The sequence below is a fragment of the Mangifera indica genome, chromosome 17, assembly GCF_011075055.1.
Source record: "Mangifera indica cultivar Alphonso chromosome 17, CATAS_Mindica_2.1, whole genome shotgun sequence".
Taxonomy (NCBI): domain Eukaryota; kingdom Viridiplantae; phylum Streptophyta; class Magnoliopsida; order Sapindales; family Anacardiaceae; genus Mangifera; species Mangifera indica.
The window spans coordinates 9,599,184-9,671,272 of record NC_058153.1 but is presented as its reverse complement, the minus strand read 5'-3'; the positions used below and the strand labels follow the sequence as shown (position 1 = coordinate 9,671,272).

General features: G+C 31.7%; 4 protein-coding genes across 6 annotated transcripts; 1 reads left to right on the top strand and 3 right to left on the bottom strand.

Annotated features, from left to right (window-relative positions):
* Window positions 1–9,522: 9,522 nt before the first annotated feature.
* Window positions 9,523–14,270, bottom strand: LOC123200572 (ADP-ribosylation factor 1-like). The gene is made up of 8 exons (XM_044615810.1): window positions 14,135–14,270; window positions 14,010–14,048; window positions 13,715–13,777; window positions 13,417–13,435; window positions 11,979–12,090; window positions 11,050–11,097; window positions 10,645–10,775; window positions 9,523–9,849 (listed from the first exon to the last, which is right to left on the bottom strand). Exons 1-8 carry the CDS (start codon window positions 14,235–14,237, stop codon window positions 9,816–9,818), a joined length of 549 nt encoding a protein of 182 aa, XP_044471745.1. The 5' UTR covers window positions 14,238–14,270; the 3' UTR covers window positions 9,523–9,815.
* An 870-nt stretch (window positions 14,271–15,140) lies between these two features.
* LOC123200570 (xylose isomerase-like) lies at window positions 15,141–21,069 on the bottom strand. 3 transcript variants are annotated; one of them, XM_044615808.1, is made up of 21 exons: window positions 20,972–21,069; window positions 20,636–20,708; window positions 20,402–20,509; window positions 20,245–20,319; window positions 20,041–20,170; window positions 19,852–19,943; window positions 19,668–19,718; window positions 18,884–18,960; window positions 18,721–18,775; window positions 18,503–18,604; window positions 18,275–18,326; window positions 17,941–17,986; window positions 17,802–17,857; window positions 17,065–17,116; window positions 16,849–16,928; window positions 16,622–16,692; window positions 16,484–16,524; window positions 16,161–16,260; window positions 15,967–16,038; window positions 15,804–15,881; window positions 15,141–15,414 (listed from the first exon to the last, which is right to left on the bottom strand). In XM_044615808.1, the coding sequence occupies exons 2-21, from the start codon at window positions 20,693–20,695 to the stop codon at window positions 15,379–15,381; spliced, it is 1,434 nt and encodes a 477-aa protein (XP_044471743.1). In that variant the 5' UTR covers window positions 20,696–20,708; window positions 20,972–21,069; the 3' UTR covers window positions 15,141–15,378. The 3 variants fall into 3 exon arrangements, with proteins under 3 accessions (XP_044471743.1, XP_044471744.1, XP_044471742.1); XM_044615809.1 differs by having other exon boundaries at window positions 20,636–20,714; window positions 20,972–21,068; XM_044615807.1 differs by lacking the exon at window positions 20,972–21,069 and adding an exon at window positions 20,950–20,969 and having other exon boundaries at window positions 20,636–20,714.
* A 24,612-nt stretch (window positions 21,070–45,681) lies between these two features.
* Window positions 45,682–49,109, top strand: LOC123200015 (CBL-interacting serine/threonine-protein kinase 21-like). The gene is made up of 15 exons (XM_044615089.1): window positions 45,682–46,166; window positions 46,283–46,345; window positions 46,431–46,502; window positions 46,593–46,700; window positions 46,785–46,856; window positions 46,956–47,009; window positions 47,115–47,240; window positions 47,318–47,407; window positions 47,487–47,612; window positions 47,725–47,832; window positions 47,922–48,041; window positions 48,123–48,194; window positions 48,270–48,344; window positions 48,422–48,531; window positions 48,613–49,109. The coding sequence occupies exons 1-15, from the start codon at window positions 46,005–46,007 to the stop codon at window positions 48,632–48,634; spliced, it is 1,380 nt and encodes a 459-aa protein (XP_044471024.1). The 5' UTR covers window positions 45,682–46,004; the 3' UTR covers window positions 48,635–49,109.
* Window positions 49,110–56,417: 7,308 nt separating this feature from the next.
* On the bottom strand, window positions 56,418–60,620 carry LOC123200916 (pathogenesis-related protein PR-1-like). Its single transcript, XM_044616300.1, has 3 exons — window positions 60,089–60,620; window positions 56,638–56,760; window positions 56,418–56,554 (listed from the first exon to the last, which is right to left on the bottom strand). The coding sequence occupies exons 1-3, from the start codon at window positions 60,618–60,620 to the stop codon at window positions 56,418–56,420; spliced, it is 792 nt and encodes a 263-aa protein (XP_044472235.1).
* Between the last annotated feature and the right edge of the window lie 11,469 nt (window positions 60,621–72,089).

Here is a 72,089-nt window from a genome sequence, read left to right as displayed (position 1 = left end):
GGGCATTCATTAGTCTAACAGGCATTACTACAAACTTAAAATATGGATACCTCATTTAGAAAGTTGTCTTAGGTATATCCTACTCAACTACCCTTACTTGGTGGTCACTCAATCTTAGATCAATCTTTAAGAAAGCCATAATTCTTTTAACTGATCAAATAAATCATCTATTATGGGTAAAGGATAATTATTCTTAATGGTTACCTTGTTTAGCTCTCTATAGTCAATACACATTCTTAAGAATATATTATTCTTTTTGAGAAACAAAATTGGAGCTCTCTAAAGAGAGTGACTCGGTCTGATAAACCTATTTTCAAGCAATTCATGGAGTTATTTTTTTAAATTCTTGTAACTTAGTTTGGACCATTCTATAAGGTGCCTTAGATATTGGTACGGTGCTCAATACTAGTTATATTTTGAACTTTATCTCTCGCTCAGGTACTAATCTTAATAACTCTTTTGGGACCACATCTAGAAACCTCTGAATGATTAGTATCTTATCAATACTTAAGTCTGACTCTACCTTATCTATTATATGAGCAAGAAAACATGTACACCGTTTGCCTAACATCTTTCTTGCCTTAATGGTGTTGAATATCATATTTCTTATGTACCCCTTACCGAAGTCCAATTCATTACTATGCTCGAGACTAAACCAAACCTTTTTTGATTGATAGTCAATCTCAGCTTTATACCTTTCCAAGAAGTCCATTCCTAAAATTATATCAAATTCTATCATCTCAAATGTTATTATATCCACTAACAACTATCTACCTTTGATCATAATAGTCTGTTTCAAGAGTATCCCAATACTTACTATTGATCCATTATCAAGCAACTCTATCTTAAACTTCTAGGCCACTAGTTGTAACTTTAATCTCTCTAATAGTCTGTTATAATCTATTAGTATATAAAAAAAAGGTAACAAGATAAGTTAATTGACTAGTCACTATAGATGGGTTGGCCTCATTTGGTCTTCTATGAAAGTGTAAAATCTAGTAATAGCCCTTTTACTATCTACTCAACTTTGACTGGGAATCTTGAGTAAAACTTGACTATGTGCCCTAGTTGTCGACATCTATAACATACTTTTTGACCTATTAGGTTATTTGTTCATTGAGTTTGTCCCCTAGACAAAGTAATAAACTTTTTTGCCTTAACATAAGTAACATTAGCACCCCTATACTCAACTTCAAACAATCGACTGAACTTAATTCAGGTCATCTTTAAGATCTTGATTATCTCTCTAGTTAAGTTCCACCATACTCAAGCATTAGCTTTGAAAAGATAGGTGACATATTTGATCCTTTCTTGATATGTCTTATCATAAAAAGGTAAGGCACTTTTAGTAGCCTTTAACTATTCCTTACCTAAGGTTGGATCTTTAGCACCTGCAAACTTCTAAGGTTAGTCCATGCTTGATAAATTATAAATAGGATGCAACTAAGTCTTTATGGTAGTCAATACCAATACAGGTCTATCCTCTATTGAGGTCTGTGTCAACCATGTCTGTACTGACTCACTAGCTTAGACTAAAGCACCTCATTGCTCTTTTAGCACTTCTTTGATCAGATTTATAACATCATTGACATTTATCCCTACTTAGGAAGTTGAGGGAGTTGTTTCCAAATTGGATGCCTCATATGGTTTAACATCTTGGCCATTGTCATACAATATCATGGATCGTCTCATTTTCTTTAAACACTTACAACAATGAGTCTCAGACATAACTTAGTAGACAAACATTAAGTTTAAACTTATAATGATTAGTCGAGAGTGCGACCAATGTAGCATAAAAGGCTTACTAAAAGGCTTACTTTCTTAAGTTAACTTGGTTACACATATTTTAGGACATCATTTGGGTAGCAAAAATCATGCTCTGATATCAACTTATAACACCCTACTTTAGAAGTACTACCTTTAATAGAAATATCACTGACCTAGTCTATTTGAGCATGCATTCACTTAACGTTTTAAACTAGACAATCATCACACATGGAAAAATACAAAACTACCCTTATATCATTATTATATGGAAATGCATCAAAGGATGTCATAACTAAATAGAAACCATCATCCAAGACATAAACATAATGTGTAGCTTATACTTAAGCATTATAATAAAATATATCATGTTCATTACATAAACTACAAACGTAAATACATAAATAACATAAATGCCCTTATACAACCCCCACTTTCGCTAACATTTGCTTGCACCACAACCACTATGATCACTTATACCTACAAAGCATAGAAAGTAATAAAGTGAGTGAAAAGTTACTTAGTAAAAAAGAGACTATACTAATTTTTACAAATCTCCAAAATACCCTTGGTTTGGCTCACCATAACTTGATCATCAAGAGTCTAATCCTAAAATCCTACTATGATAACGTGGATTTCATTACTCGTATCTATAAACTCTAGAAACTTTATGCTTTATAACATTTCTCTTGGGACTATTTGGATCCCATTCAATTACTAAAGAATCACTCTAGATCCCAAATTGGTGTGACCACATCATTTCTTATGTGAAAGCATTATCTTATTTGTAATTGTATACTATGCTGATTAGACTAGATTGATACAAGGATTTGACACTTTAACCAAGTGAGCATCATTGTGTAATCCACTCACCTATGCTACTATAAACTATCAAACTATAACTAAGCTATACTATGAGCAAGGTACCCTACTACAAGTATAAAGTTCTATTACAAATGTGTCCTACTATAGAAAATACCTTACTATGGGTGGTGTAAAGAGTATAAACTCATAATGCCCCCTTGTAATGACTCTAATATGTGTCTGACATGTATACATCTCAAGCCACATAATCATCTTAAGCTTATCTTAGCTTTCTTTGACTCATAACTCATGCCCTAACATTATATCTCTCTTAGGAACATTAGGCATTACTAAATACCTTGAAGTTTGTACTACCCTTCAGGAAAACCAAATAAAAACTTATCTTGGTTTCTTTAAGCTTACTTTTCCTTAGACATCTTGTACGAGCATACATCGGCGTATCTCAACATCTCTATGCATAACTAGTCGCTTGCAGGCATGCATTCATTTTAACATTCTACATGGGTGTGCATGGTCACATGCACAGGTATGCCTTTTCTTTTGAACACATATGACTTACTTCTTTGGTTATTCTTCACTGTGGCCTTCTTTATAGGCATACATGATCAAATGCACAGGCATGCATACTTAAACTCTTAACTTCTCTTTCCTATGTACTTTCTAGAGGTTTTATCATCATTCTACCCTATGTACAATCATTCATATCTAACGTATGAACTTGTCTCACGTCTTAGTCCATAAGTCATCGATCATAGATCTTTAACCTTCTCATGATTATTGAAAACACTTTGATGAAAAACTGGGTTTCCCAAACAAGTGTATCTTTCTAGAATGGGATTTTTGCAATCCAATTCAATTTTTTCCATGTTTTCTTTATTAGAAAACATACATTTTAAATATAATTTTTAAAAACAATTTTTAAATTTTTCTTTTTTGCACAAGCCATGTTTACTTATTTCAAGCTCAATTGTGTTAAGTTTACAATCGAGCTTAAGTTAGCTTGGCTTGACTCCCACCCTAGATGTTAAAGATGTCTCAGAGTTAGCTAACTCAGTACCTCATGAGCTAGTGTTGATTACTCTTCGATCAATTGCCAAAAGCATACAAAAAGCTTAAAGATCATTAAAGACTTAAGAACTTCTATGGTGTGAAGAAATCAAGATTCAATGTCCTTATTTTTAGCTAAATTAAGATTGAATGAGAAGCGATCCTGATCATTCAAGTTAGCTCTAAGATACATGTCAATCATCTTGAGATTCAAACAAAAAATGTCTAATCAAAGTTTCGAATAATGTAAAGTGAATTAATCAATGCATGACGTGAAACATACAAAGTATTAATTGTACTTGTTGAAGCATCGTTGTCACAAGATATCCTAATAGATCATGAACTCCATGTGTTATTCAGCTATGTAAAAAGGTGAAGAATTTTTGAAATCTTGCTTGCACTCCAAAAACTGGACAACTGTTGCTATATAGCAAAATTTTTCTTGGACAAACTCACGAAGAGACATCTAAAGAAATGACTAACTATAGAAACTATAACTAACAACTAAACATAGGTATAGATATCGCTCGCCTAAAGGAAGCAACCTGCTAATTTGCATTCCTTCCTTATCTCAATCAACATAGGAAAGTAATAATTTCCTTCTATAATGAGATACAATCAATATCCTATCTATGTGTAACAAAATAAGAAGTTAAGTTTTGAATTTAGATTTAAAATGTAATCAATAAGATTGTAACCTTCTCCTTCATTATACAAATATAAAGAATTGGCCAAGGAAAAGGGGAAAAGGAGAAAAGAAGACAAAGATATATGCTAGATCGTATAAAGATAGGTGAGGAGGCCCTTAAAATGATCCAACTATCTTTCTTATGTATCTTTCCAAAATAAAGTCTCTTGAGATTTGTTCTTTAAACACTATTTATAGTTTGCCAAAACATTTTTCCAGTTGTCAATAACATGATCATGAATGCAGGTTTTTGAACAACGAACCAAACCACGTTAAAACTTTTCCTATGTCCAAACTTAAATTGATACATACACAATCATTTTCATTATAGTGGAAAAAACCGTCTTTATTGTAAAATATGCATCTCTAACAAAAAGTAAGTATATTTCTTCCAAACAATACAAAACACATTACGAATCAATAGTCAACAAGTGAATCAAATGAAATCATTTCATTGGACAACCTTTTGAGAATGGATTCATGAACCCTTGTCTAATCAACTGAAACTACTAGACCTAGCAGTGCATGTTTGTGTTGTATCAATTTGAGTTTCATGTTAGAGACTTTCAATTCTAACTCGATCTAAATTAAAATCGTATCAAAATTTTTTAACCTTAACTCAACCCTTTAATATTCGAATTAACCTCAACCAAATCTAAATTGACCCAAATTTATCAATTATTTTTACTCTTCAAAATATTTTTATCGTTTTAATTTTTTTACCAAATTACCCCAACATATTATTAATAAAATATACAATATAATATTTTGTTTTATTGACAAAAGATATAAAAATTTATATACTAAGACTTTTAAAACAAGTCAATAATCTGACTAACTAAATCAAATTTTTAATAATAAAATAAAATATTTAAATAAAAATAAAAAATAATATAGTAATTATAATTATACAAAAATACAATTATATACAATTAGTAAAAATTTTAAATTCTTACAATAAATGTACAATATATAATTATAATATGAGTAAAAACTTTAAAAGACGTCTATAATCTGATTAATTAAATTAAATTCTCACTATTTAATAATAAAATAAAATATTTAAATAATAATAAAAATAATTATAATTATATAAAAATATAATTATATATAATTTATAAAGATTTCAAATCTACAATCAGTTACAAACCACTTTATTATTCAATGGCTACCCCCAAATTAATTTTGAATCTTTCAGTGTAATCTTGAAGCTTGATTTTGGCAGTTGGGTAGCCAACTAGAAGAAACACATAAATTATTTTCTGCATGTCGTTCAACTCTGTAAAACCAATTTATAATTTTTTTGGTGTTTTTTTGTTTCAGATGTTAAATTATTATATCCGAGATTTGCAGGGCTTTTGGTTCCGAAGATCTTTTACAAGGACATTGTGGCTAAAACTTTGTTGCCATGTTTTTTCTAATGAAAGGCAACATTAGCGTGCCACCCCGTAACATTACAGGGCCAGTTAACATCCAAAGCTCGCTATTTTTTTATTTAAAAAAAGTAAGAGATGTATGCCCGGGAACATTACTGGCCCAGTATTCAGTTATAGGCACTTTTTAAGGATAAGATGAGAAAGCACCAGCAATGGTAAAAATTTCCTTTGGACTCGAGACTTGCACACCAAGCCTCTCCATCAAATCCAATTATAAATTACAACACTTTTTTTAAACTTTACAAGGCCTTTATGGGAAAAAAAATTGCTCATAAGACCAGGCATTTACCCCAAAAAAAAAAAAAAAAGGTCAATTGAACTGAGAAGGTTGAGGTTCGAAAGTTCAGTTTGAAAAAAAGAAAGTTCTGGGCCAAACAAAATTCAGTCCCAAATACACTTGGACAAATGACTTTTTCAAAATGTTTTCTAGGCTTCGGCTTTTTGAACATAGATTATTCAAACCCAAAACCCGAATGGGCAGAGAAGATGTTTCCTTGCCATGCAAAAGAGCCCCGCAATGCCTTGTCATACTTTCTTTTTTATTTTAATTTTTTTCAATTTGCCTCCACACTCATTCGTTGAGTTACTCACTCTCATGCCTAGATTTAGATTTGGAAGTTAGATTCCTGATTTCTGAAAAAGAAAGCAATTTCTGGCTACCTTACCACTTAAGAATGTTATTCGTGTGAGTGAGATTATGTTTGTGTCCTTTCATTTAATAAGTAAGAAGAATTCTTGTGGATTCACAAACCTCCATATTTAGAGAATGTGTGTCTTTAGGCATGTCAATTCGGCCATGCCTCCATTTGGCCCAATCTAAAGCTCAAAATTTAGATTCGACCCAATAGTATAGTATGTCAGACCCAACTCATAAACCTTTCAGATCAAGGTGTGAAATTTAATATTAGGTTTATAAGTCGATCCGACACTATTTAAAAATTTAAAACAAATAAACAAAAGTAAGGCTTCTACACAAAAGCCTTTAGTTGCTTTTGCCACAAGCAAGAAGCTTTCGCGCTTTTTTTTTATTAATTTTTTATATATAAACCGATCCAAATCTTTTTTATTTTTAATTTTATTTACAAATCTCTCAATCTCAATTATTTTACAATAAAACTATATGTACCCATTTTAAATATACAAATATATACACACTTATATGTGTCATCATCTGATTAGGTGAATTTGAATTAAGGATAAAATAATACTTAATTATGTGATGACACATATAAGTGTGTACATATTTGTGTATCCAAAGTGGGTACACATAGTATTGCTCATTCTTTTATTATATTTTTAATCTTATTTTCTCTCATCAACTCTCTTTCAAAAACTATCTGAATTTATAAATAATAATTCTTTGTGTTTATAATTTCATTTTCATTTTAATTTTAATTTTATTATTACAAAATATTACAATTAGATTTAATATTAAATGAATTAAATATCAAATGAATTCAGAAATCTAGACGTTGAAGACGAATAGATAAATGGTATAACATATATATTTTATTTATGTTTGTAATTATACAAAATGTAAATTAATTTATTTACACTATATTATAAAGTTATAATATTTTTTATCATATAATCACATTATTCCTCTGCCACAAATGAATGATTATAAATAAAATGTTCAGAGTAATATCCTCAATTTTAATAATTAAACAATAATTTGTATTTAAAAATTTTAATTAAAATTTTAAAAAAAATGTTTAAATAAGTCAACCCAAGCCCAATTTGATATAAAAAGTTGGGTCTTAAAAAATTTATGGGCCAGCCCAATCTGACCCATTACCATGTCTATATACTGCACATCTCCATATCAATAAAAATGACATTTTTGTCTTTATTTTTAAGGGATGAGCGTTTATATCTAACACTATATTTGAAAAACAATCAAATAAAGGACAGTCCTCCAACGTCCATAAAGACAGCGAATTAGACCTGGTCACGGGCCGGTTTGGCCCTTGAACCGGCCCAAAACTGGCCCATATTAACCCGGAACCGGTATGAATTGGAACCAAAACCGAAATTTGAAGGTTTGGTTCCGGTTTCTCTATTTTTAAACCATAGAACCGCCGGTTCATAAATCGACTGTTAAACCGACGGTTCAAAACCTTGTGAACCGGCAATATTAAATTTTTTTTTATTTTTTTTTTATTTTTAAAAATTTAATAAAACCAAACGGTCCCCTGCATGGTTCCCTGCAAAGCAAAATGCAGGGGACAACCCCTGCATTTTTAGATTCTGTAGGGGACGTACCCTGCATAATTGTATCATTTCATTTCCCCACCCTTTTTTTTTTATTTTTTCAAAATTTCTCTTATAAATATTCTCTTAATCTCTCAATTCTCTCTGTCAATCTTTCAAACTCTCTCATTTATTCTCATTTCTCATTCTCTCAATTCTCAATACTCTCTCAATCTTTCAAAGTCTTTTTTTCAAATTTAATTAAATTCTTTCTTTATTTTTTATTAATTACAATTTTAATTTCTATTATACAATTCATAATTAATTATAGAATTTATCTCTATAATTAATTTTATTTATTATTTATTATTTTTTCATTATCTTTCGTAATTAATTATATTATCAAAAAATAATAAGTAGTATAAATTTAAAAAGTAATAGGAGATTCGGTCAATATTCATATATATCAAATGTGAATGAAAATTAATTTGTAGAAGATTTTTCAATACAAAAAAGTGGAAACCAATATGTAGAGGTGGAGCAATAGTTAAGATAGCGAAAGTGAATAATAAAGTAAAGGGGCACTGTCGGCTATCGGATACACAAAGATAAGAGAACTACGTACGCTTTGATTCTTCTAAACCCCAAGAAGATACGTATGAAGTTTAATTGAAAAATTAAGTCCAAGCTTTTTTTTTTTAATTTTTAATTATTATAATTAATAATTTAAAAAATAAATCAGGGTCGTGTATTAGAATTGACAGTTCAATATTGGTTTCGAACCGGAGTTATGAATCGAACCGTCGGTTCTGAACCAAGGTTATGAACTGGAACCGTCGGTTCCGAACTAGTTACAAACCGTCCTGTAACGGTTTCAATTCCGAATTCTTATTTTTTTGAACCGTGAACCGACGGTTTCGAACCGAAACCGCCAATTCATGAACCGTGACTAGGACTACAACGAATGATTGATTTCATAGTACATTACAACTGATATATCCATCTTGGTTAAATCCTCCACAAACATAAATCTATTTGTACTAACCTAATTGTTCATCCAAAATATATATACATTTTTAGAAATATAATATAATTACAAATAATTTTTTTAATATAAATTAGAGATAAAAAAATTAATAATTAAATGGGCTCAAGGGCCCAACCTGTCAAGCCCCTGCATAAGACCATGACCGGCTCACACGTGGAGACAAGGCCCAAGCCCGTCCCTATCTCCAATGGCCCAAGACCTCTAAAGGCCGGACCCTGAGTGCTCGAGCTGGCCTCAGTCAGAACCTTATTTGCCCAGGTCCAGACCCAATTGACAGGTTTATTGTTAAAAGATGTTTACCAATAGCGCATCTTAACTATCCTGATTACACTGCAAGTCATTTGTCTAAAATTGTCATCTGTTCATTCAAAATATCTATTCTATTCATTGCACCATCAAATTTATCTGTTAATTTCCTAAGATTAGAGAGGGAAAGTATTTCACGCCAAACCTCCAAGGTGGCCCTTTCTGAGGAAATGAGAAAACTAGTACATTGCAGTAAAATAAGTAACCCGGAGAGCTGATAAAAAAAATATTTAAGGATAACTAAATGCACTCACTGAAGATAACTAACGGTGACAAATCAGAAGGTAAGTGCCAAATAAGTCATGTCTTTTGACAAAAATGGTACATGTATATCAATGGTGTACTGGAAAGAAAGAAGAGTACATCAGCAGATGTGGAATGAGAGAGTTGCACTCAAATAAAATTTCTATCATACCTAAAAATGCCACCATGAATTCATTCCTTTGTTTCTAAGATGTAACTTGATCACATAAAAGCAGCAAAAGCATCTCTGCCCTTCTGCCGTGCATTAGCCACCTACAGATTTGAGTGTGTTACTCAACCTGCAATTGCAATGAAATTTTCCATTATGATAGTCCATGATAAAATTGAAAAGAAGTTATCCCAAAACACAGCCAAGGGTAAACAGTCATTGGTAAACCTTTATCATTGTAATGTATTTAGTCTTTCAGGGATGATTATTACCAAGCAACAGTGGTGGTGTATGCAAAAGTTCAAGCTGCAGGCTTAATGGTTGATGAACTAATGCCCTAGAAATTGATTCGGGGAGTTTCTCAATATTATGAATTTTTATTAAAACAGTAGAAAAAAATATCCAAGTCATTAGATAACTTTAATTACAACAATAGAAAAAAATATATATATCCATGTCATTAGTTAATTGATAGATGCATGATAGCAAGGTTCCCAAACTCTTCCAAAATGCTTCAATTCTACATCCACTGCTACATAGAGGTAGTAATTATAAACAAGCATCCTCATGGAGATTTCAACCTTTTTGAAACCAGATTACATTACTTTAACATTAAAAGTCCTTCAGGTAATTATAGAAAATAAATTCTTAAAGTGAACTCATCAATAGTATGGACAATATATATCCTACCGTATGATTGGATCAGTAAATCACAATTACGTATCCTACAAATTTACTTAAGAGCTAAATTGTTTATGGACAATTGTTCTTAGATAGATCAGGTGAAGTTTTGGATTGACCTCAACAAGTACAAAGAAAAGGAGTTGGACCTCTGTAATGCATGAAATGGTGATTTACATGCAACAGAGCCTGGCAACATCAACCTCAAAAAACTTATATAGCAGTTAGGTGTTACTAAGCTTACCAGTCCAAACCCTCAAAAAGCCCTTCTCCTTTCGTTGCAGAAGTTTTGAAAATTGCCCATTGACGGTTTTTAATCTTGTGCAACTCTAAAGCCTCAGTCACTGCAGCATCATCCAGTGCACCAGGCAGGTCCTATTTGGAACAGAAAGATGATGTAAAACAGTAAGAAAATATTGTAGAAAATTTTTATGTAAAAGCGGCATAGACATGAAACCATAAATGAACATTCTCAGCTCCATAGCTAGAATATTAAAATATGTTAACCTTTTTTTTTTTTTCCCCCAGAACACGGTAAAGGTGATAATTCAATGGTCAGAATTCACATTTATTTTCAAAGAAACAGAAATGTCAAGCATCTCCTGTCTACACATCTTTTAAAATAGAATAAACGGGTGTTTACACAAACCTGCTTATTTGCAAAAATGAGAACAACTGCACCTTTTAACTCCTCTTCCTGCCAAAAGAGTCAGAAACTTAAGACAGGGACTCCAAGATATTGGATGGAAACTGAAAAAGCATGCATTAATAAGGCATTTAAGCAGTCAACAAGGCAAACATGAAGGTAAAGGCACAAACAGCAAAGGCTTATTATTATATTAATTTTTAATGTAAGTACAAGAGAAAACAGAATGGGGAAACAAATTGGAAAGATATGCCAAAACCTCTGATATATCTATATAGCTATCAAACATTCATATACAAAGCGTACGTAAAATCTCCAGAAGGATCCATTTACCAACAATGATATCAGTATTCAAACGTAAAAAATTTGCTTCTATATCCTCTTTTGAGAATCTCAACAATTTATGATGCATAAAACAAATAAGGCTGGTTGATACCGCATAAAAGGCCAATTGAAGTACCATTAAAGGTCAGGCTATTGTAACTTTAATTTTGAACTGGAAATTTTGAGAGTAATTGACAACCATCTGTCTAATTCAACCCAGCGCCTAAAAATTTAGAAGAACTACAAAGTTCGCATTAAAAAGAGAGGAAAAAAACCACTATTGAACTCTCCTCTCTTGAACACCTAATTGGATTAGAAAATGGTTTATGAATTAATGTCAAATTTCAATTTCAAACTTTAATTAATAACACTCCACCTATTATTAGTACATAAGCATAACATAAATTTTGGTGGTCTCTTGTTTGATATGGGGTGGCATAGTTTTTATAAAGCTCTGCAATTCACAGAGTGTAAAATTCTTTTGGTCTTCACGATAACATTTGTGGTTTTTAAGAACTCCTTGTTCACAGTATGTATATCTCACTTCATTAATTCTTTTTGTTTCTTATTAAGAAGAATATGTAAATATAAACACAATATAAGTGTACCTCCAATATTGCATGAAATTCATCTTTGGCTATCGCCAGCCTATCGGTGTCACTTGAATCAACAACATAAATTATTGCTTGTGTATTTGGAAAATAACATCTCCAATATGGCCTGTGCCATGAAACAAAATTTACAGGCAATGAACTTGTGGAATTGATGGGAAAATGAATTATAAAAATCAATTTAAGAAATAGAATTAAAGTCACACTGAAAAATGAGGAAGTAAGTTCATTTCACTCCAAACCTTGCCTATATGAGCCTCTTCACTCAATTCCTAACCTTTTTCTTGATCTAAGAGGCTCCAATAAAGAAGAATGAAATCATCCCTTTTTTCGGTTAACTTCTTCAATCAAAAAATGAAATTGACCAGGAAAATATCATAGGTTAAAATATCCAAATCTAAAATCAGAAGTGGGCAAGTCTTCCAAAAAGACTAGGAGAAAGCTAGATATTTACAACATTCATTATATATACAATCATCCATAATTAGTTTGTATATATCAAAAGAATCTGCAGTCATAATGGTCACATTGGGTCAAAAAGAAGCTAAGGGTGGAGGAACCAATCCAGTGTTATATAAAATCTTTATTTACTCAAAGAAAACATCACTGTAAATATAAATAAAACAAACTAAAACATAAAGTATCCTTAAAGCACCCATGAGAGAATTTTCAAATAAAACTATTTAATTCTCCAGTTAAAAACATGTTTTATTGATGTTGGAAATGCACAAAAGTCTCTACAATCCACCAGTCCATAATGAGACAGCTGCTATCCTAGAGCTAAGTCAACCTTTATCCCAGATTTGGTGCTGAAAATGCTAAGGAAAAGAAGCAACGAATAGTAAGGGAACACACAAAATAGAACAGTGAAAGAGTGCTGAAATTCTCTCTTAATTGATTGTGTTATATGCAGTACAATTGGTCTGATTTTATATACAAGTCTTGGCAAATATCTCCTAAAAATATCTAGATATGTACACAAGGGCATGCACAAAATTGAGTGGGGGAAAGTGTCAAGGCTCAAAGGGAAATCATCATGATATAGGCAATAACATGAGAAAAACAAACAAGATTGTTGGTTTCATGTTTGAAATCAAGAGTGGGGATTGCAAGAGTGAAGCCCTGTGCAATATTGAAGAAGATATTAAGTCATCCCTGCACAAACTGGTTAGGAGCTGGAGTCGTTTACGTTTGAGTCTAAGGCAAGATGATACTAATAATCTTAAGCCAGTAATGGGGTACACAAGGCTAAACCGCAGGGGTTGGGGTACTTGGGTTGCCACAGAGGCAGTTCCACTGTGCCAAAATTCTAAGCCCATGACAATAAACATGTTACCAGAATTAACTTTGCACATCACAAGATCACATATTTTAGTAGAAATATAACCATATAAATTGCTTAAAAAGGTAAAACCTATCCAAACCAACATGTTACCTGATGCTTGTCTGCCCACCTACATCAAGGGTAAAAAGAAAACACAATTAGTAATTGAACCAACATTTAGCATTTCAATCAAAACTATAAAAGGATACAAACAACAACATTCTAGAAATTATTTATAGCTTAGAAAAAAAAGAAGTGACAGCATGCAAAAGAAAACAATTGACAAAAGGTTGTTGGTTTAAATAAAAAAGTCACATCTATTTTTCAATAACATGAAACAAAAAGTCTTGTTAAAGAATCAGTCATAGCACCGGTTGCATATACAAATCAAAGGAACAGAATGACATACCTAGATCCCAGACTTGGAATTTGATGTTATTATATTGCACTGTTTCCACATTAAACCCGATTGCTGCATAAATCAAAACATTATAATTATTTAAGACCATTACAAACAATTGAACTCCACTTTATTGATCATAAGCAAAAATAAATACCTCTAAAAATCACAACATCAAATTCATAACTTCCCGATACTCAGTCCATTATGAAACACCATAACCAAACTTCAACAATAGTAAATATTAAAACTAACAAGTAAAAAATCAACATTATTAAAAGTAGTGAAGAAATGAGCTACTGACTTGGAATTGTTGAAACAACTTCACCCATTTGAAGCCGATCTGCACAACCAAACCCAAACCCAAAACATTAGTCATTCAAAAACAACAACAACTGGGAAAGCCTCAAAATCCCTTAAACAACATACAAAGAATCGTAGTTTTGCCAGCATTGTCTAGGCCAAGAACTAAAATCCTAGCCTCTTTATTGCTGAGAAGCGAAGAAAACATCCGCGTAAACAAAATACCCATCTCTCGATCTCGTATTCTCAGTGCATGAACAACAAAAGATCAGAGATTAATACGATTGTCACAATTGAATACGGATCAGATCTGCACAGCAAAACCCTGACCCTGTAAAAGCACACAACACAAATGTGAATTACAACAGAGAATAAATAAGAATATAATTTCACTAGCATGCAGTTAATAAGAAACTCTCTACTCAAGAGCGTGTGTAACCTGCCAGGGTCAAAAAGACGAGGGTCCGCTTAAAGGAGTCGGAAAATTCGGGTCAAATTAAATTTCAACAAGTTGGCGGACTTAAGAAGAAATTTTGAAAATCCGTTCCGCTTCGTTTTGTTGAGGACTAACCGCAATGGAACAGAGACGAAAAGGTCAAGGAAGCATAGAAGGGAAGGGAACGTGAGCTGTGATTTGTCTCCGGTTCAGGAATTGTTTGTTCGTACTTGCATCGGTTTTGGTTCGTTGACTTCATCGAATTAGCAGGACCCAAACAAAACGAGTCCCATTGGTGATGTGGCAATCTCACCGTTGGATGTAGGTTGCTCCACTTTTGGGTTTATTTAAGAACGTAATAAGGGACTTGGGCGTTTTCGCAAGTGATTTCACACCTAAACTTTGATAAAACGAGTGTCAACCTTCAAAGTTTAAAAAATCCATTTTTCATCCGTTAGTGATAATGGTTAATTAAAAGAGCAAAAATGCGGTTTTGCCCACAATTCTCCAAATACGTAAAAGTTAATAATATATATATATATACTTAATTTTTTTTAAAAACCCTTTAATTTTTTCTTCATTTTCACTTTCCCTCCCTTCTTCTTCTTCCATTATGTTTTTCCACCTGCGTTGTTGAATTTTTGTTCCATAGCAAACAAAAGGCAAAGATGAGAGAGAGAGAGAGAGCATATTATATGGTTTAGAAAAGGCTACTAAAACCTCTAAATAAATAGCACTACAATAAGTTAACAGTTGCCCAGAAACCACATTTTATAAAATAATTTGACCTGGCCAAATAAAATAAAACAAAACAAGATCCATCTCACCAGAAACGGGGAAAATGGAGTCAATTGAACCAACTATTTAGATAACTTCTTCATGTCCTCTATCTATATTATTACTCAACTCTACCTTCTTCATTCCTGCTTTTATCTTACATTGCAGATTGAAAAATCATCTCCGCAAGTTCCTGCCACATTTGCACACAGATTTCCATCACATTTAATCTATCTCACTAGCATTTGATAAAAAGTCAATGATCATATACCCTTCTACACAAACGTAGACGAAAACATTGCATAGAATTATGATAGCATATCAGCAAATTGGACAAAATTTTTCTTAATTCTGGAACAATAATAATATCCATTTCAGAATTCTCTTGATAGACTACTACTATCATATATATATATATGAAAAGGAGTCTAGTATTTATTTATTATTACTGTTACACTAATACATGACATTAGCATTCCATCATTCTATTTAATTCTTTATGCTCCTAATTCATGTCTGTTAATGGATGTTCTGCCACTATTTAAACATGAAACATAGAAAGGTTAGCAGCTATTTAATTACCTGCTTAGCAGAAGGGACCTTGGGTTCACCCCATTCCATGGCTTTCTTCTCGAGATATTCAAAATAGGCCTTACCAGCCTGTTATAACATGGCACAACTTTGCATTAGCCAAAGAAGTAAACAAAACAAAGCAAAACAGGTAAGATACTGGGAAACATGTTACCTCTATTTTAGCCCCAACTTCCATGTCAAAGCTCTGATATCGCTTGCGGACAAGCTCAGCCAAAGAACCATCCTTTTCAATGACAACAAAATCAATTCAGTTTCATTGACAGGCCATTGATTACAAAATAAGCATATCATTTTGGAAAATCTGACAGGCTTTTTTATTTTGTGAATATAATAGAAATGTATTACCTCAATGAGCTTGGCAGCATTTCGAAGTCCACGGGCTAGAGCATCCATTCCAGTAATATGAGCAATGAACAAGTCCTCAACGTCTGTGCTTTCTCTTCGTCTAAAATATATAATAAAGTTAGTTATGTCAAACGGGGCATTAGAAAGGTAAAAAAATCGGAGCAGAAAAGAAAAACATACAAGAAAGAAATCCATCATAAAATGAAGTGGGAGAATAAAACAAAATTAAGATGCCATATGGATCTCCATCACAAAACATCTTATGCACAAGTATCCATGCAAGAACATAAGAGAAGGATCAATAAGGGAAAAAAGAGACTCACAATTTAGCATCAAAGTTGAATCCTCCAGGGGCTAACCCTCCCTGTGATAAACAAAAGTGAAATTAATCAAATAAGTCCAGCTAAAATTAGTATCTCAGGAATTTCACAGTAAATTGAAAAGTTGCATGAATTACATACATTTCTGATTACACTGAGCATAACCATAGTTGACTCTGCAACATCAATCAAGAATTGATCTGTATCCCAACCTGTGGTAACATCAACAGCTCTATATTATAAACTAAAGCACAAGTTATCTCAAGATGAGTATTTAAACTTTTGATCCAGAATTAAGAGAAAAACTTTTGATCAGAAATTAAGAAAAGAACTTTAAAAAGCCAAAGAAGTGTTGAATATTCCAGTACCAACTTGAGGATCCCCAGTGTTTGCATCAATATTTCCAAGTAGACCATTGAGTCTTGCAGTTTCAAGCTCATGATGACAGCTGCAAAGTACACAAGTATATAAAGTGACCCACAGAACTTCATGCAAGTTCAATCTTTTGATTAACAGCACTTAGGAAAAACAAACAAGCCAACATAACATATAGGAGCTTGAGAAATGAAAGTTATATGAAATACCTGTGACCAGACAGGGTGGCATGGTTACACTCAATGTTTAGTTTAAACTCATCTACAAGAAGAAAAGCATAACAATATATTAGATGTTCACTGCTATGCAATATAAACACCATAAATAGTTGGAGAAGTCTTCTAAATGTTAATAGTGCTAGAGTAAAAGATTGAAATAAAACATCATAATATTTGCCACGAGATTAAACAAATCATTTAGTCCTACAAATTATAGCCTCAAAAGTACTGACAATAGTGAAGAAAAATCAAGTTGGTGACAATATCAGTGCTTGAGTCATATGAGGCCATTTGTCAGTGAGAACAGTACATTTTTATGTCCCAAAAACAATGTCAAGTAGATTTGAAATGTCCAAACAGGAATGATACCCATCATGCAACACATGTAGTACAGAAATTTTAATTTGCATAGCAAAGAACATACACATGCAACAATACTATCATATACATCAATATCCATGTACACCATCTAAAAAATGAAAGCATGCTCCTTGCAATGACCTCAACAATACAACAAAATTTCACATTTTTTATGTTAGCCCCCCAAAAAATAATAAAACAAAAATACTTGACAAAGCTAGAGTAAAAACTATAAACAGCTCAACCAATAAGTAGCATGATTTGAACTTTGCAAACTTGGTTTATGAAAATATACAGTTTTACTTCATAAATTAAACTTAAGGGTCATGCATCATAATAAATATTAGAAGCGTGAACAGCAATATTACCTATGAGACCATACTTCCTCAAGAAGTTAGCTGTTGTTGCAGCATCCCAGTCATACCTGTCAAATTACCAACATATGTCAAAAAAATATCTGGATAATTTGACACAGTGCCTGTATAATATATAAAGAAAAAAGCATACTGGTGTTTTGTAGGTTCTTGAGGCTTGGGCTCAATCAACAAAGTCCCTGAAAGTAAAAAGAAAAAATAGGTCCCTGTTATAATTTTGGCATGGTGAAAACAAAATACAAAGAAACAAAAAACAGTATTAAAAAAAGGAAGGAAAATTTGACTGTTATTTTCAGACAAAATGCAAAATTAAGGAGAAACGAACAAGATCTCAACAATTACTTCATATTCTATGCAGCAATAAATCAAAAGAAACATAAAATTCTGCCCCAATAACTGTTGGAATTCTCCTTTGCATCCGACAGTCATACAGCAGATCCATTAAGAAGGAAAGAAGAAAAACATACCATTGAATCCAATCTTCTTCTTGTAGGCAGCAGCAGCTTCTAGAAATCTTGCCTGGAAACAGACAACAGATAGTCTCAATTAAACCATAAAATCTAAAACCAAAACAGAACACTACAAAAGTAAAACCTTGTCACCAATATATAACTTACTGAGAAAACCTAAATACTCAAGCAAAATAATTTAAAAGCAACAGTATAATGTTGTAAGGACACGTTAGATAAATATACCAAATGATCCAGCTCTCTTCCCATATCTGTGTTCAAGAGAGTTTGATAACCCTCACGGCCACCCCAAAACACATAGTTTTCTCCCCCTAAGTAATGTGTGACCTGTGGAATTTTTAAATTTGATTACAAAGTAACTACTATAAATGAAATTATTCAACATACATATATACATATAAGAGAAAGATATTCATTTTTTCCTAATATCCAAAACCATCCACCTCCATGGCCTTCTTGACTTGAGCCGCAGAATAAGCATAGACACCTAATTCAGAGCTGTAAAACAAGTTCCCGAACATTTTTTAAGTTAAGAAAGAGGCTGACACATTCAATGAAGGTAAAACAAACAGTACAAAAGTTACGGATCCTCTATAAACATTACACCTAGTAGCAGCACCATGCATAAAGCGAGGATGCACAAATAACTGAGCTGTACCCCACAATGGATGAATCTTGGTTCCCTGCAGAATAAAATAATTGAAAGTTAAAGGAGATAAAGGACTTCATTAAGCTAGTAGTTATGTCACACAAGCATATACTGGTTTCTGATTTTGGTCCCCAAGAACAAACAATTGCAGAAGAGGTGTCACACAAATTTTGATCCAACATGATAACAAAGTCAAATCATAGGATCCAACATGATAACAAAGTCAAGATTTCTTGAGGTTTTTGTTATTTCCTTGCCATTGAGTGGGATTTTTTCACAACATCGAGATATTCTAATAATCAAGTTGATAGATATTATGTGTAGCACACTAAAACCAGGCAACCATCAAATCACCAAGAAAGCTGGTCACAGACCTAGGAATATTCCTTCTATGACCAATGTGTTCTAGATTGGTTGGTTCAAGGAACAAAGATGTGAAAGTGAATGGCTTCTAAGTCAAAACTACATATAAAAACTAAATGAATAAGTTTATAATATGAGGCCCCCAAAACTACCATATGAAATAGCTAAAGAGAAGAATTGGACATCTGTATTTGACTTGAGCCTTTTAAACTCTTATTTTACTTATTCTTTCATTCCTTTCCATAACACTGAGGCCCACAACCTAAGAAAGTAAGACAGCAGATGAAGAGCAAAGGATGCATCTCTACTCAACTTGATCATATAATAATATAATAACTAGATTTAAGTAAACTTACTAACACAACTTCATGAACTTACCTGAAGCTCTTTAGCAAGGGCCACCACTTCATCCAAGTTTTTATTACTTTCCTGTTACATATTCAACGGCCCATAAACATGATATACAATAGAGAAGAATTTAACTAGAATCAGGAAAATACAAAACAACAAAATATAATAGAAACTGAGACAATTAGCATAATACCCTTAAAAAATTACCAACCTCAAGGGTTTTGCCTTCGGGAGCTATATCCCTGTCATGGAAACACCACAAGTCAACTCCAAGTTTCTCTATGAACTCAAAGTTTGCTCTCACTGTACCAAAAGATATAAGATAAACACCAATTTTAAATTATAAACAATAATGCAATATAAGCATGAAGTAAATTGCAAGCATATCCGCCAATCTTACTTCTTCTTTTGGCCATAGCCAATGAATTGGTACCATCTTCCCATGGCCAATATTTTGTAGGTGCCCCAAATGGATCAGCGCCTGATCCACGGAATGTATGCCAAAATGCAACACTGAATCTCAGCCAATCCTATTCCATCATTAACTTTGTCAGCACAACCCCAATTCAGTAGCCAAAGTTGAAAAATATTAAGAAAAACTAACCTTCATTTTCTTCCCAAGAATCTTTTCTTCGGGATTATACCACTTGAATGCCAATGGATTCTTGGTAGCCGGACCCTATAAAAACAGAAACAAATGAATAATTGCAAATACAGACACTTGAGAACAATGACACAACCGAACTCATAATTTTCTTTACCTCATACTTAATCTTCGAAATGCCAGGGAAGAATTCCCCATTCCAATCATTGGATTCATTGCATTTGCTCCCAAGATTATCAGCAGGGCATGTTGATGGGGCAGCATTCTACAAAACACAACACAATCCAAGTCAAAACTCAAACCAAAATCCATAAAAACCACAAAAAAAAAATAATAATTAAACAAAGAGTAAAACAGTTGAAAACTACGTAAAAGTTTGATTCTTTACTACCAGAAACAGCACCACATTCAAAAAAAGCAGTACCAACAGAACCCTCTTAGCCTCCATCATTACTTCACTAACACTGCAACTATCAACATAAATAATCAGACAGCAATTTAACTTATCATATAAAAATATTTAAAAAAAAAAAAAGGTATCATCAAACGTTGCAAATACAATCAAGCGTCGTAAACAGAAATAAGAAAATAAAAATACACTAATAAACAAAAAAGCACAAAACAACTACCAAAATAATCCAAAACACAAATAAAAAATCAATCTTTAACATAAAAAAATTGCTTATCGAGGCTAAAGAACACTACTTCATCGAAAAGAGAGACTCACAGATTAAACAAACTTTTTAAGATTGATGATAGAAGACAAACGGCTGTGGAAACTGAAGGATTTATACTAAGCAAGCCAGCTTAACATGAAATTGTTTGGGTTGTACTATACTATGTTGAGTTTATCCAAAATGTGGATTTTCGATTTTACCCTCCTTGTCTTTATTTAAGTTGCTTTTTTTATAATTAAGTTAAACTTATAATATGAGTTTCCAATATAATATTCTTATCAAAAATAAATATTTTTGAATAAAAAATATTTTTACTATCATTTCTAATAATAAATAAATATTATTACGTTTGTTGATGATAGGGACACAAAATATTGAAATTAACATATTATATATATATATATATATATATATATATATATATATATATATATATATATATATATATATATATATATATATATATATATATATATATATATATATATATGTATATGTATCTATATAGAGTGGCAAACTAATAGCTTACAAAGTTCACCATTTACATAATTATCAATAAGAAATAAACAAATATGTTGAAAATAAATTTTTCTAAAATTTAGAAAAATGTAGGGACTATTTTGTCAATTCAATAATCTACGAATGAGCTAAGGCCTGGCTTGTATTGGAATTGTGTAATTTGATTGGACGGTGATAGCTTTAATTGAGTTGGGTATTAAAATGTGACATCATTAATGTATTTACCATTAATTATGAATAATTGTTATTAATCTAATAAAATAAAATAAAATAATTATTCATCAATAGGAGACACATGTAAATTTTCAAATATTAAATGTCAATTATAATAATAATTTTAAACAAGTGAAATAATTATTTAATAATTCTTTAATCGTGAGAAAATTATATCAAAATTCTTATAATATTTAAAATATAATTTGATTTTAAACAATTATTTATGGTTGGAATTTCTTTGAGAATCATAAATGTGTTCACTTCTCAATATGATTTAGCACAATTATTCATGAAATTTTTCAAAAGCCCAAGCCCACTTTGAGAATAATAAGCAAAACCAGTTGGGCTACAAAATATGTCCATCGGATTCAGTATTAAGGGCTATTGAGCTTCGGGATCTGAGACCGCCAAGTTTTAATTATTTATTCTTAATTAAAAATTAAAGTCAAACTTGATTTGCTATTTAGTGCCTCTTGTTCTTTCTCAAGTGTGTGGTCGGTAGGTAACTAAAGTTTCACTTTATTTAGTTGATGAGTCTCGTGAAAATTGAAAACAAGTATTGGGTCGTTTTCGTATTTGTTGCAATTAATGTAAATCTTTCAAGTGGATTTCTGGGAAAATAAATTGGAAGAAAATTAGTCGAGAAATTATATTATATGCTCAATTTATAAGGCCAATAAATAGTAAACAATTAAGGCAGATATCAATTTATAAGGCCAATAAATAGTAAAAATGTTACATCAATATTTTGAAGCCAGAAAAATTATCTTATAATTTAAAAGAAGAAATACAATGAAAGTGAGAAAGTATGTAATTTATTTATTCAAATTTTGCTTTGTTGTTCATGATAGGCACAGATCTATCGAGGGTTAGCCTACCCTGTTGAGTGGAACAAGTAAATGACTATTAATCAAACTGAATAAGATTAAATATTAAAAAAGACTAATAATGATGGATTTTTTTAAATATAAATTAATATTATTGCATGTAAATTACGAGCTTCTTTGGTGGAATTCTATAACCAAGTTCACTAGGTCACGACTTGATCTATTATTATTATTATACATTAAAATCCTTTTTTAAATAATTAATAATAAAACTTTTGTACCTCTTCATTAAAAATCATTCATCCTCTCAATAATTAGATTATTTTTTATTTTGTTTAATTAAATTTAGCAATGTAATTTCGACTTCTCTTTATGAGATGATGAGTGGAAGTATAATTGTGAGTGTATGATTGATTCTGTGTTGGTAAGTAAAGAAAACAAGAGAATTTTAATGGGGTTAGTTAGTGTATTGCTTGGAATCTTATATTATTTATGTCTTTTAAAATAAATTCTAATAGAGTTTCAGTAGTTATGATATAAGAAAATTCTTGAGAACCCTCTTACCTCTACATCATCCCTTATATTTATAAGACAGACAAAAAGGTAGATAGGGTTGCGTGCAATCCACTACATTGTTTTAAGAGTTTATTCCTATAGCTCTATGAAAATAATATTATCATATTAATTATATAATTCTATTTGATAAGAAGGGTTAGGGTTGCAGATCAAGACATCATTAAAAAAAGAGCAATATTATGTGTACCCACTTTGGATACACAAATGTATACACACTCATATATGTCATCATATGATTGGTTATTGTTTTATTCTTAATTCAAAATCATCCAATCACATAATAATACATATAAATGTGTACACATTTATGTACCCAAAGTGGGTACACATAGTTTTATTGTTAAAAAAAATTATCAAATACATTGGATTTACTGAAAAAACCCTAATAAATTTATATGAATTAAAACTTTGTGTCAAGGTGAGGTTGAAAGGCATTTTATGGTACACGTGGCGTTAACAATATAGTTGGAATTTAGACTTGTATTTTGTCCATATACTTGTATTTATATACTCCATGTCCAAAATTAAAACTCTTTCTTCTCTACAGGAAGTAATTGCTCATACTTCTCCTCAGTTCTGAGCCTAACAGAAATAACTCATATTATCTTTCAATATAACCTTAAAGTTAGAATTGAATTAAGGAAATTGATGAAGTTGGATAATGATGAATATTAAATAAACTAGGAAACCGGCCACTAAGGAGAAGTGAATTTTGTATTTGCCAACTTCTATCTAGTGTGATTGTTGTCGTCAAGCAGAAAAAGAATCGATGTTGCAGGCCAGTTAAGTTCTGTCCAGGCTTAACTGCCATATACAATATTAATAAGAAACAATATTTACTTGCCAAATATTATACTTGGGTCAAAAGGATTGTATTATACTTGGGTCAAATATTATACTTGTAGATAAGACTTAATAAGAAAATAATATTTAATTTTGTTAAGAAACAATATTAAAACTTTGACCATATATTGTATGGTAATGTCGGTTACTTGCCTGCCATATACACTTTCACAAGATGTTACCAAAATGAATTAATTAATTATTTCTATCTTAATTTGAAAGCTAATTGAATTTTTTGATAGACGTAGATATAAAAGTATATTTTTCCATGCAATACGTATCAAATTTCAATTGCCTAGATAGAATATAATTTAATATCAAAAATATTATGAATTTATCAAAAATTGCTTAATAATTAAAATCTCGTTTAAAAGTGCATGCATCTGCCTAATAATTAAAAATTTTTTTTACAAAAAAAAAAAAATTAAAGCTTTGTTATTAAGTTATATTCATGGATTATCCTTTACTTTGTTATTGAAATTACCCTTTTATCGTTGATTTGGTTGTAAAAACTTTTGATGGGCATTTTATAATATCAAGGTATCTACAAATTTAATTACACAAGTGGTGGTACTTGATTAGATGAATTCTGAAAACTCAAAAAATAGTCATGGATGACGATAGCAATAACTATTTGAAATTAAAGATTTCTTTTCATTTGAATTATAATGTCATAATTTTTAATTTGAAAAATAAAAAATAGTCATGGATCAAGAAAAAAATTTATTCCAACTATTCTATTTTACATATATATATATATATATATATATATATATATATATATATATATATATATATATATATATATATAGAGAGAGAGAGAGAGAGAGAGAGAGAGAGAGAGAGAGAAATAAATTCTCATGCATATCATAATAAAAAAGGAATTATATTGTAACAGCCACATATATGTTCGGAGATAATTTAATCATTTTAGGAGGATTCAGGTCTTTCAAGAGCATTGACTATGTTGAATTTTTTAAGTCAAGAAAAAGTCAAACCTATGGGATGCCCGTCCCTATAAACTAGCAAATTCAAAGCATGCTTACGTGATTTTCATGGTATGTATCTTGGGAACGCCCGTTCCACTAAAAGGGACGGTTATCCCAGGCGTGATATCTAACAGCTATAAAACTCCTCCTTGTGTTTTGATTAGGGTTACATGTTATTAACCCTATTTTTTCTTACACAAAGAACACATAGAGGATTCGAAAGCATTAGAAGCTGCTAAAGGAAAGGAACGCTATTGGATTCTTGCCACGTGAAGACTTGAGTGACGTCAAAGGAGAGGTAGTTGCACTTCCTTATTCTTTAATTAATGTATGACACGTTTAGATGAGAATTCATAAGTATATGTGTAATTTAGGCTTACAATTATCACTATGATTGATTGTGGTTAAATGTAATGGTATGAAACTGTTCAAAATATGATGATTGTGTCATATGCATTTGGCGTTCCATGATTTCGTATGAGTCCTGTTTGATATTGGTAATTCAGGGCTGGTTTGATGAATTGGGAATGTTAGGATAATTCTCAGTTGTTTGATTGTTGAATCGTTGCCAAAAATAGTAAGGTTTTGGAAGTTACAGAAGCGAAAGATGCATGTCCCCTCATGAGAGGGACGACTGTTCTATTGCAAGATAAAAGATGAAGTTCGCAAGCATGTACAGGTGTAGATTGGCAATTTAACTAAATTGAATATTAGGGCATATATGGATTAATTTAGAGGAGAATGATCGTCCCTCCTATCTTGGAACGATTGTCTCTCATAAATAGGGGGAACGATTGTCCCCTAGTGTGAAACGATCATCCCCTATAGCGAGAAGGTATGTCATACCGAGGGCCTAGAAATGATGAGTTTGCCTTCTATACGTCGTTAAGGGATGTAAAAGATGTCCGAGATGTCCATTCTGATTAGGTTAAGGATAAGAGGTGTCCGGGACATCTATCCCTGATTCTCAATAAGGTGTAAAAGGTGTCTAGGATGTCCTATCTAAGAGCATTAAGAAATGGGTTATTGGTTGTAAGAGGCATTTGAGACGTCCTACCCAAGAACATTATGAGCAATTGACTATTGGTTATAAGAGGCATCTGGGACGTCATATCTAAAAGCATTATGAGTACTGGGTTATTAGTTGTAAGAGGCGTATAGGACATCTACTTGGTAGGCATCTAGGATAGGGAGACAGTTGGGTTGTTAAGGGATATTCCAAGAACGCTTGATTATTAGTGTGCTTACTGAGTGTTTTGTCACTCACACATTTCTTGTTTGTTTGTAGGTAAACGTGATAGCGAGACAGGTGGGGAGGCTAACGGATCAATTCACTGATCCTTTATTTTATTCTATTATAAATTTTATTTTGAGAGTTACTTTGGGTTATTGCATGCACACTATTATATTTTTGGTAATTAAGAATTTGAGTAAGATGTTTGATGTTATATGACACCTTTAGCAATATTTTTTATTTAAATAAATTTATTAAGGTATTTCAAAAAAAAATTACTTTTGCAAATGCAATTATGAGAGTTCTTATTACATCCATGACATGTCATCATAGCAAATTACCCTTAGGGGTATGATATGGAGATGGGGTGTTACATACATGTACTGATAATTATTTATACTCTCTTTGTCACTGTATACTTTTGAAAGAAAAAATACCTTTGTTTTTTTTTCAAGTAACAAAAACAAAATTACACTTAATTGTATACAAAACTCTATTCACTCTTCAATTGAAAGTTTATTCCACCAATTTATCTTTGTCTCTTTATTTTCACTTCACCTTTAAACCAAAAAGAAAAGGTTTCAATTTGTTAGAATGGAGCTCATTTGACTTTACCAAGCAAAATCAACATTTCTTTCAATCCACGTTATCATGTTTTTAGAGTTAAGAATTGTGATATTATTATCCTAATTTTATGAGTGAACATGTTAATCAATATTTTTTGCCTAAGATTTAATGCATTGTTTGAATTTTGTGTTATTGGGTGAAATTGTGTAGAGAGAAACATGAAATATGTTTGTTGAACCCTAACTAAAGTTTGCGTTTTCTTGCCAAATCTCATGGAAAATGTAGACTTCATTTAGGAACAACAAGAATATCTTTTAAACTCAATTCTCCAACATATGCATTTCTAGTATGTATTATATCAAGTTTGATTCCATCACCAACGTAAATAGCATCATTATAACCTCTCCTAACTATTGGGTGTGTTACAGAAAAACGGCAAGAGTTCCCCTATTTTAGAGGGCCCGGGGAATATTTTTCTCTTTTTAATTATGGCCTGTAACACTCCCAATTAACAATTCATATAAAACAGTCCTACCAATCGACTGGATTTTTATCACATAATCATAATAAATAAAATAAGTACATAATAATAACTATCATAAAAATTATCACCCACAGAAACTTTATAATCAATTTTCATAACTAGCCATATATATTTATACATATCCACCAATATCTACTTCAAGTATATATATATATATATATATATATATATATATATATATATATATATATATATATATATATATATATATATATATATATATATATATATATATATATATATATGCATATATTCACATATACATCAAAACATATAAATCAACAACAATATGGTGCCTTCATCCCTCAGCCTCATGTCTCATTAGTGCTTCCCGGGAACCTTTGCTGCATTTCTTTACCTGTAAAATATTAAATTAAACGGAGTGAGCGACTATGGCTCAGTAAGAAAATCATACTAAACACTTAAAGTATTTCATACCGGTATTACTCTCTTTCATACTCAACGTGTCTGCGTTATTCATATATAAAATTATTGACACGGACACGCATTAAACACATATCAGAATTCTCTTCTTTCACCAATTTATTCATTTTCTTACTATACAGATATGATTCACTCATTATGATTTATGCATGTATGAGTGCCATGACATTTCTATTTTCTGATCGTACATCTTTCTCATCTCTTTATCAGCCACACAGGCTTGTATGCATAATTCTAATGCAAATGACTTTCATAAAATATTTACTAATTTGTTTCTCTCTCTTTCTCATTGTCTGGTCTAGACTACATATGACAGTACTTGCAGTCACCATACAAAATATAATTCTCTCTTACACGCATATTTTTTTTTTCTTTGCTGTCCACATAGTACAGCTAATATTTTTCTTTGCTGTCCACACAGTACAACTGATATTTTTCTTTTGCTGTCCACACAGTACAGCTGATATTTTTCTTTGCTGTCCACACAATACAGCTGATATTTTTTCTTTGCTGTCCACACAGTACAACCGATTATTTTATTTGCTGTCCACACAGTACAGCTAGCGTGTAAGGATTTTTAGTATGTTTTCTGTTTTCCTGTATCATATGAGTCATTATAAAATCAAAAATACTTGTTTTCCATTTTCTAAAAGCATGCATGACTTAGAAAATATTTTTCCTCTTTCTTTATTTTTTTCTAAATCATGCATATGTTATGATTCCTCATGTATGCATATATAACCATAATATGAAATATGCGCATTTGTTATTTTCCCTTATTCTTTTCATTCCTTCACAAACATCATGTTATTTTCTCATGCATTTATATATAAATATATATCATGTCTCAAATTAATTTCAATTATACAATATAGGCTTAATATAAGGGTTATTTCACATAACATGCACATAATTAAGCAACATTAACCTATATCGCATAAAATGACATTTTTGCCCTTATGGCCAAAATTACCTTTTTACCCTTATGGCCAAAAATTACATCATAAATCCTAATGAATTTATTTATCCTTTTAAGCATAAATCACTCTAATTCTAATACCTTACACACTTATATAAGTAAAAGTTATTTAAATAACCTAACTCAAATTTACTTTAAGTATGTAAAGTATAAAATTCTTACCTTTTCTTTGTCAAATAGGTGATTTAAGCTTATTCACCTTCTTTTCTTCTTTCTGACAACCTTAATCAACCAAAAATATAATCATCCATCAAAACCCTAAACTTGACATATCTTAAAAATTAAATTTCTTACCTTAGAACTGATCAGAATCGACAGATCTACACTTTTTATAACTGGAGGCACTAGAAATTAGGTGGTTTAGCTAGGTTTTTTGGCGAATTTTGGTTAAGGGAAGCTTTAGCTAAAAAAAATAATGGAGTTCTCGGCAATGAGGAAGAAGGTGAATAGATTATATGTTTTATAAACCTCTTGGACCATTTTGCCCTTAATCTTTTCCATAAATTACTATTTTATCCTTAGCCAATTACCAAAAACCCTTAGCACCACCATATAATTTCAAGTGTGCCCTTCAATTTTAATTCCCACTTTGTCCCTTGAATCTTTATAAAATGACCATTTTACCCCCTTTGAAAAATATTGCTCATTTAGTAGTTTTCTATGATTCTTTTGCAATTTCTTTACATAACAAGTTATAAAATCAACTCTAGGGGTAATTTTGGAAGTGGAGTTTACTGACACACCTGAATTCGGATGTTACAATCATTCCCTTTCTATGATTTTAAATAGGCTAAAGGACTTATTCCCACCCAAAGATTGTTGATTTCCCAAGTTCCTATCTTTTAACTTTAAAAATCTCATTTACCTACCCGTAAACTATTAAGTATGTTAGTTTTAAGGGTAAAATTGTGATTTTATATGTAACATTAAAAATAAACTAAAATTTTATCTTATTTTTCTCCCAAAATTTTAAAAATTAACAATTTCTTCTCCTAAGCCAAGTTTTAAAAAATCACATTTCTCCCTAGGATTTATCTTCAATATCCAGCCATTTTTTCCAATGTCATCGTCAATCGTCTCTCCCTCCTAACAGTTCTCTTTCCTCCAACGGTTTGTCTCAATGAAACATTAACCCCTTTAATGTTGTGTGACATTGTTTGGAAAGACGAATCATCTTCTTAGAAGATGAAGACTCGTCTTTATCTAGAAAGACAATCATATTCTCAAATGAAAAAGAGATCGACTATCTTGTCTTTGTCATCTAGGAAGACAATTTGTCTTCCTAGATAACATTGCACGATGTCGAAAAGGTTAATCTTTCATCGAGGCAAATTGTTGGAGGAAGGAAAACTATTAGGAGGGAGATACGACCGATGATGGTGCTAAAGAGAATGACTGAATATTGAAGATAAACCTAAGGGAGAAATGTGATTTTTTTAAAACTTGGTTTAAGGGGAAAATTGTTAGTTTTCAGGGTTTATGGAAGAAAATGAGATAAAATTTTAAGGGATTAAGATTTTATTAACTTTAACTGCTCATAGATGGGTAAACAAGATTTTTAATGTTAAAGGGTGGGAACTTAAGAAATCAACAATCTTTGGGTGGGAATAAGTCCTTTGGCCTTTTAAATAAGATATCATACCTACGTCACTGGTCATGTGTGTCGTTGCTCCTAAGTCCATATAAAGAGAGAGGTCATTGTTGTACAAGGTAAGAGTGGCCAAAACCTATGGTAGGTCTTCTGATTGATAAGAGTAGTCAAACTTATACCAACAATTGAGGGTAAGATGATTTTTTTTCCATAGATTTGGTAAGTTGGTTTATCTCCTTTATCTTGATGTTGTCTAGCTTCTTTTGTCTCTTCTTTCATAGAGTTATCTATAGTTAAACTTATGTTGTTGTAATAACCAATTGGAGTAAAACCTTTACCTTTTGAATTAAAGCCTCTTCAATTTCCTCTTTTGCTACTACCACGCCCACATTGGCTAAAAGGCATTTGGTTGTATTCAGTATAGCCTTTCTCTTCTTCCTTTTGAGATGTGAGAGTCTACTCATACCTCATACCCCTTGAGAGCAAGCACAAATTGTTTAAATGTAAGGAAAAGAGGTTTGTTACTGTAGCTAGATAGAAGCCTTCGTATTTTACTCTTAGTCCATATGCGAATTAGAAAACTTTATCAAGATAAGCAATTGGTTTCTTGATAGTTGCAAGATTATCACATATTGATTTGAATTCTTTTATATAATCATCTAAGGATCCTAATGGTCATCAACATGTTTTTCATAAGACCTTCATTTTCAATAGTGGTTGACAACAACTGTTCTTTCAATGAACTCCACATATCATAAGCAGTGGTATCTTCTACTAGATCTAACAATTCTTGTCATTAGATCATGTTCATATTATGCCAATTTGGGTTTCAGATTAGAGACTTTCAACTCTAACTTGACCCAAATTAAAATCATGTCAAAAATTTTTAACCTTAACCTAGCTCTTAAATATTCGGGTTAACTCGATATAATTTAAATTGACCTAAAATTTTTTATTATTTTCCCTTTCCTAATTGCTTTTAGCCTTTTAATTTCTTCACCAAATTACATAGCAAGACTTTTAAAACAAATCAATAATCTTACTAATTGAATCATATTCTCACTACCAAATAATAAAATAAAATATTTAAATAAAAATCAAGAATAATATGAGTAATTGCAACCGTATAAAGATATAACTTTGTATGGATTCAACTATTGTTGATATTATCATTCAACATTTCTATAATTTATCCATAACAAATTTCATTAAAGTAATATTTCTTTAAACATTCGTATTAGTTCAGATTAGTTCGGGTTACTTTTGTGCCAACTCTAACACTACCCAATTTAGTTTCAAATCGTATTGGGTTGATCTGAAATAGATTTTGTATAATAAAACTCAACCTTAACCTAATTTTTTCATGTCATATCATGTCAAGTTAACGAGTCTTGTTGAAAATTGCGAGCTTTATGTTCTTCTGTAATGGATGGTTGGGCTTCTTCTTTTATTGTGCTAAGTAACCATGAAATGAGAAGTCCATCATTTGTTAACCACAAGTTTTAAGTTGGATTCACTATCCCATCTTTTAATAAGACTTTAGGTTTTTTACCATCATTTTTCAAGATGATAAAACACATTGAGATTGTGAGACAAAGAAGGATTTGTGATTCCACATGAGATAATTGTTGGAACCTAGTTTGATTGATACCAAACTGGCACATTGATGAAATGATTGTATTGTAAGCTTAGGTTCTTCCGTAACTAATCAACAAGAAAATAGAGGAAACAAAAGATTTATGCTTGCAAGTTTTACAACTCTGATACCAAGAAGAACTATATCTTTTGGTATTTTTATTTTTAATGATTAAAACTAAAATACAAGGCAAAAAATATATACAAGAAAACAAAGATAAGAAATAGCAAGTGTACAAGTTGTATACTAAATTAACTCCTTGATTGTGGCCATGATTACTCCTTAATTGTAGACCTGATTTGGTAAATTAACTCCACACTTGTAAGCATGATTTTGGTGAGAATGAACCTATTTGACTTTGGCAATTCTCTTGATTTTCAACTAAGATTGTTTCCTTGATTAATTTTGCTTCCTTATCACTAAGAATGGTTAATTTCTTTAGTTCTCAACATTGCAACTACTCTCCTTGACACCTAAAGGCTTTGATTTTTTGTCAAGGACCAATAGAGTCTTAACGATATGATTTCCAATTTTAAAATGATATGCCATAAAGCTCATTGACTTAATTTGATAATATCATTGATAGATTCACAATATCTTGCATCATAAATAATATCATTCCATCTAGTTGAATTTGATACTATGAAGTGTCCATCCACTCTCGAGATCTCATGATAAACAAATAGGCATTCATGGTACTCTAGCGAGATGGAACATGACTACCTTATTGCTTATGGAGCCTCTACTTAGTTGCATGAAAGACATTTTATACTATGTCATTGCTTTAAAGTGACTTCTTCCATTAAATTATATACATGATATCACAATATGAAATTAGTAGATTTTGGTTGATAAGAGAAACGTTGGTTGAAAGGCTGGTGTCAGCCAAATAGTGCCAATATTCAACCAAACTTCTTCTTACTTTTAGGAGTTTGTTGACCAAATCCTAATGCTTCAACCAAATTCTAGAGGAAGAGGAAGCACCGGAGAGGGAGAAAGATTGTTGGGAGAAAGAGAGCGATGAAGAAGCTCGCTGAAAAATCAAGGGAAAAAAATTGAAACTATAGGGGGAAAATAGTCACTTTTCAAACCTTCGACGGGGGGAATTGTCAGATTTTTAAATTAAAGGAGAAAATATGATAAATTTTTAGTTCTTTTTTAATATTTTTAGCTAAATAACATTATTATCTTTAACCCTAAAAATAAATTTTAATAGATGAGTAAACATTTAGGTTTTTGAAAGTTAATGAGTAAAAAACTTAGAAAAAAAGTAAAGTTTGGGTGAGAATAAGCCCTTTGGCCTCATTATTATTATATTTGTAAAGATTTATTTCAATCATTCTTAAGAGAGGCTAGGTTTTTCAAAATTATGAACACTATCTTTTTTATTATACATATATGTGTGTGTGTGTGTATATATGTTAAAGAGGTTCTTATTGGTAATTTGATGATGCATTATATATTATTAGATTGAAAAATTAGTGAACACAAGAGGTGGATTTGATCTGGGATAGTTGTTTGACTTGGTTTTGAATCTTCTAGTTGCATTAATGTTGTAGTACTAAAGCTTGTCTCATTAGTGATTTATTTTTCTTTTGGAGATTCTTCTCTGATAATTCTGATGAATCGAGTTCAATTTTGAATAAACTATTTTGAATTCAAACCAAAATCAAATTGGTCCTTGTTACCCCTAGTGAATGTTGAAGATTGAATTAACACTCATTTTTAAACAGATAATATTAGCCCTATCAATGAAGTGGAATGTTATGGTAAATGATAATTATATTTAATCAAATATAATAAGACTATAAAATGATCAAGATTGGTTCAAATCAAATTTGCTTTCATACTTATCAAAATAAAATGATCGGAGAAAAATTTAGTTTTATATTGGGAAGGTTGTTTCGGTAGAAAAAGAAAAGAATATTCAACCATATTATATATATGAATATGAGTGAATATTAACTCTGCCAAGTTGAAGTGTAAAATAATAAATATTTATAAATTGTGTATTACCAAAAGATATTAGGTTTCCTCAAAATCAAAATATTGAGAATATTTATAAAATGTCAACTAAATTATTTTATGGTTAATAAAATTTTAATTGTTGTTTGATGATTAAAAAAATAATAATTCTTGGACTTATTACATTTAATTCCTTTATTAAGTTAAATATGTATCAAGAATAATACTGCATATTGTATCATATTGTAAGTATGGTCGAAAAATAATTTTATCTTATAACAATGTATAATAATTTAGGCATTTTTATACTAAACCTTTATGGGGTGTTCGCTTTAAGATATCAAATATTATTTTAATAATATAAATTTTATTATTAATATTATTTTATTTGATTTAGTAAAAAAAAATTTTGATAATATGTTATTTTCGATAGTAATGGAATAAGTAATATAAAGAATAATTTAATTATTACATTCATTTTAAGTATTAAAAGATTATTAAGATAATTTTGATTTTATTACAATTTTATTTATACTTATTAATTAAAAAAATTCTTAGTTTTAATTAATATAATAAATAATATGAAAATTTTTTTCAAAATACTTAAGTAAAATAATATTTTAAATTTTTTTATTATATCCAATTAAATATAATAATTATTAATTTTAATCAAATATAATAATAATAATTTATACTTAATTTTTTTAAATAATATTTTATTTTTAAATAATAAAAAAATTCCTAAACCACACGCATCTCACATGTTTGGAGTTTTTACAGTGAGCATCCACTAGTTTCAAAAATGTCATCCTAACCTTTGTCAGTTTGACTTTTTTTTTAATTTGATCCCAAATGCCAATCTTTTATTGATTGTTTGTTCGATTATTTTATTTAAATTTTGAAGGAAATGACACTTTTACCAAAATCAGTCAATAAATTTGAATGTTGAATTGATAACATTTTCAAAATTAGCTAGTGCTCACTAGTTATTAAAAAAAAAAATTTTTTTTTATATATATCTAATTTTGAATATATAATTAGATATTCAAATAATATATTATTATATAATTAAAAATTAATTTATTTTATATTTAAAATTATTTAATCATATAATAATATATTAGTTATATAATTAATTAAATATTTAAGATTAGTTTAAAAAAAGAAAATAAATACTCAGGGTTAGGGTTGCAATTTCGAAACCATTGATAAATCATTAATAAAAATTATTAAATACATTAGATTTACAGAAGAAAAACCCTAATAATTTTATATAAATTAAAACTTTGTGTCAAGGTGACGTTTCTGGGCATTTTATTATACACGTGGCGTCAACAATACTTATCAGGGAGAAGGACTATTTCCCATCCATATTTTGATGCGTTTTCAAAATGTCACCCACGCCAGATAAAAATCCAGTTTTTCTACCCATGACCAAACTGCCGTCCATTTTTTCAGTTAGGGACAGGGGCAAAATCGTCATTTACTATTTAAAACATTAAAACTTTAAAATTTTACCGTTTCCCCCTCCAGGTTTTAAAAAGTAATAACTAACCCATCCTCAAAGTTTGAAAAGTTTAATTTCACCCCCTAAGGTTTGCTTCCTTCTCCGGCCACCACCGACGGCCGCTGCAATCGATCAATAGGAGATTCCGACTACAAAGGACGATGAAGGACGACCCTTCGTCGCCCAGATCTGGACGACGCTTCATCGTCCAGATCTGGAAGAACAGACGAAGGACGACGCTTCGTCGTCCTTCGTCGTAGAGTCTGGACGACGCGACGAGCGACGAAGGACGACGAAGAGTCATCCTTCGTCGTCTGGGTGGAGCGACGAAGAGAGACCTCTTCATCGCACGGTGGTGCGACGAAGAGATCTCTGTCTCTTCGTCGCACCGTGCACCAGGAGAAGGAGATCTTCATCTCTTCCTTCTTCGGCCACCACCGCCGTCGCACCAGGAGAAGGAGGAGGCAGGTGACTACGCCGGAGACGACGTCGGGAGATGAAGTTGAAGAATGGGGGTGAAACTGCTAGTTTTGAAAGTTATGGGGGGAGGCTGTTTTTTGAAAAATTTGAAAACCCTAGGTTTGGGGGTGAAAATGTTAGTTTTCAAAGTTTAAAAACTTTAGGTAATGTAAAATGTTAGTTTCTAAAACCTAAGGGGGGTGAAGGAAAACCCTCACATCAATTTTGGGATGAATTTTATAGAGGGGTATTTTTGTCATTTCATCTAACAAGGGTAAAATGGACATTTTACCCTTATGCAAACAGAAACCATCCACATTAACGGCTCATGGGTGGGAAAACTGGATTTTCATCTGGCGTGGGTGGCATTTTGAAAACGCATCAAAATATGGGTGGGAAATAGTCTTTCTCCCTACTTATCAATTCCTGGCGTTTGGGCATGGCTTTGGGACAAATAGAAAGCAACTCATACTCTCTTTCAATTGGCAAAGTTTTTATCAAAATTCTTAGTGCATAACCTTAAAATCATAATGGAATTATTGTTAAAAAGAATTAAATAAATTGACATGTCATTATTTTATTAAGTATTTTAATTATTTTATTTTTAATTTAAAATAATTTAATTATATATATATATATGTATATATATTATAGTTTATTTATACATATTAATATCTATTATTTATACATAAAAAATTAATAAGAATTATTTAATATTTAGATACATAAATCAACCTCAATTTGAACAACAGAGTTACGTTCGAGTTTAGAATTGGGTCTTAGCTAGCCACGACCTCTCAATTTTGAAACTTAACATTTTGAACCCACATTATATAACGTTTAGTAATTTTTTAGGCCTCTCAATCATTGAATATTAAAATTTTTTATTAAGATAAATATGGTCAAGGAAATTGATGAAGTGGGATAATGATGAATATTAACTAAACTAGGAAACCGGCCACTAAAGAGAAATGAATTTTGTATTTGCCACGTCTAGTGTGATTGTTGTCGGCAAGCAGAAGGAGATTTGATGTTGTATTGAGAGAAACTTGAAGAGATTAAAATTGACAGGGCGGCCGGCGCCCAGTTAAGTTCTGTCCAGGCTCAACCTCTTCTACAAATAAACAAATTTTCTTCGATTTTATAATAAATATGAAACCAATTGCACGGTTTGAAATACTGGGAAAGTTTAAATAAGAAGGAATAATTTTCACGCAGCCAACCCAGATTATGTCGGTTTCTCTTTCGAATTTATTACACTTAGGATTGTTGTCACGATCTTCTTATGCCATGGAATATTCTTTAACAATAATTATGGCATATATAAAGATTTATATAAGGGAAGGTTTGAATGTGTAAAAAGAGGTCAAATAATTTGAAAAATATGGAAACCTTAGGTTTGAGGGTGAAAATGTTAGCTTTCAAAGTTTAAAAACTTTAGTTAAAGATGAAATATTAGTTTCTAAAACCTAAGGGGGGTGAAAAGTAATAAATTTTATAACTTTTTAATATAAACAGTAAAATATCGATTTTACACTGTCTCTAACTGAGAAATTAGACAACAGTTTAATCATAGGAGAGAGAAAGAATTTTTTATCTCTCATAGATATCAGTTTGAGATAAGCCTAAAAAATGGGTGGGAAATAGCCTTTTTCCCTATTCCAAAGAACCAAACTTAATTTTAAATTAATTATTTTAAATTTGAATCAAATTCGATTAGTTTTTATTACTGATAGTAAACACTAAAGACTAAATAGTCTCTTAGATATAAATATAAAGTGGAATACTATAATAAATGTAATTATAACAAATATAATTGGACCATAAAATGATAACAATTGGTTCAAACTTCAAATCAAATTTGCTTTCATGCTTATGAAAATAGAAGTTTTATGTTGGGAAGGTTGTTTCTAACCAATTTGAAAAAATCTCAAGCTTGAGCAGAAAAAAATTGAATGTTTTTTCTGCCAACTTGATTGGTAAAATAACAAATGTTTATGAATTATGCATTACCAAAGAATATTATTTTTCCTCAAAATATTGACAGTATTCATAAAATGTCAACTAAATTATCTTATGATTATTAAAATTTTAATTGTTGTTTGATAATTAAAGAGTAATATACGATAACACATCGTATTTGTTACATTTAATTCGTTTACTATGTTAAATATCCCTAAAAAAGTATTATTATAACCTTGATAATAAGTATTGATAATGATTAATTATTCTTAATTTTTAATTTAAAATGACTTAATTATATAATAACACATCAATTTTTGTACGAATAATTGTACTCATTGTTAGTCCACGTAGTATTATTGATCCATAAAAATAAATTCAATTAACAAATGTTAAAATGAGTTGAGAGTTATTGTCAAAAGGGCACACACAATTATGACTCAAAATTTACGCCAAGACTTTAATAAAAATTTATATTGCTATATTACATGATAATGATTTTGAATCAAAGATAAACTAATACTCAATCACATAATTACACTTCATCTTTTAGTATACAAATTTGTATTTATTATTAGTGTTATAATGCATATAAATAAACTGAGTTATCACTTGATTGACTGATTTTGTTGATTCAAAATTATTCAATCACATAATAATATATCAATTTGTTTATACTCCCTACAATTTGTTGTCTGTGTGTGTATATATATATATATATATATATATATATATATATAAAATTAAATTATTTAGTAGTGATGTGAGTTTATACCAAAATTTTTTCACGTGATAAATAAAATATAAATGACTATAAATGAAATTAAAAACACCTATTTAATGGGATATTAAATTTTTGCTCTAAAATGGGTCTACCTATACAAATATAACACACCTTGCGCTAGTTTCACAAATAGACCACAAAAATTTTAAAAACCTAGAATTACTCTTACCTGTTGATGCGCGCTATAGCAAAGGAATCACTGCATGGAAGCTTTGCTGCTACTGTAAATGAAGAAGAAGAAAGCAACACCTACTTTTGCGACAAGAATATTATTATTATTAAAGCATAAGACATATTACACCTGCTTTTGTAGAAGAATATTATTATTATTAAAACATAAATGACATGTGGCGAGCTTGCTTTCCTGTGATTGAAGAAGAAGAATGCAGCAAAGGAATATTATTATTATCACTACCTAATTCATGAGTGTGTAGCAAAGCTGAGCTAGTGGCGGACTTGCTTTCCCATGATTGAAGAAAAAGAATGTAGCACATTTCTTTGAGTGAATGAACAAGAAGAATCCAATAGGTTTTAAGATATTAGAGCGATCAAAATTTAGACATCATTAGAGCGATCTCTTGAGTGACAATTGACTGACAACTTCACCAATCACGACTAATGACAAAACTTCTTGGATTGACAGTGATGATATAATGGCAAAATGACGAGTTATTTTCTTTTAATAATTTCCCTTTTTTTTTGGCATGTTTAAAGTTGTTGGTTGCTAGAGGTGTGGGAAGAATGGGTTGACATTAAACGATTGGCGTTGATATATTTTTTTTGGATACGCCAACCAAATTTTTTTTTTTTGGATTTTTGTATTATATATTAATCTTTGATCTTATATATTTTTCAGGTTTTTGGGTTTAGAGTTTGATCTTATGTAATAACCGAATTAGTATATTTTTTAGGCTTTTTCAATCAACTACTGGGGAAGGGAGTACAAATTCCATTAGGTGTATGAATATCGAATACATATGTCACTTTGGACGAAGATGGACATCGTGACTGTCCTTAGAAACAAACTAACGATTACTCAAAGAGCTATATTTCAGACAACTTGTTTCAAACACTTATTGGATTTGGTGGAGCTAAGGTTTAGTGTCGTTTGACGCACGTGATATTACTTCATATGGTTAACCGCAATGACCTAGTGAGAGAAATGTGGTTCAAAATTAAACGGTCTTAAGTTTTGATTTAACATTGTTGAGTTTGTGCTAATCACTAGTCTAATTTTTGGGGATGACATAAAGGTGTCTAACTATGTTGATTTTATGGGGTCGCCTTGATTGAAAAATAAATACTTCTTAGGTATTAACAAGTTGTTATCCCATGAGGACATTAATCAAGCAGTTGGTGATCGAATTTGGGGAGACAATAATGAGAACGTTGTGAAGTTAATGACATTGCTTTCAACGTTTACGAGACTACTAAAGGCAGACAATAAAACAAAAATAATCAATGATTTTTTGCATTTAGTTGATGATCTAGATGTATTTAATCGGTACCCATAGGAGACGATAACATGAAACATAATAGTTGATTCAATGCAAAAGGACATACATAGCAAATATCACTATTGTTTAGAACATAACTTGTCCTACATGAGTCCAATCACATTACTTAGCTATAATGTTTTGGGATACCAAATTGTTTTCCAAGTAAGAAACGCATAATCCATAAAGCTAAAATTCATATTAACAATTGTAAATACTAACCATAAATGTTGTATATTGTGTAATATTTGATTTACGAGATGATTAAAAATATATCACTTTATGTCAGTCTGGAAGTAGATGATCAAGTCCTCCGTATGCTGAAGTGAAGGATTGTTGTACTGCCAACTTAGGATGACATATGGATACTTTGGGATACTCTTTCGATAAGTTGATCATTGATAAATTTATATTTTATCTTTTCATCTTCTATTTCATTAATTTATATAAATTTTCTTTATGTTCTAAGAGGTGATTACAATTATATTATGTCTTACTAAGATTAAGCGTGAGTCCGAGTGGTATATACGGACTTTGGAGTTTATAGGAGAATAGACACCAGAGGCATTATCGGATAACGAGTCAACACAATTGAATGATAAGGATGATGTCATGTCAAGTCATCCTGCTACCTTTCAGGCAGCCTCCATTAGATCTTCTCGGTCTTCCATCGTTAGGTCTCAACTCCCTTATATCCCTATGACAACCCTTTGGTGTAGGTTTCCACCACCTATATGGCCATCCCTTAGGTTTCCATTGCTTTTGAGCCATTGTCATCTCGTACATGTAAGAGCTGGAAAATAATCCATCACAAAATTAATACATTAAAATTTGGATAAAAACCAAAAGATAAATTAAACATACAATGTATATGAACTTAAAATTACATTACAAGTCCATAAAGAAAATTAAATTTGATAATCTATTCGGTCAGATGGGTTGCAACGTGACTACAACAACTTCATCCTTGTTTGTTACCTGATGCATCGGACGAGGTAACTACTAGCACTGGAGCTAGACTTTGATAATTTAAACTATTATGGTCAGGCTGATGACATCGATTGTAGGTTTGTGGCCGTACTTCCTCTCTTTATGAAGGTCTATTTGCATGGTTGGAAGGACAATTAGATCGTCGTTATTCCATCGCTAGAGGATATATCGCAAGCATATTAGATAGTGCTCAAATTGATTGATCCTCTAATGGAATAACATATTTTTCATACACCCTTCGTAAAATTTTGTTGAGTAATATGCACTGACCCATCCTACACAGTCTGAGAGGTTATTATATCTTGTAATGGCTGCAGTATGTGTATATGAAATTGGAAAAGTTGAAAATTTTCACAATCGCATATTTGGTAGAGAATATTCACAATGAATACCTGTTGTCGTGAATCATCAACTTTGTATTACTGCATGTTGATCGAATTAACCACTACATTGGTAGATTTGAGCATATATCCAACAAGTTTGTTTTTAACCTATGGTGTTAACGGGTGAGATCTCTTACCTGTTAAAACAACTAATGACTCGATGAAAAAAAAAAATTAAACATTAAACCAATTTTGTCTATTGAAAAACTAAAGTTGTATTGTGCTCCTCAGAAACTCAACTAATATGGTGAGAGGCAAAGTGTGAGCAGTCTATGTCAAAGCGTTAAATGACTCAATAATATTAGTCATCATAATGTTGTATTGTTATCCTCCAAAGTAGGCATACACACATCTTTCATACTTAATGTCTGTTAAATAGATTGTCGCAGTAGGATATACTTAGGTAATTCTACTCATGGTAGTTTGGAAGTCCCTAAGACGATATGTCTTAGCAATTTTTCAAAATAATTTTTTAATATATTTAGTTTTTTTGAACTGGATACACATGTTACCCTTTGTATGATAATTACAAAACCAATGATAGACTTTAAATAGTACATTCACCACTGACATAATTATTGAATGAATGTGATAAAAAATAATGGTCAAATCTGATAAATCACCAATGCACATATGTAGGTATGTCAAAAATGGGGTCCATATATCGATTCCCTTCTTATGCCCAATACTGAAAGTGAGTGGATAAATTTGATTATTGGTGTCCTTTGTAACAATAATGAAAAGAGACCTAAGATGTTTTCCCTTTAAATGTGAAACATCAATGCAAATTACTGGGTGATAGAATTATTTGAACCCTCTGATTGAACAACCCATACACATAAAGAAAAATTTGAACATATTTTTTCTGTTAATATCAATATGCGTCATGGTTCTTGGGTTTTTTAGCTCTAAATTGTGACAATACTTATACAAAAGAATGAAAGACTCTTCTGGAGATTCTTGTAATGTATTTAGTGCATATGTTTTGGCATATCAAACTTGTGTGCAGGAAATATCGATTTTCTATCTGTTTGTTATGTCTGAAATAATTTTCTTCAATTGATAAATGTGATCAACTACAAATATTGATTTAAGAGTGTTCCCTAATAACTCTGCATTAACCAATATATGATGTGGCAAAATTTGATCCCATGGATACGTATGTGTCTCGTCCATACGTCGTAACACCCAATAATCTTCATCTTCCTCTTTCATTGCTCATGCTTGCCATTTATATTATGGATGTATGCACTTAATCTCATATTATATACTATTAAAGTGACTGATTTTCTATTGAATTCCAGTCTTTAACATATATGTTTGAAATAGTGCTTTCAATTCTATCTTCGAATTATAAAAACCCACTATTTGCAAATGATTTTCTCTTTGTGTTGCCTTATTACTAATACCTATGTTCTTAACATCAATTGCAAGCTTAAGAACCCATTAAAACAGATTTGGATTATAGATGTGAATTGGATATACTCCAATATTTATGAGCTATGACATCTTGTGCTACATTCAGCCTTGTCATTATAAGCATTGCTTTGACTTATGCCAATGTCTTGGTTTGGTACACCATACATGTCATCATCAAACCCTAAAAATTCATCATCATTGTCATCATTCTTATTACCCTCAACTTCATAATCTTAATCCACGTTGTCGTCATTATAATCCTCACCATAATTCCCACCAAACTTTTGGAAACTTTGTGGTTGTGCTTGTCTATCGGATGATCTTCCATTTCTTCCCTATGAACATTTTTAGCTTACTGATTGTCCCTTCCTTCAATTGAACTTTTGGTAACACAAAGTTTGATCAATTCTTGTAAACTTCTTACTTCGATCATCACATACTACAAATCATCATTGTCTACAATCTCTATTAGACCCACATCACTTAGGGTAAATATGTGCACATTTAACTGACTTTGATTGAGTCTTAAATGATAACTTATTCTCACTATAAATCCTTTGAAATCAACACTTGTGTCAATGTATATCCCTCTCTTATTCATACCAATATATTTCATCACATTATTATCACTTGAAATCCATTGCTCTCTATAGCGAATTTTAAATGCAATTTTTTTCCATTTTCGGCTTCAACTAAACCTGAAACATAAAATACCTGTGTTAATTTTATGTGGGATTTAGTCCAAAAGAACAAGTTGGCGTTACTTCCTATGTTTATTGATCCAGACATACATCTTTGTTAACTCATTCCTAATTTTAATCATCAATATGCTAATTACATTATAACAACATTAAACAATACAATAACATGAAATTACAACATTAAAAAATATCATAATATGAAATCACAATAAAATTGTATTTAACATAAAGTCATAAACATAAATCAATCATACATTATTTGATTTTTAATTGTTGAATAAGAAAACATATAATATAAGGGTTTGAATCAAGACTGACTTGAATTTAGATGATTTTGCTGTAAAATCATTGCAAGATATGTGAATTCTACAATGAAATTTTCAACTCTCCCTCCCTTGTGTTTATAAGGTTAAAGACATAAATAATTTAGATATTCCAGCGTATAAAATGGTAAAAATGTTTAGACTATAAAAAAAGGGTATAAATGTATAGATAGACCCATTTTGGGGCAAAAAATTCAATATCCCCAATTTTTAATTGTATATTTTTACAAGCCTCACATCTAAATCTTCAACATTGGTCATCTTAAATGAACTTGTTCATAACAACTCATTGGTTTTGTCATTCTATTAAGTCATTTTGAACTCATGCATTTACACATACATACATAGATACCAACTTAATATTTACTCAAGATCTTTCCTTTGCTGACTTGTGATAATAATAGTAAACAAATTTTGTGGCAAATGGGTGCACGCAGAAAGAACAATACAAATGAAGTTCAAACTTTGGGAAACAACTGGAAGATATTGAAGTTGATATACATTAAGGGTGAAAATCAAGAGAGAGAAACCAAATTGATTCTAACTTAAAGACTCCAAGATGAAGATATAGTATTTTTCAAATCTAAAAATCTTGTGGAATTTATAGTTTGTAGTATGTTATGTATGTACATGTTTTCAATGCCCATGTATAATTAATGCATGTATAAAATAAAAGAGCAATGCTATGTGTACCCATTTTTAGTACACAATTCATATACACAGTGATGTGTCATAATGTAATTAGGTGATTTTAAAATATGTGTCATCATATGATAAAGAAACATTCAATCACATGATAACACTTTATCTGTGTACATAAATTATATATCAAAAATAGGTACACATAATTTTATTGAAAATAAAATACACTTGCAATTATGCGAACTCAATGCCTGTATGTGTGATCATAATCAATCCTCACACACTCACGTATACAGTATTCTCATTGATTTTTATCTAGTGTTAGAATGATATTTGTATCACTTTCTCTCTCTTCTCTTTTCTTATTCCTAGATTATATACAAATTTATAGAAAGAATCCTCCCTTGTCTTCATAGTTACATATGACCTTGGAATTACATAGACCAAGTGTTATAAAACCTCAAGTCAAAAAATACAGTAAAAAGTTTATTTAGTTGTATGTAAAAGCGGATCTAACTCTCAGTGGTAGCTGCTGTGAGAGCAATGCTCATCAACCACATTCTTGCACCTGCCAACATATATAAAAACGTGCTTTCTAAGAAACAATAAATTAATTAATCAACACTGAAGAAATAAATGAGCAGATGAATGCCAGATCAAGTCTCCTCTTTGACCCATACAAATCACATGATCAATATCTAATTCTGTCATGTGACAAAACTTGCACACATACGCCACTTAAAATAAAAATTGAAACTTTAAAAGAAAGTTACCAATACTTTACAATAATATATGCTCTTATTTTAAATAATATTTATTTTTCATGAACAAAAAATATTCCTTAAATTTTTTTTGAATCATATCTTAATATTTGAAAGTACATTTAATATAATATTCAAAAATATTTTAATGGTTTTCTTCTGGTCTCATTTTATCCATATTTTTTATTAATTTATCCATATAAAACGTGTCCCACTTAATTTTACCATAACGTGGCCCAATAATATGGGAAGACATTGCGGGGACAATGTAGGTTTGGCCAGGTGAGCAGACGTGGCTGTACCTACTGTTCTATGTGGAACCCACAAGAAACCGCGCCTGGGAGCCGTTGAACTGAGATGGCCTTGTCTTAATTTGAAATCAATCGTCCAACCTCCATTCAAAGCTGAAACTCCCTCGCTCAGCAACCAACTGGTCATTGTTTCTTTCTTTGGAAGGAGCAGACGACACAAAAATGAAAAGCCTTTATTTTCTTTTCAAGAGCCATAAGTATGGCAGTTGCGCGGTAAAACCACGAGATGTTGACCCCATATTAGTCTGATCGTAGCCAATTTGACATAGGTATGTTGCAAGAAGGATATAAGTAGCAATTACAAGATCTTCATACGAAAGACAAAGAACACAACAACAACAGAAATAAGAAGAAGAAGAAGAAGAAGAAGAAGAAGAAGAAGAGGAAGAAGAACCTGATTTGTTAGTCTTGCAAGATGGGACATGCTAACTACATAGGGAAGTACCGTCTCAGTCGAACAATCGGAGAAGGTACTTTTTCCAAGGTGAAGCTCGGAGTAGACACCACCAATGGACAATATGTTGCAATCAAGATCATCGACAAGCATATGGTCTTGGAAAATGATCTCAAGTGTCAGGCGAATTTCTAAACCTTCTCTATCTTCAATCTTCTTCATGGTTATTCTTGTTCCCTTGCAGAGAAGTATATGAAGCTAAATTGGTTACTTCTAACAGTTCAAAATTCAAACGACAGGTACAAAACGAGATAAGAACAATGAAGCTTTTGCATCATCCCAATATTGTCCGTATACATGAGGTATGTTTCCCAGTTTCAGATTAATAAAAATTCTTGATTGTCCCTGAAATTTTTCCTTCTCACGGATAAATTGAGTTTGATACAGGTAATTGGCACGAAGACAAAGATTTATATAGTAATGGAATACGTATCGGAGGGGCAACTCTCAGACAAGTTGGTAAGGTTCATCAAATTGAATCTTGGATTCAAACAGTCCATTCAGGAGATAGTTTCTAATAACATTTTTAATCTTTCATGTTCTTCTTAGTCATATGTCAAGAAGTTTAGTGAACCAGAGGCAAGAAAAATTTTCCAGCAGTTAATTGATGCGGTTGACTACTGCCATAACAGAGGAGTTTATCATAGAGATCTAAAGGTCCATATATCTAACTTTCTCCACCAGTCATTCTCTTCATAAGAGTTGGTATTGACAAACTATAATCTTGCTAAATTTCTACAGCCAGAAAATTTGCTTCTGGATAGGAAAGGAAATCTCAAAGTATCTGATTTTGGACTTAGCGCGTTGCGGAAGGTAAAAATATAATTTTCTAATTTCCTGATATTCATTTATTAATTAACTTAATGGGTGATGGTTTCACTAATTTGTAGCTCATAATCTAATCAATTACAGCCTGGAGACATACTGACAACAGCCTGTGGCTCGCCATGCTATGTAGCACCAGAGGTAAGAAAAGTGCAATGCCAGCAGAAACAAGAATTAATTTTTGTTTAAAATAAAACCATACATGAATTCCATCAAGCTTCTGATGGTTCATCTTCTGGTGAACAGCTGATTGCAAATAAGGGCTACGATGGAGCAGCAGCCGATGTTTGGTCATGTGGAGTAATCCTTTTTGAACTACTAGCTGGTTATCTACCATTTGATGATCGTAACCTCATGGTTCTGTACAGAAAGGTATGCTTATATTTGTAGAATCTGACTTGTTTTTCATCCCAAAATTCATATCCACTGATATCTATTTCTGTATAAAGATTGCTGGAGCAGAATACAAATTTCCTCATTGGTTTACAGACAGTCAGAAGAATCTGATCTCAAGGATACTAAATCCAAGTCCAAAAAAGGTATATTCTGAAAACATGTCATTTCTATATGAAAATATAAACTTAATCATCATAATAACTTCTTCCTTAACGGCAACAGCGAATAACAATACTTGAGATCACTGAGGATTCATGGTTTCAAACTGATTATAAACCTTCCTGCGGATATCTGTCTGATGAAAAAATCTATTTGGATGACGTTAATGCTGCTTTTGATTCGGTTGAGGTAAGCCACTTCTACATGGTAGAAAGACACTGTTTCATAATTATATCTAGATGTCTGCAATTATCAAGACAGTTTTGTAATTTTGTCTAAATGTCTGAAATTCTTTGAGCAGGAGAATGGTTTGGAGTCAAAGATGCCCAAATCGCCCAGTTTCATAAATGCTTTTCAATTGATAGCAATGTCACATGACCTAGATTTATCAGGTCTTTTTGAAGGACAGGCATGATCCTAAAACAGAACCTAGAATTTTTATTTCTACAATCATCCTTGGTTCTCTTGTACAAATACTAACAATACCTTTTGGCACAGGATGACATGAAGACGACAACAAGGCTTGGCTCCAAGCTTCCAGTCACTGAAACCTTGGAAAAAATAGAGGCTGCAGCAATGGATGTTAGTCTGTCAATTGAAAAGATGAACAAATTCAGGGTAAAATCTGTTTCTGTCCTTCCTCAATATGGTTTTTTCTATTCTCTGTGTTACTACTGACTTTTTGCTCAACCATTTCAGATAAAAATGCACCCGAAACTAAATCAGAAGATGACCAGATGTTCCCGATCATACTATGACCTCTCAGCAGAGGTAAAATAATTGTCATACACTCCCACTGCAAGATACTTAACACAGAGCCTTACCAACACATCTATCATATGTCAGGTTATTGAGGTTGCTCCAACTAACTGTGTCATAGAAATATCAAAGTCCGCAGGCGAGCTAAGAGAATACAAAGAGGTACGACGACTTCACTAAGAGTTGATCATGTCTGTGAAATAATGAATTTCTACTGACCAAAATATATTAATGATCAGTTCTGCAAAAGTTTATCAAGCCTGTTAACGGAGAAAGCTGATGTATCACCTGAAGTGCAAGATTCCAAGGAAGTCCGTGACACCAGCAGAAGTGCCCAGAAGATAGAATGGTAAACCTGAAACCAAGTTTGCAAGGGTAAATTTAGCATATAATTAACCCGGAGCCTCATAAATTGTTTTCCAATATGCAGCTCTGGAGACGAAAGGATATAGACAAAAGGGACAACCAAGGTTATTCATCTTCTTAAATTATCAGCTATAGTCCATTTATGTCAACTTCCTTCACCCAAAGTCCTATGATTGCTCAAAGAAAATAAAACACAAATCATGATGGAAAACTGTATTTTCAAGAGCGAAAACAAGTTCATAGTATGAGGGGAGGTTCTACCAATGCATAAGTATCCGAACAAAGTCAAAACCACTTGACAATAGCTCACTTCAAATGTGTTCCTTGTCATTCTTTTTATCTTCCCTTTCCAAGATGTACATTAGAGGTTGAAGTTTTTCAAACAATTTTTTTTTCACTGAAAAATAAATGATATGTAAAGAGATTCCGAAGCTGTCTCACTTTATCCTGCTTCAGCATATTTAGTTTGCTGTCTCAGCACAATTTCAATTTTGTGTATAGTATGTATTCATTATGAAGCAAAGAATATTTCCTCAAGCATCCAAAGAGTAATAGAATCTATTTGTTTTCTCTAAAGTTGAATTAAGTCTCAAATCACATTCCAAATAAACAATCCCCCACCATCAGGTGTTTGAAGCCATCCAAATAATTAAAGCACTGAAATAGAAATATTCTCCTATCATTTAATTCACAGTAGGACTAATTGGTCCACCCAGTTCCCTTTTTTCCCTTACTGACACTGTCAACCTTAACTAAAACCCTCATCCACAGGTTGACATTTTTGTATATCAGATCTCAGAAATATATGAATCAATATTGAAGAAACATGGAATTATTTTATGGAAATGAATGATATGCAAATACATTCTGCACAAACAATGAGTCAGAGCAATGACAAGCTATTCATAACTTGATTGTAAGGCAAAGAACACAAGAAAACATTTCAATGGCTTAATATAAAAGTTTTATATAGATAACATAAGCTGCATATTATTTTGATTAACGATTATTCATTGGTCAATCATTCCACTTCATCCACTGGTCATTAATTTCGTAAAAAATGGATTTATGAGAATCATCCCACTGCTTCATAGAATTTTCTTGTACCAATAAAAATATACCTGGAGACGATAAATTGAAAGGATTAATTTGGGATATTAATTAAAATAGGCAAAAAATTTTCTGCTTATACCTTTTTAGGCAAACACACAGTAGTTTTACTTTTATAAGTAAATTTTTTTATAACTCTAAAAATACCCTTCTAGCCCTGTAACTATAGGCGCTGGAAGGAAGGTGTGGTGCGCGCGGTGCGTGCGGAGTGCGCGCAGTGCGTGCAGTGCGCGCGGTGCGTACAGAGTGCGCACCCCCATACTCTGTTTATATATATATATATATATAAACAGAGTGCGGGGGTGCGCGCAGTGCATGCAGTGCGCACACCATTTTATATATATATATTAAATAATATAATATAATATATATTAAATATTATAATATTTAATATAATATACATAAATAATAATAATAATAATTTTTAAATATATATTATATATAATATTATAATATAATAAATATATATAATAATATAATATATATTTAAAAATTATTATTATTATTATTTATATATATTATATTAAATATTATAATATTTATTTTATATATATATATTTTTATTTATTATATTTTTTAAATATTATATTATATTATTTAATATATATATATATATATATATATATATATATATATATATAAGAAAGTGTGCATGCAGTTGTTTATATATATTATATGAGGGTGCGTGCACTCTGTACGCACTGCACACTCGTGCACCATACGCACTGCGTACGTACCGCGCGCACCGCACGCACTGCGTACGCACCGTGCGCACCGCGTGCACCACACCTTCCTTCCAGCGCCTACAGCTACAGGGCTGAGAGGGTATTTTTGGAGTTACAAAAAAATTTGCTTATAAAAGTAAAACTACTGTGCGTTTGCCTAAAAAGGTATAAGCGAAAATTTTTTTACCTATTTTAATTAATATCCCGATTAATTTCAGCCCACATATGGTTAACAGTAACCTCTTGATAACTGTAGTTTATATGCGATTAATATGGATCGGGTCACTTCCTAAGAATTACACCAGGAAATGTTTACATTCTCTCTCTGTCTCCATCAGCTACTTTGCTTCCCTTCTAAGTGTTCCCATTTGGACTACGCCGGTCCCACTCCTCTCACTCCTCCCTTATGGATCGGGTCACTTCCTAAGAATTACACCAGGAAATGTTCACATTCTCTCTCTGTCTCCATCAGCTACTTTGCTTCCCTTCTAAGTGTTCCCATCTGGACTACGCCGGTCCCACTCCTCTCACTCATCCCTTCTTCAGTGTTTGAACACTTAACCTAAGACCAGCTGTGCACTGCTAAAATCTTCCTATCGTCTGATCTTAAATTATTCGTTTACCTACAAACTTAACCCCTTTTAGCCAATTTTTTTTTATATGTTTTTTATTTATGCCCTCAGAAAAAGCAGTCTGACCATTTGTGGAACAATTTACAAAGCAGAAAGTAGGCCTTCATATTGTCAATGATGCACATGAGCTGCTGGGTGGTCATAGATTTTAAGTAGCGTTATCTTCTGTGACAAAAATATAAATCAGATTTATAACAGTAAAGGGAAAAAAGGTTATACATATAGCTTAAACAAACATAACTAGCAGAAACAGGCAATAATTCATCTCATCTTTACAACCAAAAACATCATACTCAAATCAGAGAAGTTGAGGGGAAAAGCCAGTCAAAATCCCAATGGTTATACCTGTGATTAGGCTAACTCAAAAGGCCAGTGGAGGTGAGAGATAGAGGAAATCATTAACTTGAGTAAGCCTAATCACAGGTATGCAAAAACAATATATGGAAAAATCAAGTTCCATTTTATATAATAGATTAATGTACATAAGATATGCAAAAATAAAATAAATAAACTACAATAAAGACAACAGAGGTACTCTGCAGATTCATTTCGTCCCTGCAATAACACAACAATGTATGAGCAGCATCTTAATGCTTTACAATGGCATTATACACTGAATGGAGTAACCAAACCACATTGGTGCCATATAAGGCTCCAAACTTGCAAAGGACTACAGAAGGAAGTTACCTATCATATAGCTCTTCACCTGATTGCACATGCAAATTACAAATATGAGAAATCCACAACAACATCAAACATTAAGTGTCCGACCATTAATTGAACTCTTAACTTTTAAAAGACCATAAAGTGAAGCATCACAACAAGAAACTATTATTTTATCCTCAGAATGACAGAATACAGAAATTAGTGGTAGTAGTTGTTATAAAATAATTGTTGAAAGAAAACGGACTATGTAGCAAGTAACGTATGTCTCACTAAGTTTGAAATCAATTCATGAGAGTTGAAATTTCCGCCTTCAAGGAGGATTAATAAGACTGCTTGGTCAAGCTTGATACCATTTTAAGTTACCATTCAACCTACAAGGCTACAACTTACAACGATTAAATTTAAATAGTGCAATGGAAGGACATGAGATTACTTGCACAAGCTTTAATGCCATGTTAATTTATCAGCATTTTATCTCTCATAACTGATTTGCATGCATTTAAGCAATGGAAAAATGCCTGAAGAGTAGAAAAGCCAAGTGGCTGCAGAGCTTGCCTAAACGGTGGTATGAGCAACGTACTGTTGCCTGCTTTTGTGAAAGCTCACATCCACGCGTTCCCAAGGTCTAAGAAGCACGGGTGCGTTTCCACGAATCCGAAATGTTTTGATTTCTGAAATGGCCCAAAACTGGTACGAAACGTTTTGGGGCCATTTCGGTAATTTTAGATAAAGGGGAAACGTGTTTCTTTAACAGAAAGAGTTTTCTATGCATACCAGGATTCTGAAAGTGTATCATAAATGGATTCTGAAAGGATTTTGAAAGTAAATAACAAAAATAGTTTTCTGTGCGTAATAGTCTTCTGGGCGTCTTCTCTTCTTTGCTGTCAATCTCCTTTGCCGTCAATCTGCTAGGCGTCTTCTTCTCTTCTTTGTTGTCAATCTCTTGGGCGTCTTCTTCTTCTCTGAACAATGGCTAGAAGAAAGAAAACTCTGTGAAAAAAGTGTGCGTTTTCTTGCCCTTCTATGACACAAATTAGTTTATATAGATTTTAATTTAATGCATCTCTATCCCCAAGATTATAATTCTGCATGCCTCTTCCAGATTTGTTAGCTTTCCAAGATTTGCTAGTTTGCCAAGACTTTTATTTTATTATAAAACATATATTAAATTATTATAAATATACTCCATTAGCCTGCCTTTTGCTCAAAGATTTTATATATCTCAATCAATGCATGCTTTCTTCCAGATGTGTCAACGTTGGAATTCTAATTTATTATAAAATATATTTTAAAACATTAAATTATTTATATGCTCTATTCCCCCTGATATATATATATATATATATATATATATATATATATATTATATCAATGCAATTTGGTTAATTTTTGCAATATATATATATATATATATCATGAATATAATTTGTAATTATAATCCATAATTTATTTTATTAATAATTATTGAATATTTGATTTTATATAATTTAATCGAATAATTTTATAGTCTATAATTTAGTTCTTCTTGTTTGATTTGAATATTATTTATAGATAAAAGTTTTTCTATAATTAAATTGATTTATTTATGTTTTCAATTTGTGCTTTTATTCAGTTGTGTAATAAGCTGCCAAGAAGAATAGTTGGTGATTTATGTGATTTGATTGATTTTTTTGATAAATTCTAGCAAATTGTTGGTGATACTGAATTTGAGTTAATCATTAATAGATTCTGCTACTGGTAAGAAAAATTCTAATTCTAAAAGTAGTAGTAGTAGTGTGGATTCTGCAAAAAAGAATAATGATGAAGACCAAAATCCATTGTGGAAATATGTCACAAAAATTGAGAAACTTGGAGAATCAAGGGGTACATGCAAATGGGTTTGTAATTTTTGTCATAAAGAAAGACAAGGGACTTATACTAGAGTTAAAGCTCACCTATTAAAAATTACAGGGAAAGGAATCGGTGTTTGTTCTAAAGTGAAATTTGAAGATTTAGTAGAAATGAGAAAATTAGATGATGAAGCTACCAATAAGGTTTATAATTCTCAACCTAAGGAAGTGTCATTGCCTAACAGTACTACTAATGTAAATTAATCATTGTCTTTATCCTTACCATCACCGAGTGGGTCAAATCTTTTTTTAAAGAAGAGAAAAGTTGATGATTCTCCTATTGCTAAATTTTTTGACATACAATCTAGAGCTCAATTAGATGAGAAAATTGTTAGAATGTTTTACACTGGTGGTCTTCTTTTTAATTTTGCTAGGAATCCAAATTATATTAGTGCCTTTTCATTTGTAGTTAATCATTCATTGGGTGGTTATGTGCCTCCTGGGTACAATAAATTAAGAATTACACTACTTCAGCAAGAGAAAACAAATGTGGAAAGGTTATTAGAACCTATTAAAAGCACTTGGATGGAAAAAGGGGTTAGTATTGTTAGTGATGGATGGAGTGACCCACAAAGGAGACCTTTAATTAACTTTATGGTTGTTTGTGAATCAGGCCCGATGTTTATTAAAGTTGTTAATTATGCAGGTGAAGTTAAAGATAAATATTTCATTGCTAATTTATTGAAGGAGATAATTGATGAGGTTGGTCATCAAAAAGTAGTTCAAGTAATAACTGATAATGCTAAAAATCGTAAAGGTGCTGGGGAAATCATTGAAGGTATGTTTCCACATATTTATTGGACTTCATGTGTTGTGCATACATTGAATCAAGCTTTGAAAAATATATGTGCAACTAAAAATGTGGAATCTAAGCAAGAGACATATGATGAATGTCATTGAATAACTGACGTTTATGGTGATGTTATGGTAATTAAAAACTTCATAATGAACCATTCAATGCGATTGGCTATGTTTAATCAATTTAGTCCTTTGAAATTACTTTCAGTTACGGACACTCGTTTTGCTTCTGTTGTTGTTATGCTCAAAAAATTTAAATTAATTAAGGGTGTTCTAGAATCAATGATTGTAAGTGAACAATAGGGACAATATAGAGAAGACAATCAAGGCAAAACAAGATTTGTTCGTGATAAGGTGTTGGATGAGAATTGGTGGGCAAAGGTCAATTACATTCTTGCTTTTACTGCACTAATTTATGATATGATTTGAATGTGTGATACAAATAAGTCATGTCTTCATTTAATTGATGAGAATTGGGATTCTATGATTGAAAAAGTTAAATAAGTTATTTATGAACATGAAGGAAAGTTTCCTAGCCAAGATTCTCCTTTCTATTCAGTGATCTATAGTATTCTTTATGATCGTTGGGCAAAAAGTAATACTCCACTCCATTGTCTAGCTCATTCATTGAATCCAAGGTAAATATCTAATTGAATTATATATTTCTTTCATACTTATTTGATATATTTATTTATTAAATTGGGTATTAATTTGTTAACTATTTGATATATCTATTATTTGCGAAGGTTTTATAGTGAACAATGGCTTGAAGGAGGTGAAGGTAGAGTGCCTCCTCATATGGATGAGGAAGTATCTATTGAGAGGAACAAATGTTTTAGAAGGATCTTTTCTAAAGATGAGCGTGTTAAAGCATTGGATGAGTATGCTAACTTCTCCCTCAAAAGTGGACCGTTTGAAGATCTTGACTCAATTGGTGCTAGATTTAATACAGAACCGATGAAGTGGTGGGCATGTTTTGGTCAAGTGCTCCATTGCTTCAAAAGTTAGCATTCAGAGTACTTGGACAACCTAGTTCCTCCTCTTGTTGAGAAAGAAATTGGAGTACTTATTCCTTCATTCATTCAATTAGAAGGAATAAATTAATTCCAAAACATACAAAAGATTTGGTTTTTGTTCATAATAATCTTCGTTTATTGTCAAGGGTTAACTCTAAGTATTATGATGGTAAGGAGAAGATGTGGGATGTTGGTGGAGATGACTTTAGGAGTATGGAAGATGTAGGAGTTCTTCAATTAGCCAACTTGTCATTAGATGAACCAGAATTGGAGTCTGTTTTTTTCGATGAAGATGCAAATGACATAATGGATAAGGAGAATGATCAAATAGAGAAAATACAATAAATATTTTACTATTTTTTAAATTTTTTTCATTATATTTTATTTGATGACTTTGATATTGACCCTTGGAAATTATTATTTTGATGAAATAATATTGAGTTTGTAGGTTGATTTATTTACATTTTGATAAAATATATTGATTTATATACATGTTTATTTTCCATTTTAAAATATGAATATATAAGTATTGATTTAATTTATACATACATGTTTCAAGAACTTGAATTTATAATTTATTTTTGGTATAAAATTATTTTGTTATATGTTATTTTAAATTGGTTGGAAAAAATCAATTATTGTATTTTTTTAATTAAAATATAGGTTATTGTATTTTTTATAAAAATTTCATATTTATAAAAAAAACCCTATATTTTTTATATTTACACGTTTTCCCATTTTTTTATTTTCTACTTTTTTAAGAAAATACGTTTTCACGTTTCCGTTGCCGTGCTACCTAGCCCAAGGTACTTGAGCGAGGCCTTTAATCATCTCCTCTACATTTGAAAATGGAATGCCTATAGTAACCAAATTAAGATGAAACACATCAATTGTTAAGAAGAATGCAAGAGAATAAGTTGGAAGGCATATAAGGATCAAACGCAATGATTATTAAGAGACGCAGGACAAAAGCACTGGGGACAAGTATAACAACAAAACAGGGCAGCATAATCTGACTACAAAATCAACAAACCTATGGCAACATCCTTCTAGCCGTGCTCTTCACTTCATCATTCCAGGCGTGCTCCATCATGCCAAGAAGCATTCCAACCACGTCAAGCAAGGTCCAGCCGTGCACTTCACTTACATATGTTCCAGTTGTGTTTCTTCCTTTGCCAACCGTGTAAAATGAGTGTCCAAAGTGAATCAAAGTCAAAAAATTTTATGTCTAACCATTCTCTAGTTATGCTAACCGTGCACAAGTTGGTCTGCATACTTTGCACAAGTCGACATGGACACTGTGTAGCCTTTTGGAACTTTTTCAAGAACAAGAGCTGAAGTGTAAGGCGCCTCTGCCAAGCAAGTGTCGCTCGTTCCTAGAGCATTTAAAGCTATCCGTTGGGAACTCTAACTGAGGTTGTCTTAGCTGTAAAATTCAGATGTCAATTGTGTTCTTTAAACTTGCCAACCATGCTTAAGCATTTTCAAAAGAAAAACGTTACTTTCACTAGACAAACGACTAGTTTTCTCAACATAACTCAACTCAATGAAATCATTGCACAACACCATCACTCAAACTCTATAAATAGAATGCATTTTGAAGTGAAAAGGGTTGGAGAATTTACATTGTGAAACACTCTTGCTATTGTTTTTCCTCTTTGGTTTCAATTTCTCACTAAGCTCACATTTTAATCTTTGAGGGAACCATATATGCTTCAATTGAATTTCCAGCCTTTGTGAGACATTATACACTTAAATCATTGTACTTAAAACATTGTAAGTGAAATCCAGAAGAAACTAAGTGTAAAGATTTTCAAACTGATAAAAACTCTAAGATGGTTTACTTAGAGAAATGGATGTAAGGAGTTTTCACCAAACAAATGACTTTTTTGCTCAACACAACTCAACTCAATGGAAACATTGAATAATACCATCACTCAAACTCTATAAATAGGATGCATTTTGCAGTGAAAAGGGTTAGAGAAATTACATTGTGAAAAACTCTTGCTATTCCTTTTATTCTTTACTTTCAATCTCTCATTGAGCACAAATTTTAATCTTTGAGAAAACCAAGTGTGCTTCAATTGTATTTCCAGCATTTGTCAGACATTATACACTTAAACCATTGTACTTAAAACATTGTAGACGAAATCTCATATCAACTATTGTTCGTAGACAAAATCTTAAAAAAACTAAGTGTAAAGATTTTCGAATTGATAGTGGAACTCTAAGACAATTTGCTTAGATAAGTGGACATAGGAGGAAAGAAAGCTCCGAACCATTCTAAACTATCTGCCTTGCCAACTGTGCTATTTGAACCTATCAACCGTGCCTAAGCATTTTCAAGAAAAACATTGCTTTCACTAGACAAACAACTACATTTCTCAACACAACTCAATTCAACGAAAACATTGCACAATACCGTCACTCAAACTCTATAAATAGAACACATTTTGAAGTGAAGAAGGTTAAAAAAATTACATTGTGAAAAACTTTTGCTATTCTTCTTTCCTCTTTATTTTAAATCTCTTGCGAAGCTCACATTCTAATCTTTGAGAGAACCAAGTGTGCTTCAATTGTATTTCCAGCCTTTGTAAGACATTAAACACTCAAATCATTGTACTTAAAACATTGTGGATGAAATCCTAAAGAAACTAAGTGTAAAGATTTTCGAATGGATAGTGGAACTTCAAGGCAATTTGTTTGGATAAGTGAGTGTAAAAGGCTTACAAGAGAAAACTCTAAACCATACAAAATTAAATTTATAAATTTTATTATATTTTTTACAGTTACAATATTTTACTAATTTTATTATACACCTAACAACTTTAATGCAAAATTTTAACTGTCAAATATTAACCATACTTCAACTTTATAATTAATTATAAGTATGATTAATAGAAGTTGTAACCGATAATACATGTGTATTATTGATTTAAGTGTTTTAAAAAATACAATATATAAATTATAATATCGAATTACAAGTAAATGAAATAATAATGAAAAAAAAGTCTACCCAATTTATTATAATGAAGTAATAATGAGAACTAAAGCAATTTCTTAGGGTTTATGGGTCTCAGTTTAAGGTTTAAAATTAATAGTTTAGGGTTTATTATTTAAGATTTACAGTTTATGGTGTAAAGATTTAAGGTTTACAATTTAGGATTTATCATTTATGATTAAAAATTTAGGATTTATAATTTGCTATTAAGGGTTTAGAGTTTAAGTTTATGATTTATGATTCATGGTTTTCAGTTTATGAATTAAGGTTAATAGTTCATAGTTTATGGTTTAGGATTTACAAGTAGGGGTTTAGCAGTCACTGTTAAGGATTTAGGGTTTATCTTTTATAGTTTGAGTTATCATTTATGATTTATGATTCACGATTTTTTATTTAGAATTTATAATTTACGGGTTAAGATTTGTGGTTCACAATTTATGATTTACGATTTAGGAGTATGGGTTCATGGGTTACAATTTATGGCTCATGATTTTTTATTTAGTATTTATATTTTAGGTTTTAAGGTTTAGGCATAAAGATTTGATGTTTACATGAGGTTAGAATTTATCTTTTACAATTTATTGTGCATAGATTATAATTTAAGGTTTAAAGTTTATGATTTAAAGTTTCAAAGTTTTGGGTTTATAGTTCATGGTTCATAGCTTAGGGTTTAGATAGGTTCACAATTTGGGTTTTAGGGTTTACAATTTGAGATTTATTATTCATAGTTTGGGTTAAAGATTTACGATTTATGGTTGATGATTCATCATTGGAGGTTTAGAATTTAGGGTTAACGGTTTAAAGTTTATGATTCATGATTTAAGGTGTAAAGGTTTGCGGTTTATTGTTTACAGTTTTGAGGTTTTGGTTTTTGGTTCATGTTTTAAGGTTTATGGTTTGCAATTTCAATAAAATTATGTGTATATAATTTTGGTATACAAATTAGGTACACAAATTATATGTCATTATGTGATTAAATGATTTTTAATTAAAAAAATAATACATAATCACATAATAACACTTTATTTATGCACCCAAATTGTATTCATAGCATTACTCTTACAATTTATTGTCTATGATTCACAGTTCCTAGTTTAAAGTTTGAGGTTTACAATTTACAGTGATATAACATCACTTATTGAGCATGGCATCACTTATTGGAAAACATGTAAAAGTGTTTCAATATATAAATGCCATAATATACCATCCATGCAAATGGAAAATGTGCATAAAGTCAAAATACATAAATATGGCCCAAATAGTGAACTAACATATGATAAACAAAGACATTATAAAGTTCTTCCTCATGCAGTCCTCATTAGTTGATCAACTCTACCCTCGCAGGCCCGCATACCTCATCTTCAAATGAAATGCATGAGAAAACACTCAGCCTATCAACACCAGCAGTTATTTCTATAAATCAAACACACACAAACTGACGCTTGTTTTTCTACACTACTCTTAAGTGAAAGAGAGTTCAAACTCTTTCAATGTCATACTTAAATCTCAAAATCATACTTGCGTATTCCATAATTAAATAATACGGATTTAGGTTTCTTCTTCTCATATGAAGCCAAATCATGAACTTCATCTCCAAGATCTAAACAAAAAAAAATACTTCCAAAATTTTCTGAAACATCTACTTTCCATCTTCGTCCTCATCCTCATAATAATTTAATAAGGCCTTTCTCCGACTATATTACCAGGAGGATCATAGTTACAAGTGATGAAAACGCCTTGACCACCCACACAAACCACTCTGGCGCACCCAATTCTACTGGTCCTACCCCAAACAATCTGTGTATAATGACCACAGTCATTTCCCCCAACGCAGGAATTCGACCAATAATCATACCAAATCTTCTCCGACAGCCATGCAGCCACCGCCTGCGCCGGCTTCCAATCATTGCCGCTTCCCCAGAAAATATTCTCCCCGTACGATCCATTCGAATGTTGCAACGCGCAATCATACCTCCGCTGATACGCAGACCATCTTGCGTAATTTTCAAGCCTTGAATCCCAGCGTAGCAGGGGCATTCTCACTGCTGCGCGTGCGGCATTGTGAGGAGCTAAATATTTTCTCACCATTCTGGAATGGCGGCCTCTGCCGCTGTAAGCTGCATGACACTGGGCACTTGAGGTGATCAAAAGCAACACAAAAATAGAGATTGATATTGAGTTTGTTAATGAAGCCACTGTTTGGGAAGTAGGGTTTCCTGTGGAACAAGGTGACATGAGTGATATATAATTGAATTACGGGAAGAAGGAAGTTAGTGAAGTTGAGTTAGAGAGATCAAATCAATCTAAACTTAACAATAATGTTGATTTTTGGATTTCAATTTTTTCTTTATAATATTTCACGAACAATATGATTCTCAGCGAATTGCTTTTCCCCTAGTTAGCTTTTTGTTTCTTCTCTCTGGCTCTTGGTAGCTAGAACAAAATACTCACACACGGCGAAAGAAGCGGAGAGAAATCTAGCAACTTTCTGTTTCACTGGAAAAACCAAACACCAAAATTTCACTTTTTCTCTCCTGTCAAAAACTGAACTAACAACAGAACTTAACTTCTTTCAGTTTTTCTCTCTCTTCTCATTTCCCTTCCTTTACGCTTTTAGTTACAAATATATATTTATGCATATGCAACTACAAGCTTGTTAAATAATATTTATTTTTTCATTCGGTCATATTCTAATTAAATCTAATTCTGATGTTAAATAATATTTACTTTCTTATTCGATCAAATTCTGATTAAATCTGATTTTGATTTTGATTGATTTGATTCGATCTAATTCTTATTTTTTGATTATGATTCGATGTTATGCTAATTTGGTATATATTATTTTTCCATTTTGTAAAATTAAATTTACTTTCCATATTACAATGTAATACTATAAAATATACAATAGTTTGTTAATAATATTATTCAGTTTAAATCCAATTTTTATTTCTTTCATGGTCATCCTCTTGATAATTTTCTCTTTTCAATTACAAACAAAAATAATAATAAAATTTTTTTTTATTTTTTTTTCCCAGCACCCTAATTTACTCCTTTGTAGGGTTTTCTTTCACTTGGCAAATTACGACTACCCCCACGTATTTTTCTTGCTTGCAACCGCCACCCTTGACCTTTGAAAGCTTCTTCACAGTCTGTCGTTCATGGTATGGTGCTCCGCTTCTTCTGTCTCTAGCCCTTCCTTTGGCCGAGATTGAGTGACATCAACCCTCATCCTCTCTCTGATTGATGAACTCCCTTTCTCTCAACGTATCACGTCGATTTCTCTCCTTGTCATCATGTCATGTTCCTCTATCTCGGACGCATCTACAATCTAGATCGAGCCTTTCTTCCTCTATTTTCTTTGTTGGCGCTAGCTTTTTCCTTTGACTGCACTTTGATCTAGTTGATCCTTGCATCGCACGCATTCTTCTCTACCTCGCACACACCAGGCTATGATTTCTTCATCAGCCACTCCTCACAAACATCCACCTATTGTTCTCTATGGTTGCTTCACATTCATCTCTGATTCTGGTGCCTCCCGATAGTCTTCCCCCTGGTTTCTCATTGTTGAGATCCTCTTCCCTTATTACTCTTGGCTTTCCATTGGCAGTCACTTCTTTGCCCTCGTCTTTTCCACCAATCACTATTGGCTTTGTTGCTTATGGCTCGATGGCCCCGCCACTTACATCAGTTAACATTGGTAACTATTTTTCCTCTCTCATGGTACGTGATACGCAATGTGCATAGAAATCACAATTTATTGATGTTCTTGCCATTCACATCTGTAGAGTTTCATTGTCAATGATGCACACCCTCCACCACCTTTCCTTACTTATGGTGCTCCTAATTCGAGTCATTCTCATTGGTTGCTTGTTGATATATTAGTCTTGACTTGGATTAAATCTATGATCTCGCCCTCGATTTTTCAGTCTTTATTACTACCCCATGCTATTGTTACTAAAGCATGGTCTTTGCTTAATCGACGTCTGAATCCTGTTTCTTGGATTCATTTTCGATCAATCTATGACAAGTTGTGTACTTTTTGGAACGCTTCTGATCAATCTATAGCTAACTATCTCATTGATGCCAAGTCCATTTTTCACTTACTTGCTACAACCAGGTTTCTTATTATGAATACTAATTTTGTGGAGTATGTCATTGATGGCTTGGGTCCTGAATACCAATCCTTCATCACTTCATTGCATTTTCGTTCATCCACCACATTTGATGAACTCTATGATCTTTTCCTTCATGAAGAGATCTTTAAAAAAAAAACATTATGGTATATCTACTTCAGTTGTTGGAAAGGTTTCTACTCGATCCTTCCCCCAATCATCAAGCTTCTCCAAATCTTCTGAAAAGCGCCCCTTTTGTGGTAAATATAAAAGTAATCGTGTCATGGTGATTCATTTACTCCTCACCACCAATCACAACCCTCATATCAGCCTCATTTACTTTCAACTTTAGCTGGTGTTCTTCCTCAAGGTGCTTATCAAATTTGTGATAAACAAGGGCACTCTGCTCATGTTTATGCACAGCGAGAAAATTTTTCCTACACAGTAGATTTTGTGACTGCCTTATTTATCGCTATGTTTATATGCGACCCCTTTGATTCAAATTTGGTTCTGGATTCTAGTGCCACTAATCATATGACATTTAACGCTTTCGTCTTATCCTTTTCTTAGCCTCAAACCGGTATGCCTTTTATGATTGTTGGCAATGGTCATTCCTTATCAATTTCACATCAGGGGTCAATTTGTTTATCTAAATCTCCTCATTCTTTGGTTACCTTATTTGATGTCTCGTGTGTTCCTGCATTACGTATGAATTTGTTGTTAATTCACAAATTTACCTCTGATACCAATTTTATTTTTCTTCTTAACTCATCTGGTTTTGTGATTAAGGTCAAACAGATAGGGCAAATTCTTTTCTCTAGCCACAGTAATAGCAATATCTATCAATTGACTCCTCCAATCATTGTAACCTATTTGTCTGCTTATGTCTCATTTGATGTCTTACATTGTCATCTTGGTTATCAATCCTCCAGATTGAAATTTTTCTCTTACAGCTCTTCCATCGAACTGTAGTACAGAAGGAATAGCCATGACGTAGATCGTTCGGTTGCCAAGCATAATGTTCAAGATTGTACTTGCCTCTGTGTTTGGTCTCCTTTGTCCTTCATAGGATCCTCCCTCTATCTATTTTGTATGTCCTCTTGGTGAAAGTCATCATCTTTCTTTTACCAAAAGGACTTACACAACTTACCAACCTCTTTAGCTTCTTCACCTTGATGTTGCTCCAGTTTTATTGTTGTCATCTTTTAGATATTATTTGTCTATTATTGATGATTATACCCTCTATTTAAAAAGTCTAACATTATTATTGTGTTTGTTAAATTTAAATTAATGATACCCTTTTTTTTTCTATTCAAATTATTTGTTTTGATGGTGGTGGTGAATTTGATAATGAAGTGTTTTATTCTTTTTTTAAGCTCACGATATTACACATCAACAGTCTTGTACCTACATCTCTCCCCAAAATGGTGTTATTAAGAGAAAATATTGTGACATAATGGAAACCGATTGTTGTCTATTATTACAAGCTAACTTGGCCCCTTCATTTTGGATGGAGGCTTTTTCTACTACTGAGTTTTTATTAATAAGTTGCCTACACCATTGTTTCAAAATAGGAGTCCTTTTGAAGTTCTTCTTCATCGCTCACTAGACTATGGTGTTTTACAAACTTTTGGTTGTACTTGTTATCCCTTGCTTACTTTGACTACTCCACATAAATTAGCTCTTCAGTTTTCTCTTTGTTTATTCTTAGGATATGATGTTTTGCATCATGGGTATTGGTGTCTCCATATGCCTACTAGTGGTGTCTACATCTCTAGTCGTGTGTTGTTTCATGAGACTACATTTCTTGGCTATGTCGTTGATCCTCTCTCATCAAATTCCTCTTCAGTGTTTCGCTCATTATAGACTCCCTCTGCTATTATTTATATGTTTAATATGGTAGGTCCTCATCTTTCTCATCTTTTTATTGTGCTATTGAGCCCTTACAACTTGATAACAACTTTTAACCAACTCATTCAACTACAAGTCCTCTTGATTCACCCTTAGTTACTCTTACCTCTTTGGACACATCTACATCTAATAAATCTGAGACACCACCTCTCAGGTCTAAGTTTAGAAGTATCAATGAGATTATGGCTTCATCTTCTTATCTGATTCCTCAGGCTCTTACTGCCAAAGCATTTAATCTTGCCTTCTATGAGCTTACCACGTTCAAGGAAGCTCACTCTTTTTCATATTGGTGTCAAGCCATGAATGAGGAATATGATGCACTTATGAGAAACAACATTTGGGTTTTTATTCTGTTATCTCTTTAACAGAATTTGGTTGGTTATCGATAGGTTTACAAGGTCAAACATCGAGCTGATGGGTCAATTGAGTGATATAAGGCTTATTTGGTTGCTAAGGGTTTTCACCAATAGGCTGGTGTGGATTTTACAGAAACCTTTAGTCTTGTTGTCAAGCCAACCACTATCCGTACAATTCTTACAATCACTACCATGTATGATTGCATAGTACATCAACTTGATGTCAAAAATAATTTCCTTCAAGGATATCTCACTGAATAAGTATTCATGAAGCAACCGCTTGGTTTCATAGACCCTCGTCACTCATCTCATGTTTGTTGCCTTATTAAAACTATATATGACCTTAAATAGGTGCCTCAAGTATAGTATCATCATTTGTACTCATTTCTTCTTGATTCTGGTTTTTTCAATAGCTAGTCTAATCCTTCATTGTTAATTTATCATATATTCACCTCAGTTGTGATTCTACTTGTTTATGTGGATGATGTGGTTATTATTGGTTTTGATGGCCTAGTTGTTAAAGACTATGTCTCAACATCATGCTTTCCCTTAGCTTATCAAGATTTAGGTACCCTTGGTTTCTTCCTTAGTATGGAAGTGGTTTGACAACCTACCATTCTACATTTGTCTCAATGTCATTATATGATAGATTTGCTTCAACACTTCTAACTTGACTCATGCGCTTATTATGCTACCCGTTTGGTTAATTCTAAGACATTACCATCCAATGATGATACTCTATTTTTAAATGCTACTCTCTATTGTAGCATGGTCAATGGCCTCTAATATTTTATGCTTACTTGGCCTGATATTGCTTTTACTATGAATCAAGCAGTTCAACGTCTATATGCTCCTACTCACAGAGACATGCATGCAGTCAAACATACTTTTTGTTATATTAAGAGCACCCTGTTTCATGGTCTCATATTTCATCATGACTCTAGTCTTCATCTCCTTGCTTATTTTAATGCTGACTAGGTTGTTGATGTTTCAATCATTGCTCTATCACTTGTGGTTGTGTTTCCCTAGGTCGTAATCTTGTTTGTTGGATTGTCAAGAAATAGGCTACTATGTCTAGTTCTAGTGTAGAGTCTAAGTATCAGGCACTTGCACATGTAATTGTTGATGTTCAATGGTTTTGTTAGCTTTTATGAAAAATCGACATTCACCACACTCATCTCCCTTGAGCTTTATGACAATTAGTCTAGTCTACATATGGCTATCAATCTTGTGTTTAATGCTCGCACATGACATATCGACATCGACCTACACTTCATCCGTAAGTTAGTTTCTCATGGGGCCATTTAACTTTGACATGTCCCTACCATTTCTCATCTTGTTGATATCTTTACCAAGGGATTGTCTTATGAGCACTTCCTTTCCTTATGTCTTCAATTACAGCTTTGAAAGCTATCGTTATAATTGTAAGGGAGTGTTAAATAATATTTACTTTCTCATTTAGTCAAATTCTGATTAGATCCAATTCTAATTCTAATTAATTTTATTTAATGTAATTCTGATTTGATCTGATTCTGATTTGTTATTATGTTGATTTGGTGCATATTAATTTTTTCTATTTCATAGAATTAGATTTCTTTTCCAAATTACAATGTAATACTATAAATTGTATAATAGTTTGTTAATAATATTATTCAATTCAATTTACAATCCAAATCATATTTCTTTCAAAGTTGAGTTTTCTTTATTTATTTATAGAAAAATCTAGATTCGGGTTTAGAGATGTTTTGATAGTATATAGATCTATTCAAAGTCTACAAAGCTATTTTGAAAAACATAATCAACAAATGATGGTGTCATTTGGAGGGAAATGAAGGAAATGTTTACATAAAAATTGATTTTGGGTAGAAACCGAACCCTACCCATAACCGATTATCTCAGTTCTAGGCAGGGTTCACTTAATTATAATTATGCTCAACATAAATGCGAACTTTTAGTAAGATATAATTTGTACTATCTCCATGTGCACACTCTACATTTTAGACGCTTAGTTTGATTATATTTTCTAAGCATGAAATTAAAAGGTATATTTAGTGGTCCTACAATGGGTTGAAAGCCATTTTACACTTTATTTCAATATAAATCAAATTTTATTCCATATGATCAAAACTTAACCATGAAGATAATTAAAAGATACACTGATTTTGATTAAAAAAAATAAAAGAACAAAAATAGAGTACAGTCAAGGTAACAATACATTTTCTTATTCTTACATTAGTTAACCTAATAATACATTTTCTCTAAATTTAATATTACCCATTATTACTAACTCAATATTCAATAATAATATGAAATACCCAATTGTGCTTCTGATTCCTTTATATCTTCACTGCCATTTCCAACGGTCCAAAAAGCCACAGAAATGGAAACAAACACACTTGTTTAAATAGAAAACATAGAAATGGAAAATCTATATGTGTACAATAGAGGAATATGTGTTGAGATAGATATTAATTTGGAGATCAAATATCATATAATCGAAAGATGAAGCACTTGATTTGACAACAAAAATCAAAAAAGAAAAAAAGATTTTAAAGAACAACAAATAAAAACCCTAAAACAATACCAATTTCATATAATTAAAAAAAAATCAAGTTTATAATTAGACTCTGTAAACCTGCACAATACCATCTATTAACAAATCAAATACCAAAACATAGAAGGAAGAACAATTAAAAGAAAAATAGAAATAGAAATTATTACAAAGAAAGAAAACCATATCATAAATGATAAAAACATAATAGAATCAATAAAATAACTTGGGAAGGGAAGGCAAACTTACAATTAAGAATTAAAAAAAATTAAAAACTCTAAAGAACAACAACACATATGAAAGAAGTTTAGAGAAATTTATTCAACAAAAACAACAAATACTGAGAGAGAGAGAAAGAGAGCATGGGCAAAGGAAAGAAGTGTTGAGAGAGTGAGACAAAAAACAAAAGGTTGACAACATAATCAAAGGGAAACGGAACAAAATGTAGAAAAAGAGAATGGTGAACTATAATAAGTATTTTAAATAAAATAAGTCACAAGTCTACTTATAGTCTTTCATACACATGGCAGCAAGCTGTGCTGGGCTAGGTCAGCTTTAGTGCAGCCCACTAGACCTACATGTCATGTTGGGCCCAAGGCCCCACAGTTTCTGGCCCAAGACCCACACAGTTGCTGGCCCAAGACCCACACAGTTGTGGCCTTCATGTTGGATTGGCTCGTAGAAAAGGAAAAGCCCATGGCAAGACCATATATTTATATGTTCATGTCGTGTCGAGCCCTTAATGGGTTGACCCGTTAATTATATTAATAAAAAAAAATTTTAAATAATTATTTAAATTTACTAATATAAATTTTCTCCTAAATTAATATAACCGAAGATCATAAATTACAAGTCAATCCTCCAAATCACATTTTCTTTATATTTTCAAATGATGTGAAATTATTTTTTATTATTAATTGTCATATTTAATAAAAAAACTCTTATACAATAGACTTATTTTCTCTAACTACGTTTTCTTAACTTATCCGACATTTGAGCTGAGATAACTATTTTTCATACAATCCATCAACAAGAAGAATCAAGTAACTCGTGTGTATAACCTTCAAACAATGTCACTTATAATTTTTATTATACCTATTACTGTCATCATTCCCTTAATATCTATTAACAACATAACTTTTTTTTGTTTTTTCAATTTTGTTAATTATTAATTTTTTAAATATATTTTCAAAATAAAAAGGCTTAATATACTCTAAATGGAAAATGTGTGCAAGCGAGTGAGATGATCTCACTTTTGTAGACTTAAATGATTAGGAATTTGTGTAATATAATCACTGTAACAAAGAAACCTTACAGGGTCTCTATTAATATATTTGATAAAATTAGCATATATAATTAATTAATATTTATATACATTGAGATGAAATCTAATGTATTATTTTACTTAAATGCTCTTAAAATATCAATATTATAAATTAGTATTATACTTGGTTAAACTAACATGCCTTGAGTAAGTATATTTTTTTCTAAGATATTCTTCATATTATTTATTATTTTAATTAAAAATAAGAGAATAAATAATGATAAAATTGTAAAAAATAATAAAATTATTTTGATAATTTTATAAAAACTATAATCAAATTATTTTTTCTATTATTTATCATACCACATTGATAATAAAAGATTAACTGAATTATTTATTATTTGATAAATTAAATAAATTAATATCAATAATTGATAGGTAGGTCCAACCTCAAGTAGACCCACAAGATTTATAATAATAATTTTAAAAAAAGAGGAAAAGATCAGCACCGAATCCGGTGCTATAACTACAATGGATGATCTGTAGTCAACTTGCACTATAATTGCTCATGCAATTGCCAACTTGAATCTCCAAAAATGGTTATAAATAGCCATTTCATGCACGAATGGTGTGTGAGCAATTTTTGGTTAGGAACTTCTCTGTATGTGTATGAGTGAAAGAAAATTAGTGGGTTTTTTCTCTAGTCTATAGAGGAAAAGAAAGAGTGAGAGAAATTATGTATTTTGAGAGCCAATTTGTGAAGGAGTGAGCCACAAATTGAGAGTATAATTGTGATCCAATTATTTTATAATGGAGAATTGTTTTAACTGGATTTAATCTCGTGGTTTTTCCTTTTATAAGGTTTCCACGTTAAAAAATTCTTGGTGTTGTATTTACTCTCAATTTTCTTTTCGGCAAGTTTTATATCCTAATACTAATTTTCAGTAAAGTGGTATCAAAGCCAGGTTCGTTAAAAATCTATCAAGATAAAAAATGGAGAATACAGGCAATATGTTCAAACTGACTCCAACAAATTACACAGCTTGGGGGTCAATGATAGAGGATCTTTTGTACATGAAAGATCTATGGAAGCCTATCAAATATGTCAATGGTGTAGCAGTTGATAAGCCACGAATATGAAAGATGAAGATTGGGAAGTGCTAAACAGAAAGTGTGCTGCTCAGATTAGACAATGGATTGAAAGAAGCATTATGCAGAGTGTTGCTAAAGAAATTGATGCTTATAGGCTGTGGGAAAAATTGGAGAAGACGTATGCGCAACCAAGTGCACAAAATGTGGCCAATTTGATACATCGTCTTATCACTTTGAAATACAGAGATGGCAGTAGCATGTCAGAACACATCAACGAATTTGAAGGTGTTGCAGATCAACTCACAACGATGAACTGTAGATTTGATGACAATCAATTAGCAACATTTTTACTGATTTCATTACCAAAAAGTTAGGATACACTTTTTGTGTCTGTGACAAATTCAGCTTCTAATGGAAAGGTGACTATGGAGATGGTGAAGGACAGATTATTGAATGAAGAATCCAGACGAAAATAAGATGGTGAAAGCTTTTGTTTCAGAAAAGCAAGAATGGCATAGTAGAAACAGAAACAGATTTCATTAAAATCAACAAAGGGGTTGATCAAAATCTTGACCAAGAAAAGAAATCACTTGCCATCATTGTGGCAAGCCTGGACATTTTGAAAGGGAGTGTAAGAAATGGAAAGTCGAGCAATCGAAAAATCAACTAGCAGAAGCCTCATAAGCAAATATTGCAGTAGTTGGAGATGAAGTTGAAATTGTCGTAGATGACAATATGATCAATCTCACATATCAAGATCAAACTTGGGTGGTTGACTCAAGTGCTTCCTTCCATGTCACTTCAAGGAAGGATGTCTTCTCATCCTATATTGTTATAGATTTTGGTTTTGTGCAGATGGGAAATGATGGAGCATCCAAAATTATCGGCATAGGAGATGTTCATTTGGAAACCAACACTAGATGCAAATTGCTTCTCAAAGATGTATGACATGTTCTAGACATCAAGCTAAATTTAATCTCCACAAGAAAGCTCGATGATGAAGGCTATGAAAATTATTTTGGCAGACAAAAATGGAAGTTTACTAAAGGTTCTCTAGTAATGGCTAGAGGAAACAAAATAAACTCCCTTTACATAATAGAAGTAAAGCTATTGAAAAATTGGATGAATGTGATAGAGAAAGAACTCTCAATTGAGTGATGGCACAAACGACTCTGTCATATGAGTGAAAAAGGGCTCTATAGGCTTGCAAGAAAAGAGTTTTTGCCTAGAATCAAAGGTATACCTCTACAGACTTGTGTCCACTGCATCCACGAAAAATAGCACAGAGTAGTATTCTGAAGTTCCATAGTGTCAAGGAAATCAAATATTCTTGTCTTAGTACACACTGATGTATGCACAATGCAAATCAAAAGTCTTGGTGGTGCCTTATATTTTGTGACATTCATTGACGACCACCCTAGAAAACTATGGGCCTTTGTCCTAAAATTCAAAGACCAAGTGTTAGAAGTTTTCAAGGAACTTCACACAAAGGTGGAAAGAGAAACTGAAAGACAATTGAAATGTGTTCGTACAGATAATGGGGTAAATATAAGGGTCTATTTGAAGAATACTGTAGGAAGTTCGGCATCAGGCTTGAGAAGTCAATACCAAAAACACCACAGCATAATGGCGTTGCAAAAAAGATGAATATAACAATTTGTGAAAGAATCAGATGTATGCTTTCGAATGCAAAATTGCCAAACTACTTTTGAGGGGAGGCAATGAGAACTGCAGTTGATCTAATTAACTTGTCACCTTCAGTTCCACTCAATGGCAATATACCACAAAGGGTGTAGACTGGAAAGGATATATCTTACAAGCATTTGAAAGTGTTTGGCTATAGAGCTTTTGTTCATATTTCGCGAGATAAAAGAACCAAGCTTGATGGAAAATCCAAGGAATGTATATTTTTAGGTTATGCTCATGAGGAATTTGGCTACAAATTCTGGGATCCTGTTAACAAGAAGATTATTAGAAGCAGAGATGTTATCTTCCTTGAAGATTAAACCATTGAAGATATCAAGAAAAAGGTGAAGCCCAAGCAAATAGAAGAATATCCAGTAAATTTGGAACCAATTTATATACTTGTTGATTACAATGAAAGAGGAGTTTTACAAGACAGTAATGAAGGGGGAACCTTACAAGAAGGTGATGGAAGAAGAGTTAGCGAGGAAGATATTGATGAACCTCTTGTTATATAAGAACCTAATTTTATAAGGTAAATAAGAAATCGAGTCAAGGGTTACAAATACCTTTCAAGTGAGTATGTGACACTTAATGAAGGAGGAGAACCAGAATGCTATGAAGAAGTTGTGCTAGATAGACACAAAGAAAAATGGCTAAAAACTATGAAGGAAGAGATAAAAATCCTTGCAAGACAACAAAACTTTTGAACTGGTGACACTTCCTAAAGACAAA

Excerpts from the sequence above, each read along its gene's own strand:
- LOC123200570 (XM_044615807.1), bottom strand. Across the intron at positions 17,858-17,940 it reads CAAGAACCTACAAAACACCA|GTATGACTGGGATGCTGCAA; the intron begins GTATGCTTTTTT and ends GTAATTTGACAG. Across the intron at positions 16,039-16,160 it reads ATGCTGCCAAGCTCATTGAG|GATGGTTCTTTGGCTGAGCT; the intron begins GTAATACATTTC and ends GTCATTGAAAAG.
- LOC123200015 (XM_044615089.1), top strand. The coding sequence starts at position 46,005 with ATGGGACATGCTAACTACATAGGGAAGTACCGTCTCAGTCGAACAATC. Across the intron at positions 46,503-46,592 it reads GGCAACTCTCAGACAAGTTG|TCATATGTCAAGAAGTTTAG; the intron begins GTAAGGTTCATC and ends TGTTCTTCTTAG. Across the intron at positions 46,857-46,955 it reads GACTTAGCGCGTTGCGGAAG|CCTGGAGACATACTGACAAC; the intron begins GTAAAAATATAA and ends AATCAATTACAG.
- LOC123200572 (XM_044615810.1), bottom strand. The coding sequence starts at position 14,237 with ATGGGTATTTTGTTTACGCGGATGTTTTCTTCGCTTCTCAGCAATAAA. Across the intron at positions 11,098-11,978 it reads AATTTCATGCAATATTGGAG|GAAGAGGAGTTAAAAGGTGC; the intron begins GTACACTTATAT and ends CTCTTTTGGCAG. Across the intron at positions 10,776-11,049 it reads TCATTTTTGCAAATAAGCAG|GACCTGCCTGGTGCACTGGA; the intron begins GTTTGTGTAAAC and ends TGTTCCAAATAG.
- LOC123200916 (XM_044616300.1), bottom strand. The coding sequence starts at position 60,620 with ATGTCACCTTGTTCCACAGGAAACCCTACTTCCCAAACAGTGGCTTCA. Across the intron at positions 56,761-60,088 it reads TTGTAACTATGATCCTCCTG|GAACGAGCGACACTTGCTTG; the intron begins GTAATATAGTCG and ends TAAATGCTCTAG. Across the intron at positions 56,555-56,637 it reads TGCAGACCAACTTGTGCACG|GAAGAAACACAACTGGAACA; the intron begins GTTAGCATAACT and ends CGGTTGGCAAAG.